At 38.9% G+C, this 60,948-nt stretch overlaps 1 protein-coding gene across 1 annotated transcript; it reads right to left on the bottom strand.

Annotated features, from left to right (window-relative positions):
- Nucleotides 1-8,684: 8,684 nt before the first annotated feature.
- LOC127928475 (uncharacterized) lies at nucleotides 8,685-48,255 on the bottom strand. The gene is made up of 6 exons (XM_052515475.1): nucleotides 48,077-48,255; nucleotides 10,124-10,259; nucleotides 9,667-9,895; nucleotides 9,515-9,628; nucleotides 9,325-9,476; nucleotides 8,685-9,058 (listed from the first exon to the last, which is right to left on the bottom strand). Exons 1-6 carry the CDS (start codon nucleotides 48,253-48,255, stop codon nucleotides 8,780-8,782), a joined length of 1,089 nt encoding a protein of 362 aa, XP_052371435.1. The 3' UTR covers nucleotides 8,685-8,779.
- Between the last annotated feature and the right edge of the window lie 12,693 nt (nucleotides 48,256-60,948).

Here is a 60,948-nt window from a genome sequence, read left to right as displayed (position 1 = left end):
ATAATATTCTGTTTAATTGTTATACAGTGTAATGTATCTGTTAGGACCAGATGTTAGATAATCATGTTTAATTGTTATACAGCGTAATGTATCTGTTAGGACCAGATGTTAGATAATCATGTTTAATTGTTATACAGCGTAATGTATCTGTTAGGACCAGATGTTAGATAATCATGTTTAATTGTTATACAGTGTAATGTATCTGTTAGGACCAGATGTTAGATAATCATGTTTAATTGTTATACAGCGTAATGTATCTGTTAGGACCAGATGTTAGATAATCATGTTTAATTGTTATACAGCGTAATGTATCTGTTAGGACCAGATGTTAGATAATCATGTTTAATTGTTATACAGTGTAATGTATCTGTTAGGACCAGATGTTAGATAATCATGTTTAATTGTTATACAGCGTAATGTATCTGTTAGGACCAGATGCTAGATAATCATGTTTAATTGTTATACAGTGTAATGTATCTGTTAGGACCAGATGTTAGATAATATTCTGTTTAATTGTTATACAGCGTAATGTATCTGTTAGGACCAGATGTTAGATAATCATGTTTAATTGTTATACAGTGTAATGTATCTGTTAGGACCAGATGTTAGATAATCATGTTTAATTGTTATACAGCGTAATGTATCTGTTAGGACCAGATGTTAGATAATCATGTTTAATTGTTATACAGCGTAATGTATCTGTTAGGACCAGATGTTAGATAATCATGTTTAATTGTTATACAGTGTAATGTATCTGTTAGGACCAGATGTTAGATAATCATGTTTAATTGTTATACAGCGTAATGTATCTGTTAGGACCAGATGTTAGATAATCATGTTTAATTGTTATACAGTGTAATGTATCTGTTAGGACCAGATGTTAGATAATATTCTGTTTAATTGTTATACAGCGTAATGTATCTGTTAGGACCAGATGTTAGATAATCATGTTTAATTGTTATACAGCGTAATGTATCTGTTAGGACCAGATGTTAGATAATCATGTTTAATTGTTATACAGTGTAATGTATCTGTTAGGACCAGATGTTAGATAATCATGTTTAATTGTTATACAGCGTAATGTATCTGTTAGGACCAGATGTTAGATAATATTCTGTTTAATTGTTATACAGTGTAATGTATCTGTTAGGACCAGATGTTAGATAATCATGTTTAATTGTTATACAGTGTAATGTATCTGTTAGGACCAGATGTTAGATAATATTCTGTTTAATTGTTATACAGCGTAATGTATCTGTTAGGACCAGATGTTAGATAATATTCTGTTTAATTGTTATACAGTGTAATGTATCTGTTAGGACCAGATGTTAGATAATCATGTTTAATTGTTATACAGTGTAATGTATCTGTTAGGACCAGATGTTAGATAATATTCTGTTTAATTGTTATACAGTGTAATGTATCTGTTAGGACCAGATGTTAGATAATATTCTGTTTAATTGTTATACAGTGTAATGTATCTGTTAGGACCAGATGTTAGATAATATTCTGTTTAATTGTTATACAGTGTAATGTATCTGTTAGGACCAGATGTTAGATAATCATGTTTAATTGTTATACAGTGTAATGTATCTGTTAGGACCAGATGTTAGATAATATTCTGTTTAATTGTTATACAGCGTAATGTATCTGTTAGGACCAGATGTTAGATAATCATGTTTAATTGTTATACAGCGTAATGTATCTGTTAGGACCAGATGTTAGATAATCATGTTTAATTGTTATACAGTGTAATGTATCTGTTAGGACCAGATGTTAGATAATCATGTTTAATTGTTATACAGCGTAATGTATCTGTTAGGACCAGATGTTAGATAATCATGTTTAATTGTTATACAGCGTAATGTATCTGTTAGGACCAGATGTTAGATAATCATGTTTAATTGTTATACAGCGTAATGTATCTGTTAGGACCAGATGTTAGATAATCATGTTTAATTGTTATACAGCGTAATGTATCTGTTAGGACCAGATGTTAGATAATCATGTTTAATTGTTATACAGCGTAATGTATCTGTTAGGACCAGATGTTAGATAATCATGTTTAATTGTTATACAGTGTAATGTATCTGTTAGGACCAGATGTTAGATAATCATGTTTAATTGTTATACAGCGTAATGTATCTGTTAGGACCAGATGTTAGATAATCATGTTTAATTGTTATACAGCGTAATGTATCTGTTAGGACCAGATGTTAGATAATCATGTTTAATTGTTATACAGTGTAATGTATCTGTTAGGACCAGATGTTAGATAATCATGTTTAATTGTTATACAGCGTAATGTATCTGTTAGGACCAGATGTTAGATAATCATGTTTAATTGTTATACAGTGTAATGTATCTGTTAGGACCAGATGTTAGATAATATTCTGTTTAATTGTTATACAGCGTAATGTATCTGTTAGGACCAGATGTTAGATAATCATGTTTAATTGTTATACAGCGTAATGTATCTGTTAGGACCAGATGTTAGATAATCATGTTTAATTGTTATACAGTGTAATGTATCTGTTAGGACCAGATGTTAGATAATCATGTTTAATTGTTATACAGCGTAATGTATCTGTTAGGACCAGATGTTAGATAATATTCTGTTTAATTGTTATACAGTGTAATGTATCTGTTAGGACCAGATGTTAGATAATCATGTTTAATTGTTATACAGTGTAATGTATCTGTTAGGACCAGATGTTAGATAATATTCTGTTTAATTGTTATACAGCGTAATGTATCTGTTAGGACCAGATGTTAGATAATATTCTGTTTAATTGTTATACAGTGTAATGTATCTGTTAGGACCAGATGTTAGATAATCATGTTTAATTGTTATACAGTGTAATGTATCTGTTAGGACCAGATGTTAGATAATATTCTGTTTAATTGTTATACAGTGTAATGTATCTGTTAGGACCAGATGTTAGATAATATTCTGTTTAATTGTTATACAGTGTAATGTATCTGTTAGGACCAGATGTTAGATAATATTCTGTTTAATTGTTATACAGTGTAATGTATCTGTTAGGACCAGATGTTAGATAATCATGTTTAATTGTTATACAGTGTAATGTATCTGTTAGGACCAGATGTTAGATAATATTCTGTTTAATTGTTATACAGCGTAATGTATCTGTTAGGACCAGATGTTAGATAATCATGTTTAATTGTTATACAGCGTAATGTATCTGTTAGGACCAGATGTTAGATAATCATGTTTAATTGTTATACAGTGTAATGTATCTGTTAGGACCAGATGTTAGATAATCATGTTTAATTGTTATACAGCGTAATGTATCTGTTAGGACCAGATGTTAGATAATCATGTTTAATTGTTATACAGCGTAATGTATCTGTTAGGACCAGATGTTAGATAATCATGTTTAATTGTTATACAGTGTAATGTATCTGTTAGGACCAGATGTTAGATAATCATGTTTAATTGTTATACAGCGTAATGTATCTGTTAGGACCAGATGTTAGATAATCATGTTTAATTGTTATACAGCGTAATGTATCTGTTAGGACCAGATGTTAGATAATCATGTTTAATTGTTATACAGCGTAATGTATCTGTTAGGACCAGATGTTAGATAATATTCTGTTTAATTGTTATACAGTGTAATGTATCTGTTAGGACCAGATGTTAGATAATATTCTGTTTAATTGTTATACAGCGTAATGTATCTGTTAGGACCAGATGTTAGATAATCATGTTTAATTGTTATACAGTGTAATGTATCTGTTAGGACCAGATGTTAGATAATATTCTGTTTAATTGTTATACAGCGTAATGTATCTGTTAGGACCAGATGTTAGATAATCATGTTTAATTGTTATACAGTGTAATGTATCTGTTAGGACCAGATGTTAGATAATCATGTTTAATTGTTATACAGCGTAATGTATCTGTTAGGACCAGATGTTAGATAATATTCTGTTTAATTGTTATACAGCGTAATGTATCTGTTAGGACCAGATGTTAGATAATCATGTTTAATTGTTATACAGTGTAATGTATCTGTTAGGACCAGATGTTAGATAATATTCTGTTTAATTGTTATACAACGTAATGTATCTGTTAGGACCAGATGTTAGATAATATTCTGTTTAATTGTTATACAGCGTAATGTATCTGTTAGGACCAGATGTTAGATAATCATGTTTAATTGTTATACAGCGTAATGTATCTGTTAGGACCAGATGTTAGATAATCATGTTTAATTGTTATACAGCGTAATGTATCTGTTAGGACCAGATGTTAGATAATATTCTGTTTAATTGTTATACAGCGTAATGTATCTGTTAGGACCAGATGTTAGATAATCATGTTTAATTGTTATACAGTGTAATGTATCTGTTAGGACCAGATGTTAGATAATCATGTTTAATTGTTATACAGCGTAATGTATCTGTTAGGACCAGATGTTAGATAATATTCTGTTTAATTGTTATACAATGTAATGTATCTGTTAGGACCAGATGTTAGATAATCATGTTTAATTGTTATACAGTGTAATGTATCTGTTAGGACCAGATGTTAGATAATATTCTGTTTAATTGTTATACAGTGTAATGTATCTGTTAGGACCAGATGTTAGATAATCATGTTTAATTGTTATACAGTGTAATGTATCTGTTAGGACCAGATGTTAGATAATATTCTGTTTAATTGTTATACAGCGTAATGTATCTGTTAGGACCAGATGTTAGATAATCATGTTTAATTGTTATACAGCGTAATGTATCTGTTAGGACCAGATGTTAGATAATCATGTTTAATTGTTATACAGCGTAATGTATCTGTTAGGACCAGATGTTAGATAATCATGTTTAATTGTTATACAGTGTAATGTATCTGTTAGGACCAGATGTTAGATAATCATGTTTAATTGTTATACAGCGTAATGTATCTGTTAGGACCAGATGTTAGATAATCATGTTTAATTGTTATACAGTGTAATGTATCTGTTAGGACCAGATGTTAGATAATCATGTTTAATTGTTATACAGTGTAATGTATCTGTTAGGACCAGATGTTAGATAATATTCTGTTTAATTGTTATACAGCGTAATGTATCTGTTAGGACCAGATGTTAGATAATCATGTTTAATTGTTATACAGTGTAATGTATCTGTTAGGACCAGATGTTAGATAATCATGTTTAATTGTTATACAGCGTAATGTATCTGTTAGGACCAGATGTTAGATAATCATGTTTAATTGTTATACAGCGTAATGTATCTGTTAGGACCAGATGTTAGATAATCATGTTTAATTGTTATACAGCGTAATGTATCTGTTAGGACCAGATGTTAGATAATCATGTTTAATTGTTATACAGTGTAATGTATCTGTTAGGACCAGATGTTAGATAATCATGTTTAATTGTTATACAGCGTAATGTATCTGTTAGGACCAGATGTTAGATAATCATGTTTAATTGTTATACAGCGTAATGTATCTGTTAGGACCAGATGTTAGATAATCATGTTTAATTGTTATACAGTGTAATGTATCTGTTAGGACCAGATGTTAGATAATATTCTGTTTAATTTTTTTCTCTACCAGCGTTGAATTTGTACTGATCTGTGGTACAAATAATTTACTTCTTTGTATTGTGATGTTGGATAAACACAACTCTGTTTTTACATTTGTCTTGTTGCTTTTTGTGCTATGTTGCTCTGTCTGTAGGCTTTGTCTTGTCCTATGTTGCTCTGTCTGTAGGCTTTGTCTTGTCCTATGTTGCTCTGTCTGTAGGCTTTGTCTTGTCCTATGTTGCTCTGTCTGTAGGCTTTGTCTTGTCCTATGTTGATTGTGGACTTCAGGAAACAGCAGAGGGAACACCCCCTATCCACATCGATGGAACAGTAGTGGAGAGGGTAGCTAGTTTTAAGTTCCTCGGCATACACATCACAGACAAACTGAATTGGTCCACTCACACTGACAGCGTCGTGAAGAAGGCGCAGCAGCGCCTATTCAACCTCAGGAGGCTGAAGAAATTCGGCTTGTCACCAAAAGCACTCACAAACTTCTACAGATGCACAATCGAGAGCATCCTGGCGGGCTGTATCACCGCCTGGTACGGCAACTGCTCCGCCCTCAACCGTAAGGCTCTCCAGAGGGTAGTGAGGACTGCACAACGCATCACCGGGGCAAACTACCTGCCCTCCAGGACACCTACACCACCCGTTGTTACAGGAAGGCCATAAAGATCATCAAGGACATCAACCACCCGAACCACTGCCTGTTCACCCCGCTATCATCCAGAAGGCGAGGTCAGTACAGGTGCATCAAAGCTGGGACCGAGAGACTGAAAAACAGCTTCTATCTCAAGGCCATCAGACTGTTAAACAGCCACCACTAACAGTGTGAGTGGCTGCTGCCAACACACTGTCATTGACACTGACCCAACTCCAGCCATTTTAATAATGGGAATTGATGGGAATTATGTAAATATATCACTAGCCACTTTAAACAATGCTACCTTATATAATGTTACTTACCCTACATTATTCATCTCATATGCATATGTATATACTGTACTCTACATCATCGACTGCATCCTTATGTAACACATGTATCACTAGCCACTTTAACTATGCCACTTTGTTTACTTTGTCTACACACTCATCTCATATGTATATACTGTACTCGATACCATCTACTGTATGCTGCTCTGTACCATCACTCATTCATATATCCTTATGTACATATTCCTTATCCCCTTACACTGTGTATAAGACAGTAGTTTTGGAATTGGTAGTTAGATTACTTGTTGGTTATCACTGCATTGTCGGAACTAGAAGCACAAGCATTTCGCTACACTCGCATTTAACATCTGCTAACCATGTGTATGTGACAAATAAAATTTGATTTGATTTGATTTGATTTGTTGCTCTGTCTGTAGGCTTTGTCTTGTCCTATGTTGCTCTGTCTGTAGGCTTTGTCTTGTCCTATGTTTCTCTGTCTGTAGGCTTTGTCTTGCTTGTCCTATGTTGCTCTGTCTGTAGGCTTTGTCTTGCTTGTCCTATGTTGCTCTGCGTGTGCTCACTGCTCATTGATTGTCTGTATTGTAATTGTTTTTAATAATCTGCCCAAGGACTGCGGTTGAAAATTAGCCGGCTGTCTAAAACGGCAGGGTAGCCTAGTGGTTAGAGCGTTGGACGAGAAAATCAAAGGAAAAAAAAAAAACCATCACTTTTACTGAAACGTAGATGAATGTGTACTGCCCCTGTAAAAATAAAATAAACTCAAACATCTCCTTACCCTACCGTCAACATTACCACAACATAGTGAGAGCCACTGTGGAAAATAAATATAGCTCCATGTTGGATATTTTTGCACTCAGAGACAACAAGGTCATAAACAGCATGTGACATATCAGTCTTGGTATATTAGTCTCATGTCGATATAGTAAAATTGTTATTTTGTTAATTTTCATACTGGCACATTTTGAAAAACATCCGAACAAATGGCCATTTACTTTTCATAGTAGGGAAAATTGGTTTCCATGACGGCCTAGTGATTGAGTAACAATACCCATACTGTTTATCAGTAACTATGTCCTGACACGCTATGGGAAGTTCATTCTTAACTGATGTTGCTTGGCAAGCAAATCACAATAATCCCCTAAGAACCAATCAGCAAAGGCCTGTCAACTAAACCCCTGAGAGGCCATTATAGAAAATAGAATCCCTAGAATGGGGAAGGCCCTCAGACCCATTAACTTGAATCGGAATGTCCGTTCTAGGGATTATATTTCTATGGTTACACAGGAATCCAGGGGGACCTGCTTCCACAACAGTCCTGGAGGTTTTAAGGTAAAGGTCAGCTTGGTAATAACTTCAGATGCTTTTCAGACTTCATCAACAACCAACAACCTCAACAGGACGTCTGTTTTAATCAGTCTCCCACTGAACAGAACCATGGGGTGCAACACCAGCAGGGATGCTGTCGTGGTGGACCCTTCTAAAAAGCCAGAGACCAGACCAGCATCGGCCAGCTCGACCAGTACGGCCACCGCTGAGGAGACTAAAGAAACTACAGAGAAAGACAAAGATGAAACAGAAGGCATATCAAGCTGCGACTGACCTCCATCTTCTTTACCCAAACTCCTCAAGGTAAGATATCTGTCATTCTGCCAGTTACACTTTTATCTCATCATCAAAATATGGGCAAATACAATGATCTGTATTATGTTTTGGGTCACTTTCTTTAGTCAATCAAATGGAAGTGAACTATTCTAATGATTAAGCCATAAACAAGTTGAACAAATGATGACTATCCCATTGGGTAGCACTATGATACAATCACCTCTATTACTTCTCTGTCTGTCTGTGGCTATTTGACATGACCAGATGTGATGTATAGCTAGTGAGATGGTCTCGCTCTCTATCTCTGCATGCGTGTGTGTGTGTATGTACAGATTGGCCTGTCTGCAGGTGAAGGACATGGTCTCTCTCTGTCTCTCTCTGTCTCTCTCTCTCTCTCTCTGTGTGTGTGTGTACAGATTGGCCTGTCTGCAGGTGGAGGACATGGTCTCTCTCTGTCTCTCTCTGTCTCTCTCTCTCTGTGTGTGTGTGTATGTACAGATTGGCCTGTCTGCAGGTGGAGGACATGGTCTCTCTCTGTCTCTCTCTGTCTCTCTCTGTCTCTCTCTCTCTGTGTGTGTGTGTGTGTACAGATTGGCCTGTCTGCAGGTGGAGGACCTGCCTGCAGAGGAAGGCAATGCTGCACAACTGTCCATCAACCCCTGTGTCATCTGGTACCAGACCAGCCACACACCCCACTCCACTCTGTGATGTAACCTACCAGCCACACACCCCGCTCCACTCTGTGATGTAACCTACCAGCCACACACCCTGCTCCACTCTGTGATGTAGACCTACCAGCCACACAACCCGCTCCACTCTGTGATGTAACCAACCAGCCACACGCCCCGCTCCACTCTGTGATGTAACCTACCAGCCACACACCCCGCTCCACTCTGTGATGTAACCTACCAGCCACACACCCCACTCCACTCTGTGATGTAACCTACCAGCCACACACCCTGCTCCACTCTGTGATGTAACCTACCAGCCACACGCCCCGCTCCACTCTGTGATGTAACCTACCAGCCACACACCCCACTCCACTCTGTGATGTAACCTACCAGCCACACACCCCGCTCCACTCTGTGATGTAACCTACCAGCCACACACCCCGCTCCACTCTGTGATGTAACCTACCAGCCACACACCCCACTCCACTCTGTGATGTAACCTACCAGCCACACACCCCACTCCACTCTGTGATGTAACCAACCAGCCATACACCCCACTCCACTCTGTGATGTAACCAACCAGCCACACGCCCCACTCCACTCTGTGATGTAACCTACCAGCCACACACCTTGCTCCACTCTGTGATGTAACCAACCAGCCACACACCCCACTCCACTCTGTGATGTAACCTACCAGCCATACACCCCACTCCACTCTGTGATGTAACCAACCAGCCACACGCCCCACTCCACTCTGTGATGTAACCTACCAGCCACACACCCCGCTCCACTCTGGGATGTAACCAACCAGCCACACGCCCCGCTCCACTCTGTGATGTAACCTACCAGCCACACACCCCGCTCCACTCTGGGATGTAACCTACCAGCCACACACCCTGCTCCACTCTGTGATGTAACCTACCAGCCACACACCCCGCTCCACTCTGTGATGTAGACCTACCAGCCACACACCCTGCTCCACTCTGTGATGTAACCAACCAGCCACACACCCCGCTCCACTCTGTGATGTAACCTACCAGCCACACACCCTGCTCCACTCTGTGATGTAACCAACCAGCCACACGCCCCGCTCCACTCTGTGATGTAACCTACCAGCCACACACCCTGCTCCACTCTGTGATGTAACCTACCAGCCACACACCCCGCTCCACTCTGTGATGTAACCTACCAGCCACACACCCCGCTCCACTCTGTGATGTAACCTACCAGCCACACACCCCGCTCCACTCTGTGATGTAACCTACCAGCCACACACCCTGCTCCACTCTGTGATGTAACCTACCAGCCACACACCCTGCTCCACTCTGTGATGTAACCAACCAGCCACACACCCTGCTCCACTCTGTGATGTAACCTACCAGCCACACGCCCCGCTCCACTCTGTGATGTAACCTACCAGCCACACACCCTGCTCCAATCTGTGATGTAGAACTACCAGCCAAACACTCTGCTCTGTGATGTAGACCTACCAGCCACAGGTTCCTTACTCTGTCTACTGTTGCTGGTCCAGAACACTTTCTCTCTCTCTCAATCTCTCAACTGGACCTTCAGTATCCACAGTGCCATGTTTATATCCTGTTAATGTGCCAGTATGGTCATTGTAACAACAATGAGACATGGTAGTAAATGTATAGATTCAATCTGACTAATGTCCTTTATTGTTTTTAATGTAATTTATTGTTATTACCTCCATCTCTATCTCACTCTCTATCACACACCTCTGTTCTAAGGTGGCAGTTACAATCAGTTACTCCAAAAGCTTCCAGCCCTGCCGCAGGCTAAACCAAACAGCAGCCAAATCAGTAGGCTTTGAAGGCAGTTTTTGTTGCAGCTGTACAGCATATTACTGATCACTCCAGCAGTCCTAGGCTCCAACACTACATACCACTGCATCAGGAAGCTGTTACAGCTCTGTGTTTGGGTAGACAGCAGCCTGCTTGTTATTACCCATAAAGGAAATGGTTCCCATAGATACAAATATTATATACTGCAATGCCTTTTTTTGCCACCAGGTGGCATGGAAACACAACTAAAGTTCTGTTTGTCACCACCAGGGTGCAGAAGCGATCTATCAGTATTTGGTGGCCTATCCAAGGCCCTGGTCCATTTACTCAAGACATTTAATCTGAAATATATGTTGTAAATGTATTACCAGCGAGTGAATAGAGCTGGAAGGGAATAGCCTTTTCACAAAGCCCATATCACAAATACCCATCACAGAGGAAGCGGGAAATTACATGAAAATATTACCATTATACAAATGGAAATTGTGATTGAATAATGTGTTTGAGAAGATAAATGGAAAGCACTTTGTTAGAAAATGTGGTGCTAAATGGCTTTTTAATTTCAGATGTGGGATAAAACAAAACACATTTCTACTCCATTTTCACTGGCAATTGATTAGTGGTTCCACACCTGCAGAGAGAAGGGCTCTTATCTTCTCATTATCAGTTAATTAATATGCATGCACACATGTCTATTATCTTCCCTCTGCCATTTAGCAGAATTGAGACATTGATGTTGTAATGGCCTTGGATGACTTCTCTCTCTGTTGCTTTAAGGAGAAATAAGACACATGACTGACATTGTCTTTAATTGTTGTAAAAGAAAATTAAATGAAAATAAAATAAAAAGGAAAAACAAATGATTTACATCATATTCAATATGACATCACCATTCCCCTCTGAGAGGTGTATCTATCAACACAGCAACTCTTATTTGATTGGCTGTATTTAAGTTAGCAGCTATTCTATGGTACTGTAGCTTTAGGAAACAAACCATTTGGTGCACTGTGTATACCTAAGAAAGAGATGCATTGAAGAGTGATATGGAAATGTTTTACTTGAAAGACATACAGAAGGGAATAAGATATTAAATTCCTCACTCTGCCAGGGTTTGGCTATTAGAGAATCCAAGGCCTCACCCGCTGAAGCAAAACCTGGGTGAAAGTCAAATTAATTTATGTCCTGATCTTCAATGTTCCACTGCCATAAGTGCATATTATATTACCAGTGAAATATGAAGTCCTATAGAAACTAGTCTGACTGGATATCTTTGCAGTTGTGCACAAATGGCCCTCGGCATGTTTTCTGTATTATGCACATTACACAATGTCATTAGCTTTATATCTTTATGGTTTTAGCCAAATTTCACATAGCAGTGGATGTTGTTATGGTTGATCATATGATTGTACATTAGAAAGAGATACTACATGCTTCATGACTAAAACAGACATTATAGAGGATGGTTATGTCACTAAACCATATTGGTTCAGAAGTCTTGCTGTTGATAAGGGAATATTGTGAATATTAGGTTTACAAACATCATTTTCAAACAGATGTGCCACCCAATAAAGGCTAGCCCGACAGTCTAAAATAAAAAAAGGGCTTTTGAACACTACTCTTGGGTGTAATCTGCTCCTCTTGTAATGGGCCATTTATAAACTCAACTTTGAAGGACCTTGTCATTCAAAGATAATTCGTAAAAATCCAAATAACTTCACAGATCTTCATTGTAAAGGGTTTAAATACTGTTTCCCATGCTTGTTCAATGAACCATAAACAATTAATGAACATGAACCGTGGAAGGGTCGTTAAGATACGAACAGCTTACAGACGGTAGGCAATTGAGGTCACAGTTATGTAAACATAGGACACTGAAGAGGCCTTTCAACTGACACCAAAAGAAAGATGTCCCTGCTCATCTGCGTGAACGTGCCTTAGGCAAGCTGCAAGAAGGCATGAGGACTGCAGATGTGGCCAGGACAATAAATTGCAATGTCCGTACTGTGAGACGCCTAAGACAGAGCTACAGGGAGACAGGACGGACAGCTGATCATCCTCGCAGTGGCAGACCACGTGTAACAACACCTGCACAGGATCACACCTGCGGGACAGGTACAGGATGGCAACAACAACTGCCCAAGTTACACCAGGAACGCACAATCCCTCCATCAGTGCTCAGACTGTCTGCAATCGGCTGAGAGAGGCTGGACTGAAGGCTTGTAGGCCTGTTGTAAAGGCAGGTCCTCACCAGACATCACCGGCAACAATGTCGCCTATGGGCACAAACCCACCGTCACTGGACCAGACAGGACTGGCAAAAAGTGCTCTTCACTGACGAGTTGCGGTTGTTTCTCACCAGGGGTGATGGTCGGATTCGCGTTTATCGTCGAAGGAATTAGTGTTAAACCGTGGCCTGTACTCTGGAGCGGGATTGATTTGGAGATGGAGGGTCCGTCATGGTCTGGAGCGGTGTGTCACAGCATCATCGGACTGAGCTTGTTGTCATTGCAGACAATCTCAACGCTGTGCGTTGCAGGGAAGACATCCTCCCTCCCTCATGTGGTACCCTGTGGTGCTCATCCTGACATGACCCTCCAGCATGACAATGCCACCAGCCATACTGCTCGTTCTGTGTGTGATTTCCTGCAAGACAGGAACGTCAGTGTTCTGCCATGGCCAGCGAAAAGCCCGGATCTCAATCCCATTGAGCACACCGGGGACTTGTTGGATCGGAGGGTGAGGGCTAGGGCCATTCCCACCAGAAATGTCCGGGTCCCTTGGTGGAAGAGTGGGGTAACATCTCACAGCAAGAATGGGCAAATCTGGTGCAGTCCTTGAGGAGGAGATGCACTGCAGCACTTAATGCAGCTGGTGGCCACACCAGATACTGACTGTTACTTTTGATTTTGACCCCAACTTTATTCAGGGACACATTATTCTATTTGTGTATGTTACATGTCTGTGGAACTTGTTCAGTTTATGTCTCAGTTGTTGAATCTTATGTTCATACAAATATTGAGAAATAAATATAAATGTTTATATTTATATGTTAAATTTGCTGAAAATAAACGCAGTTGACAGTGAGAATACTTTTTTTTACTGAGTTTATGATTAGTATAATGGTCTGTCATTAGAATAAGTATTCATGTTATTTCCTGCAAGCCACTCTTTAAAGATGTGTTCTTCACAGGCCTCGTTTGTGAATATATGATCAGAACCCTGACAGACAGAGAGCATCTTTAATCTTTCTCTGGCCTTGAAGAATGTCACAGATCTCCCTGTAACTGCAGGGAGCAGGGCTGATCAAATCCACATTGTGTGTGTGTGTGTGTGTGTGGATCACATCTACTGATTGTTTGTGGGGACTTTATTTCACTATGAAATCAACCAGATATTCATAATTGTTTGTCAAAGCCATCTGTTCTGAAGTGTCACAGTGGTTCCTTTGGAGTGGCCTGTTCACATCGCCAGTTGATTGATCGCAAAAAAACAGATGTGTGCCAAGAGAGGTCAACTTTCATTTAAAGTAAATTCAGATACAGCGTTTTCCCCCTTATTTGTGATTCTGGAAGCGTATGTATACACCCCAAATGCTGTCATGTATTATCTAGGAGTTGGAGACTGAGATGTAAACATTAGGTTTCTGCCTTACAGAAATATTTGTGTTTTTCTGAGTCTGATCTTTATTTGGTCTGCGCGGTGGAAGGATGGTATTCAGAACAAAATCTGACTCATTTCACGTGGAATTTCTATCAACGAATAAGTAAACAGCTGTTAATAGAAGCTAATGCTTCTAAGTGGTTGTGTCATACTTTCTCTGACTATACACAAATAAAACCTGGATGAATCCCTCACATACTGCAGTGCATGCTCTACCTGATAATGGTGTTTAGCCCCTTTAAATCCACAGCACTTAATTTTCCTTCTCTCTCTCTCTCTCTCTCTCTCTCTCTCTCTCTCTCTCTCTCTCTCTCTCTCTCTCTCTCTCTCTCTCAAGTAATGGTAGAAAAGGAAAGGTCACCATGGAGATGACAAAGAAAATCCCTGCTAGAGACAACACTTGAAGCTAGCTGGTGATTCATCAGCTTTAATGCAGTCCATTAGACACGGCTTTTAGTGGACAATGAACAATGGAAACTAAACTAAGTTTATTTGCACAGAACATATTTATGTTTTTTTGAGAAGAAGCCATAGTCAGTCAGTGCTGTTTAATGGAGCTTGTGTCCAGAAGGTCATTTCTTTAGCCCACAGAGAAATGGGGCCTGAGACCCTGAGTGAGTGAACTTATTCACTTCACATGAATATCCTCAGAGGTATAACCTACTATATCCAGTCAAAGTCAACCTCAAAATTAATCATATTGCTGATCTTACCATTAGGTTTTCGTTAAATGTCATGCCAATGAAACATCTGTAGGACATCGCAAATAGATTATGAAGGAGTGGAAATCCTTATAAAATCCTGAAGGCGGATAAGATTTAGCCTGAGGAAAAGGTCAGGTAGCTGGAGGAAGGCTTGGACATATGGACTAAGATAACTGGATTATTCTGGATAGGAAACACAAGAAGACATGTTGTTTTTGTTACAGGGCAAATCAGTATGTCAAGGTACCATGTTGATATGGTTCACTGTAGGTACGCTGTTATCAATGTTGTCTGTTGTAAAGACTAGTATGTGCTATAGAAATTCTACCTACATAGCATCCATTTTGCACAACACATACACCCCTATGAGTACATGATGTGAAAAGCAGTATTGTGTTCACTGGGATAATTCGAATCCATTTGTTTTACCCATTGGCTCATGATTATAGCAAGGCGTCTGTGGGCTCATTTGAGGTTTACATTTAGTAGGCCCTACTTACACTCTTTACACAGTTGTTTACTCTATTATGAGAACAGAGTGGACATTGTGAATCACGTTGTGTTCTAGCTGTTTCTGTTTCTAAGAAGCATGTTGTTGAGCCTGACGTTCTTTAAGGTGAGGGGTGGGTTGTGAGTGAGGGGCTGAGGCCGAGGCAGGCAGCTGCTGTGTAATTATGGGAGACCCAGTGAAGTACAATACAAAAGCTACAGTGGCAGGTGTAGCTATTCATCTTTCCACATTTGTTTTGATTGGTGCAGTGTGCGGGAGTAGAGAGAGAGAAAGTCCTTTCAAAGCAAATGGAGAAAAATAGGAAAATGTAGTCTAAATGTCATTCATTCAGCACCAGTGCCGAGGTGACCTTAAAGAGAATCATCTCTCCCTTTTGTAAATGCGGACAAGTGGATTCTGCAAAATATCAAATTTGATAAGAAAGGGAGTCCACGTGATGGAGCCTTGTGATGGTGAGCAGAATGTGGCTGATATGGAGGAGGTGAACTGGTTCAGGAGCCTCTCTATGGTTGAACAGTATGTTCTGTTCTCTGGTCATGACCATCTGAATGTTTTACTATGTTTATTTGCACAAATAGAAGGACAATTTGTACACATTTAAAAAACAACAGGAGGCAGAAAAAAGCTGAACATTGTTCCCCCAAGTGTTAGGACATACATTACTGCTACAGGAGCATACTGCTTATCACCCTACATAATAAATTACTACGTATGTCAAAGGGTTGTTGTGTTCGATGTGCCTTGACAGAGTGCTGTCATCTCACTGTATGCCCTGCAATATTAGTTATGATAGAGTTTGATTATGTGATATGATGTCTTGGACTTCCTTTTACCACATTATGAAGCCAATCCTTGACGGATCTACATGTACATACATTGATTTGTATTAGAATATGTTATGTATTTTGTCTATTCACTGAAAAACAACCTACCCATATGTAACCATCCATATCACGGATTTAACATTCATAGCTTTCACCATGACAACTGGGCCAACCATCAGGGAACATTACTGAGGCATTTAGATAATGGTTTCCTTGTAGACATCCAAGAGGAGGGAAAACAACCTAATAACAGCTTTACTGCTTCATGTGTCATCATGCCATAGAAACAGCACCGCATGGTCTGTGGAAGGAAAATAAACTACGATGCCTTAATACACTGCAATAGGATTGCAGTCATCATCGTGTTTGTATAACTCCTATTCATGGTTAGGTCTTTGTGCTTGTATATTAATATGTTTAGATTTGTGTTTAGTTTGATAGGATTATGACTAGAGCTGGAAGGCTGACGGGAGCTGGCTGTATATTAGAGTGCATGTTTGTTTGTTTGTCTGCAGAATCAAGATAACAAGCCTGGGCCTCTCTTCATGACTGGGCGCTGGCTGCTGGGTCTGACCTCATCTCAGTGAAAATAATTAGAGCTGCTCCTGTGTGTGTGTGTGTGTGTGTGTGTGTGTGTGTGTGTGTGTGTGTGTGTGTGTGTGTGTGTGTGTGTGTGTGTGTGTGTGTGTGTGTGTGTGTGTGTGTGTGTGTGTGTGTGTGTGTGTGTGTGTGTGTGTGTGTGTGTGTGTGTGTGTGTGTGTGTGTGTGTGTGTGTGTGTGTGTGTTCTGAATGCCCCACTCCCAGCTGCAGCCCTAAACACAGAGAAGCCACTGTTCTACAACTATTAGTCCCTCAATATGTGTCTCCTCTTCAGGAAAATAATATTAATGGGATCGCTAAATACAAACCTGGCCCGTCAACCGATAACTACGAATACAGTGAGATTATTCATAAGAGGGGCATGGATCTGATCGCATGTGAAGGGCCTGAGAGATTTTCTACAAGCTGTAGGTTCCTTAGGGGGTGTTGTTCACGTCCCAAATGGCACCCTACTCCCTTCATAGTGCAATACTTTTGACCAGGGCCCATAGGGCTCTTGTCAGAAGTAGTGCACTATATTTGGTTACTACATGATTCCATATGTTATTTCATAGTTTTGATGTCCTCACTATTATTCTACGATGTAGAAAATAGTACAAATAGAGAAAACCCTTGAATGAGTAGTTGTGTCCAAACATTTGACGGGTACTGTATATATTTCTAAATACAAACCAGCTCTGAAATAAGTGAGTCATTTCAAATTGTCCACTTTTCGACCACTACTGTTCAACCTTCTATTCATCATCTCCAGCACCAAACCAGTGTCTACATGTAAAACAGTACATTTCTAATTCTAACTGTGGTTCAAAAGATAAAAAGAAACGTCCTAAAACAAAATGCTTCCCTGTGACATCACAGGGTTGGATTAAAAGTAAAAAACTGTGATTATCAAAACTTGCAATGACTTTCTAGCCCCAAGGAGGGTATTTTCTTGCCCCCCACATCCCCACGAATCTCATATAATTTGTAAATCACAGTTTTTAAAATGTTTAAACATTAGATGATGTCATAGGGTAGACATTTTAAATATATTTGTTTCTACAAAACATAGAAATGTGCCGTTTTTGTGCCGGACATAATGAAAATATGGTGGAGATGCCCTTTAAATTGTTGTGCAACATCATCGGTAAGCTCGGCATCGTCTTTCATTTGAATCTACGCTCTTGTGGGCGTGTACATTGACCCGTTTTGGCACTTACTCTATGCACAAACACTGGACTCACCCACACACTCACACATACTTACACTGACAACCCAACACATACATATACACACATAACATGAGCATGATTAACCCATCTTTGTACCCCACACATACAATTATCTTTAAGGGCCCTCAGTCGAGTAGTGAATTTCAAGCACAGTTTCAGCCACAAAGACCAGGGAGGTTTTCCAATGCCTCGCAAAGAAGAGCACCTATTGGTAGATGGGTAAAAAATAAATAAATAAAAAGACACTGAATATCCCTTTGAGCAAACCTGTTTTCCAAAAGACACTGGGAGACAAATTCCCCTTTCAGCTGGAAATAACCTAAAACTCAAGGCCAAATCTACACTGGAGAATGTTGCTGAGTGGCTGAGTTACAGTTTTGACATAAATCTTCTTGAAAATCTATCTCAAGACTTGAAAATGGTTTAGCAATGATCAACAACCAATCTGACAGAGCTTGGAGAAATTTGAAAAAGACTCACAGCTGTAATCGCTGCCAAAGCTGATTCTAACATGCACTGACTCAGGGGGTTGAATACTTATCTAATGACGTCATACTAGTGTTTTATATTGCATTTATCTTTTAAAAGATGTTAGAATTTTTCTTGTATTTTGACATTACAGAGTGTTTCGTGTAGATACATTTTTATTTGATTCCAATTTGTAAAAAACTATTTTGGGGAGAAAGTCAAGGGGTGTGAATACTCTCTGAAGGCACTATGAATACTCTCTGAAGGCACTATGAATACTCTCTGAAGGCACTATGAATACTCTCTGAAGGCACTATGAATACTCTCTGAAGGCACTATGAATACTCTCTGAAGGCACTATGAATACTCTCTGAAGGCACTATGAATACTCTCTGAAGGCACTATGAATACTCTCTGAAGGCACTATGAATACTCTCTGAAGGCATTATGAATACTCTCTGAAGGCACTATGAATACTCTCTGAAGGCACTATGAATACTCTCTGAAGGCACTATGAATACTCTCTGAAGGCATTATGAATACTCTCTGAAGGCACTATGAATACTCTCTGAAGGCACTATGAATACTCTCTGAAGGCACTATGAATACTCTCTGAAGGCACTATGAATACTCTCTGAAGGCATTATGAATACTCTCTGAAGGCATTATGAATACTCTCTGAAGGCACTATGAATACTCTCTGAAGGCACTATGAATACTCTCTGAAGGCACTATGAATACTCTCTGAAGGCACTATGAATACTCTCTGAAGGCACTATGAATACTCTCTGAAGGCATTATGAATACTCTCTGAAGGCACTATGAATACTCTCTGAAGGCATTATGAATACTCTCTGAAGGCACTATGAATACTCTCTGAAGGCACTATGAATACTCTCTGAAGGCACTATGAATACTCTCTGAAGGCATTATGAATACTCTCTGAAGGCACTATGAATACTCTCTGAAGGCACTATGAATACTCTCTGAAGGCATTATGAATACTCTCTGAAGGCACTATGAATACTCTCTGAAGGCATTATGAATACTCTCTGAAGGCACTATGAATACTCTCTGAAGGCATTATGAATACTCTCTGAAGGCATTTGTCGCCATGTTATTTTTTACTCGTTATTTTTATTCACTGTGTATTTATCATTCATGTCATTATTTCTATTTTTTATTTTGAATCTTTATTTTTACCTCTGCATCCAACATATAATTTGTTAACTTGTCAAGGTTAATAGGCTATTTACTATATTGTAAAAGCGATATTGAATCGTGGTCGGTTGCCAACGCCACCAAATATCAAGGAGGAGATGCATCTTCTGCTTGGCTAGTTCCAACTTAGTCGAGCTGTAATTCCAATGTGTCTATAATAATTCATAATTGATATGTTAGATTGATTTCTCCATCTCAACCTAAAATCTAAGTTAAAGAATAAATCAAACTTAAATCCACTTTAAATAACGTTTAATTTGATCTTCTTTAACTTAGATTTTTGGTTGAGACGTGAATCTAACATATACATTCTTAAATTATAGATTCAATTTGACCTCAAACAAAGCTTGAAACCCTAGGCCTTGTTTATTTTGTTAATTGTACATTTTTGTTGATGAATCCTGGCTTAAATTGAAACAATAGCTGTTGATTATTTTGAAAATGGTATATAGTCCTATAAGCATCATTGATGATATATGAGTGGTAAAGTATGGTCACATTTCAGTTGCTCTGTTAATTAAACTTTCCCTTTGGAATGACCTTACAGCAACAGTGAATCTATTTAGTGGAGATCTCTCAACACACATTCTCACGATGGAACGGGGTAATAGTCCGAGACAGATATCAGAGCTAATCATGGCTGGGCTTGGTTGAAACTCTGGATGGGAGGCCAAAGGGATATATAGATCAATCATCCAGTAGGAGGTGCTGCCCAACCTTTAGTTTTTTTCTGATAGTGGATATAAAACGTTGAAGATCTGATGTCGTTTCAAAGGTACAAAATCAACATATTTTATATGTTTTGTCTATGTTGAAAATTGGTTACCATGATGACATAATCACAGTGTCTCCGGACCCCTCCTGTCTCAGCCTCCAGTATTTATGCTGCAGTAGTTTATGTGTCGGGGGGCTAGGGTCAGTTTGTTATATCTGGAGTACTTCTCCTGTCCTATTCGGTGTCCTGTGTGAATTTAAGTGTGCTCTCTCTAATTCTCTCTTTCTCTCTTTCTTTCTCTCTCTCGGAGGACCTGAGCCCTAGGACCATGCCCCAGGACTACCTGACATGATGACTCCTTGCTGTCCCCAGTCCACCTGGCCGTGCTGCTGCTCCAGTTTCAACTGTTATGCCTTATTATTATTGGACCATGCTGGTCATTTATGAACATTTGAACATCTTGGCCATGTTCTGTTATAATCTCCACCCGGCACAGCCAGAAGAGGACTGGCCACCCCACATAGCCTGGTTCCTCTCTAGGTTTCTTCCTAGGTTTTGGCCTTTCTAGGGTGTTTTTCCTACCCACCGTGCTTCTACACCTGCATTGCTTGCTGTTTGGGGTTTTAGGCTGGGTTTCTGTACAGCACTTTGAGATATCAGCTGATGTACGAAGTGCTATATAAATAAATTTGATTTGGTTGAAATTTCACCCTCAAAACAATTGTTTACGTTGATGACTTTTTGCAAATCCAATGTATTTTACACAGAAATTCCACATCACAATCTGTTGCTAAATTCTGTTAAAACAATGTTGATTCAACCATTTTGTGCCCAGTGGGCAGTGTGTAGGTGTGTGTGTGTGTGTGTGTGTGTGTGTGTGTGTGTGTGTGTGTGTGTGTGTGTGTGTGTGTGTGTGCGTGCGTGCGTGCGTGCGTGCGTGCGTGCGTGCGTGCGTGCGTGCGTGCGTGCGTGCGTGCGTGCGTGCGTGCGTGCGTGCGTGCGTGCGTGCGTGCGTGCGTGCGTGCGTGCGTGCGTGCGTGCGTGCGTGCGTGCGTGCGTGCGTGCGTGCGTGCGTGCGTGCGTGCGTGCGTGCGTGCGTGCGTGCGTGCGTGCGTGCGTGCGTGCGTGCGTGCGTGCGTGCGTGCGTGCGTGCGTGCGTGCGTGCGTGCGTGCGTGCGTGCGTGCGTGTTGTGATAATCTCTCTGTAGGTTCCTGTTGCTGAGTGCTAACTGTGATCCGAGAGAGAGCGAGAGAGAGACATGTTTTCCGTGCCAATAAAGCCCTTTGAATTTAATTGAGAGCCAGAAAGAGATCCAGAGAGATAGAGCCACAGAGAGAGAATGAGAGAGAGGGAAATATACTACCGTTCAAAAGTTTGGGGTCACTTAGAAATGTCCTTGTTTTGAAAGAAAAGCACATTTGTTGTCCATTAAAATAACATCAAATTGATCAGAAATACAGTGTAGACATTGTTAATGTTGTAAATAGATATTGTAGCTGGAAACAGCTGATTTTTAATGGAATATCTACTTACACAGGTGTACAAAGGCCCATTATCAGTAACCATCAATCCTGTGTTCCAATGGCACGTTGTGTTAGCTAATCCAAGTTTATAATTTTAAAAGGCTAATTGACCATTAGAAAACCCTTTTGAGATTATGTTAGCACAGCTGAAAACTGTTATGCTGATTGAAGAAGCAATAAAACTAGACAAGTTGAGTATCTGGAGCATCAGCATTTGTGGGTTCGATTACAGACTCAAAATGGCCAGAAGTAAAGAACTTTCTTCTGAAATTCATCAGTCTATTCTTATTCTGAGAAATGAAGGCTATTCCATGTGAAAAATTGCCAAGAAACTGAAGATCTCATACAACGCTGTGTACTAATCCCTTCTCACAAGAGCGCAAACTGGCTCTAACCAGAACAGAATGAGTGGGAGGCCCCGGTGCACAACTGAACAAGAGGACAAGCATATTAGAGTGTCTAGTTTGAGAAACAGACGCCTCACAAGTCCTCAACATGCAGCTTAATTAAATAGTACCCGCAAAACACCAGTCTCAATGTCAACAGTGAAGAGGCGACTCCGGGATGCTGGCCTTCTAGGCAGAGTTCCTCTGTCCAGTGTCTGTATTCTTTTGCCTATATTAATCTTTTATTTTTATTGGCCAGTCTGAGATATGGCTTTTTCTTTGCAACTCTGCCTAGAAGGCCAGCATCCCGGAGTCGCCTCTTCACTGTTGACGTTGAGACTGGTGTTTTGAGTGTAATATTTAATGAAGGACATTTATAAATGACCCCAAACTTTTGAATGGTGGTGTGTATATATATACAGTATATATACACATACATACATTATATATATATATATATATATATATATATATATATATATATATATATATATATATATATACACAGAGAGAGAGAGAGAAAGAGAGAGACCTTGCTGAGTGCTAACTGTGATCTCTGGGCTGAGAGATTGACACAGAGCTAGATAGAAATAAAAAGAGTGAGAGGCAGCAATAGCAGTCTGAAGCTGAAAGAGAGAGAGAGGCAGTACTAGCAGCCTGAAGCTAGCTCTCACAGCCATTCCCACCCCTAATTGCATCACCATCATTAAAATGCTAATTCATAGTGTTAAAGGGTCAATTAAAAGGGTAATTAAAAATGCTTTGTTCCACTCCTCTACCTGTGTGAACAGCGTAGCCATTACTGTGCTCCTTCTGATCTGGAGTATTTACATTGTGCCTACAGACTAATCCCTTCATCAAGGTTCAACTGAGAGCCAGTAGTGGTAGTGTGGACGGAATCATTATAATCAGAGAGGTGCTAGAACAGGATGTGATGTCATCTCAGCTGTATTTACTGTAGTGCTCTTATTATGACACTAACATGAAAGGGGATATGATCTGATGTACTCTATGCAGCAACATAAAGGGTGTCTGAACGCACCGATTTACGCTTGTATTTTTCTGCTGCTCATTAAGAAAAATGTGATTTTGATCTTGGGAGTGTGGTTCGATTATTTTATTTTATGTATTTTATTTAACCTTTATTTAACTAGGCGAGTTAGTTAAGAAAAAATTCTAATTTTACAATGACGGCCTACTCCGGCCAAACCCTCCCCTAACCCAAACAACACTGGGCCAATTGTGCGCCGCTCTATGGATGTGGTTGTGTTATGTTCGCATATCGTACCCTGGCAGTTACTGTTGTTTGTCCATCTTGAGGCACAGTAGCAACAACATAGCCACTTGACTACCACTACCTCAAAATAGTCAGAATCAATCTAAGATACTGCAATTATTCATCTAGCTGGTGTTTAGTGCAATATTTCTCCAGTAAAAATATGTGCATGAAAAAGTCAGTGCACTGCAGACAGTATAAAGCGAGTCAACTGTTTCTGGCTGCGCTCAGAACTGATTTCTGAGAACTTGTCTACAACTTCATCATCGGCAAGCTGTCAAACTATGGTAAATAAAGCACAAGCTGTTTCATAGAGAATCATGTTACAAAGGTTGTGGCGGGACACAAGATTCTTGTGAATATTGACAAGTGGCAGTTAGGATGCAAGTGTGAATCATCTAATTCTCATTTTGCCCTAAACAGTGGCAGACTGTGGTCTCTATGAAACACGTCAGCAAGTGGTCACTCCATAAGGTTTCCCCTATTATGGGATGGTTATTTGTAACATCTGTCAATGGTACATGCCTATGATTGAGAAAATATGGAAAAAAGACAAGGAAAAAAATATATTAAAAAATAATTAGAATTTATCATTAAAAATAGTTTAGTCCCCCAAATGTTTGGGGGTGGAGGTGGGTTGAAAAAAAAAAAATTATTGGGAGCCTAGTGTTCCTTCAACATAACATTGGCGACGTGTTGTCTTATGTAAACAAGTCAGAGTCCAAGGCACTGCCTAATAGACAGGTCTGTCTCACTGTCTGGAGGCTACGATTGGATAGAGCACAGTCAGTGCAGCTGTTCATCTCGTGTTAGTGGGCAAGTGGGCATGATTGTAATCCAAACCCAACCCTCAGGTAAGGCGTGACAACCTCAGTTACACAAATCTCACAATAATAAACTGCCTTTATCACCAAAATTATTCTTCCTACACTTTTTTGTAAACGTTGGCACTGGAATAAATGTTTCTGACTAATATTGATGCCACGTGCCGTTTTCAATCAGAGAAGTCGTTTTTTGCATTCATTTGCTATTTAATAAGCCACAGTCATACAGACTGAAGATATACACTGAGTGTACAAAACATGAATATTGAGTTGCAGCCTCTTTTGCCCTCAGAACAGCCTCAATTCATTGGGACATGGACTCCACAAGGTGTTAAGTCTATGTCATGGAAATACTTAATGTTTTGTACACACAGTGTATAGTAGGTTTCATGTTTATAGTTTCTTTGGCTCGGCCCAGAAGAATATGATTTCAGTTTCACCAAGCAATTGTTTTATAAAACCCACATCTTTCAAGATTCTTCCAACATTAGTTACAGTATAATGACAATCCAACATCTTCAGATGTCTTCCAACAACAGTATATAATAACAATTCAACATCTTCAGATGTCTTCCAACAATAGTATATAATAACAATTCAACATCTTCAGATGTCTTCCAACAACAGTATATAATAACAATTCAACATCTTCAGATGTCTTCCAACAACAGTATATAATAACAATTCAACATCTTCAGATGTCTTCCAACAATAGTATATAATAACAATTCAACATCTTCAGATGTCTTCCAACAACAGTATATAATAACAATTCAACATCTTCAGATGTCTTCCAACAATAGTATATAATAACAATTCAACATCTTCAGATGTCTTCCAACAACAGTATATAATAACAATTCAACATCTTCAGATGTCTTCCAACAATAGTATATAATAACAATTCAACATCTTCAGATGTCTTCCAACAACAGTATATAATAACAATTCAACATCTTCAGATGTCTTCCAACAATAGTATATAATAACAATTCAACATCTTCAGATGTCTTCCAACAATAGTATATAATAACAATTCAACATCTTCAGATGCAATTCAACAGATGTAACTTCCAACAATAGTATATAATAACAATTCCAACAACAGTTCCAATCTTCAGATGTCTTCCAACAGTATATAATAACAATTCAACATCTTCAGATGTCTTCCAACAATAGTATATAATAACAATTCAACATCTTCAGATGTCTTCCAACAATAGTATATAATAACAATTCAACATCTTCAGATGTCTTCCAACAACAGTATATAATAACAATTCAACATCTTCAGATGTCTTATATAATAACAATTCAACAATGTCTTATATAATAACAATTCAACATCTTCAGATGTCTTCCAACAACAGTATATAATAACATTTCAACATCTTCAGATGTCTTCCAACAATAGTATATAATAACAATTCAACATCTTCAGATGTCTTCCAACAACAGTATATAATAACAATTCAACATCTTCAGATGTCTTCCAACAATAGTATATAATAACAATTCAACATCTTCAGATGTCTTCCAACAACAGTATATAATAACAATTCAACATCTTCAGATGTCTTCCAACAATAGTATATAATAACAATTCAACATCTTCAGATGTCTTCCAACAATAGTATATAATAACAATTCAACATCTTCAGATGTCTTCCAACAATTCACAACAGTATATAATAACAATTCAACATCTTCAGATGTCTTCCAACAATAGTATATAAGAACAATTCAACATCTTCAGATGTCTTCCAACAATAGTATATAATAACAATTCAACATCTTCAGATGTCTTCCAACAATAGTATATAATAACAATTCAACATCTTCAGATGTCTTCCAACAACAGTATATAATAACAATTCAACATCTTCAGATGTCTTCCAACAACAGTATATAATAACAATTCAACATCTTCAGATGTCTTCCAACAACAGTATATAATAACAATTCAACATCTTCAGATGTCTTCCAACAGTAGTATATAAACAATTCAACATCTTCAGATGTCTTCCAACATCTTCAACATCTTCAGATGTCTTCCAACAGTAGTATATAATAACAATTCAACATCTTCAGATGTCTTCCAACAACAGTATATAATAACAATTCAACATCTTCAGATGTCTTCCAACAATAGTATATAATAACAATTCAACATCTTCAGATGTCTTCCAACAATAGTATATAATAACAATTCAACATCTTCAGATGTCTTCCAACAACAGTATATAATAACAATTCAACATCTTCAGATGTCTTCCAACAATAGTATATAATAACAATTCAACATCTTCAGATGTCTTCCAACAACAGTATATAAACAATTCAACATCTTCAACAATTCAACATCTTCAGATGTCTTCCAACAATAGTATATAATAACAATTCAACATCTTCAGATGTCTTCCAACAGTAGTATATAATAACAATTCAACATCTTCAGATGTCTTCCAACAACAGTATATAATAACAATTCAACATCTTCAGATGTCTTCCAACAACAGTATATAATAACAATTCAACATCTTCAGATGTCTTCCAACAACAGTATATAATAACAATTCAACATCTTCAGATGTCTTCCAACAACAGTATATAATAACAATTCAACATCTTCAGATGTCTTCCAACAACAGTATATAATAACAATTCAACATCTTCATGTCTTCCAACATCTTCAACATCTTCAGATGTCTTAGATGTCTTCCAACATCTTCAGTAGTATATAATAACAATTCAGTAGTATATAATAACAATTCAACATCTTCAGATGTCTTCCAACAACAGTATATAATAACAATTCAACATCTTCAGATGTCTTCCAACAACAGTATATAATAACAAACATCTTCAACTTCCATCTTCTTCAGATGTCTTCCAACAATAGTATATAATAACAATTCAACATCTTCAGATGTCTTCCAACAATAGTATATAATAACAATTCAACATCTTCAGATGTCTTCCAACAATAGTATATAATAACAATTCAACATCTTCAGATGTCTTCCAACAACAGTATATAACAATTCAACATCTTCAGATGTCTTCCAACAATAGTATATAATAACAATCTCTTCAGATGTCTTCCAACAACAGTATATAATAACAATTCAACATCTTCAGATGTCTTCCAACAATAGTATATAATAACAATTCAACATCTTCAGATGTCTTCCAACAATAGTATATAATAACAATTCAACATCTTCAGATGTCTTCCAACAATAGTATATAATAACAATTCAACATCTTCAGATGTCTTCCAACAATAGTATATAATAACAATTCAACAGATGTCTTCCAATAACAATTCAACATCTTCAGATGTCTTCCAACAACAGTATATAATAACAATTCAACATCTTCAGATGTCTTCCAACAATAGTATATAATAACAATTCAACATCTTCAGATGTCTTCCAACAATAGTATATAATAACAATTCAACATCTTCAGATGTCTTCCAACAACAGTATATAATAACAATTCAACATCTTCAGATGTCTTCCAACAATAGTATATAATAACAATTCAACATCTTCAGATGTCTTCCAACAATAGTATATAATAACAATTCAACATCTTCAGATGTCTTCCAACAATAGTATATAATAACAATTCAACATCTTCAGATGTCTTCCAACAATAGTATATAATAACAATTCAACATCTTCAGATGTCTTCCAACAATAGTATATAATAACAATTCAACATCTTCAGATGTCTTCCAACAATAGTATATAATAACAATTCAACTTCCATCTTCAGATGTCTTCCAACAATATATAATAACAATTCAACATCTTCAGATGTCTTCCAACAATAGTATATAATAACAATTCAACATCTTCAGATGTCTTCCAACAATAGTATATAATAACAATTCAACATCTTCAGATGTCTTCCAACAATAGTATATAATAACAATTCAACATCTTCAGATGTCTTCCAACAATAGTATATAATAACAATTCAACATCTTCAGATGTCTTCCAACAATAGTCTTCATGTCTTCCAACAACAGTATATAATAACAATTCAACATCTTCAGATGTCTTCCAACAATAGTATATAATAACAATTCAACATCTTCAGATGTCTTCCAACAATAGTATATAATAACAATTCAACATCTTCAGATGTCTTCCAATTCAACATCTTCAGATGTCTTCCAACAACAGTATATAATAACAATTCAACATCTTCAGATGTCTTCCAACAATAGTATATAATAACAATTCAACATCTTCAGATGTCTTCCAACAATAACAGTAGTATATAATAACAATTCAACATCTTCAGATGTCTTCCAACAACAGTATATAATAACAATTCAACATCTTCAGATGTCTTCCAACAATAGTATATAATAACAATTCAACATCTTCAGATGTCTTCCAACAACAGTATATAATAACAATTCAACATCTTCAGATGTCTTCCAACAATAGTATATAATAACAATTCAACATCTTCAGATGTCTTCCAACAACAGTATATAATAACAATTCAACATCTTCATATAATATAATAACAATTCAACATCTTCAGATGTCTTCCAACAACAGTATATAATAACAATTCAACATCTTCAGATGTCTTCCAACAGTAGTATATAATAACAATTCAACATCTTCAGATGTCTTCCAACAGTAGTATATAATAACAATTCAACATCTTCAGATGTCTTCCAACAACAGTATATAATAACAATTCAACATCTTCAGATGTCTTCCAACAATAGTATATAATAACAATTCAACATCTTCAGATGTCTTCCAACAATAGTATATAATAACAATTCAACATCTTCAGATGTCTTCCAACAATAGTATATAATAACAATTCAACATCTTCAGATGTCTTCCAACAATAGTGTATAATAACAATTCAACATCTTCAGATGTCTTCCAACAATAGTATATAATAACAATTCAACATCTTCAGATGTCTTCCAACAGTAGTATATAATAACAATTCAACATCTTCAGATGTCTTCCAACAACAGTATATAATAACAATTCAACATCTTCAGATGTCTTCCAACAGTAGTATATAATAACAATTCAACATCTTCAGATGTCTTCCAACAACAGTATATAATAACAATTCAACATCTTCAGATGTCTTCCAACAATAGTATATAATAACAATTCAACATCTTCAGATGTCTTCCAACAATAGTATATAATAACAATTCAACATCTTCAGATGTCTTCCAACAATAGTATATAATAACAATTCAACATCTTCAGATGTCTTCCAACAGTATATAATAACAATTCAACATCTTCAGATATATAATAACAATTCAACATCTTCAGATGTCTTCCAACAATAGTATATAATAACAATTCAACATCTTCAGATGTCTTCCAACAGTATATAATAACAATTCAACATCTTCAGTGTCTTCCATATATATAACAATTCAACATCTTCAGATGTCTTCCAACAATAGTATATAATAACAATTCAACATCTTCAGATGTCTTCCAACAATAGTATATAATAACAATTCAACATCTTCAGATGTCTTCCAACAATAGTATATAATAACAATTCAACATCTTCAGATGTCTTCCAACAACAGTATATAATAACAATTCAACATCTTCAGATGTCTTCCAACAACAGTATATAATAACAATTCAACATCTTCAGATGTCTTCCAACAACAGTATATAATAACAATTCAACATCTTCAGATGTCTTCCAACAATAGTATATAATAACAATTCAACATCTTCAGATGTCTTCCAACAGTAGTATATAATAACAATTCAACATCTTCAGATGTCTTCCAACAACAGTATATAATAACAATTCAACATCTTCAGATGTCTTCCAACAATAGTATATAATAACAATTCAACATCTTCAGATGTCTTCCAACAACAGTATATAATAACAATTCAACATCTTCAGATGTCTTCCAACAGTAGTATATAATAACAATTCAACATCTTCAGATGTCTTCCAACAATAGTATATAATAACAATTCAACATCTTCAGATGTCTTCCAACAATAGTATATAATAACATCTTCAGATGTCTTCCAACAATAGTATATAATAACAATTCAACATCTTCAGATGTCTTCCAACAATAGTATATAATAACAATTCAACATCTTCAGATGTCTTCCAACAATAGTAGTATATATATAACAATTCAACATCTTCAGATGTCTTCCAACAACAGTATATAATAACAATTCAACATCTTCAACATCTTCAGATGTCTTCCAACAGTAGTATATAATAACAATTCAACATCTTCAGATGTCTTCCAACAATAGTATAATAAATAACAATTCAACATCTTCAGATGTCTTCCAACAATAGTATATAATAACAATTCAACATCTTCAGATGTCTTCCAACAATAGTATATAATAACAATTCAACATCTTCAGATGTCTTCCAACAATAGTATATAATAACAATTCAACATCTTCAGATGTCTTCCAACAATAGTATATAATAACAATTCAACATCTTCAGATGTCTTCCAACAATAGTATATAATAACAATTCAACATCTTCAGATGTCTTCCAACAATAGTATATAATAACAATTCAACAGTATATAATAACAATTCAACATCTTCAGATGTCTTCCAACAATAGTATATAATAACAATTCAACATCTTCAGATGTCTTCCAACAATAGTATATAATAACAATTCAACATCTTCAGATGTCTTCCAACAATAGTATATAATAACAATTCAACATCTTCAGATGTCTTCCAACAACAGTATATAACAATTCAACATCTTCAGATGTCTTCCAACAACAGTCAACATCTTCAGATGTCTTCCAACAGTAGTATATAATAACAATTCAACATCTTCAGATGTCTTCCAACAACAGTATATAATAACAATTCTCTTCAGATGTCTTCCAACAACAGTATATAATAACAATTCAACATCTTCAGATGTCTTCCAACAATAGTATATAATAACAATTCAACATCTTCAGATGTCTTCCAACAATAGTATATAATAACAATTCAACATCTTCAGATGTCTTCCAACAACAGTATATAATAACAATTCAACATCTTCAGATGTCTTCCAACAATAGTATATAATAACAATTCAACATCTTCAGATGTCTTCCAACAATAGTATATAATAACAATTCAACATCTTCAGATGTCTTCCAACAGTAGTATATAATAACAATTCAACATCTTCAGATGTCTTCCAACAACAGTATATAATAACAATTCAACATCTTCAGATGTCTTCCAACAACAACAGTTCAACATCTTCAGATGTCTTCCATATATAATAACAATTCAACATCTTCAGATGTCTTCCAACAACAGTATATAATAACAATTCAACATCTTCAGATGTCTTCCAACAACAGTATATAATAACAATTCAACATCTTCAGATGTCTTCCAACAATAGTATATAATAACAATTCAACATCTTCAGATGTCTTCCAACAATAGTATATAATAACAATTCAACATCTTCAGATGTCTTCCAACAATAGTATATAATAACAATTCAACATCTTCAGATGTCTTCCAACAATAGTATATAATAACAATTCAACATCTTCAGATGTCTTCCAACAATAGTATATAATAACAATTCAACATCTTCAGATGTCTTCCAACAATAGTATATAATAACAATTCAACATCTTCAGATGTCTTCCAACAATAGTACAATAACATCTTCAGATGTCTTCCAACAATAGTATATAATAACAATGTCTTCCAACATCTTCAGATGTCTTCCAACAATAGTATATAATAACAATTCAACATCTTCAGATGTCTTCCAACAATAGTATATAATAACAATTCAACATCTTCAACTTCCATCTCTTCAGATGTCTTCCAACAATAGTGTCTTCCATATATATAACAATTCAACATCTTCAGATGTCTTCCAACAATAGTATATAATAACAATTCAACATCTTCAGATGTCTTCCAACAACAGTATATAATAACAATTCAACATCTTCAGATGTCTTCCAACAATAGTATATAATAACAATTCAACATCTTCAGATGTCTTCCATCTCTTCAGATGTCTTCCAACAATAGTATATAATAACAATTCAACATCTTCAGATGTCTTCCAACAATAGTATATAATAACAATTCAACATCTTCAGATGTCTTCCAACAATAGTATATAATAACAATTCAACATCTTCAGATGTCTTCCAACAACAGTATATAATAACAATTCAACATCTTCAGATGTCTTCCAACAACAGTATATAATAACAATTCAACATCTTCAGATGTCTTCCAACAATAGTATATAATCTTCAATGTCTTCCAACAATAGTATAATAATAATTCAACATCTTCAGATTCAACATCTTCAGATGTCTTCCAACAACAGTATATAATAACAATTCAACATCTTCAGATGTCTTCCAACAATAGTATATAATAACAATTCAACATCTTCAGATGTCTTCCAACAATAGTATATAATAACAATTCAACATCTTCAGATGTCTTCCAACAATAGTATATAATAACAATTCAACATCTTCAGATGTCTTCCAACAACAGTATATAATAACAATTCAACATCTTCAGATGTCTTCCAACAATAGTATATAATAACAATTCAACATCTTCAGATGTCTTCCAACAATAGTATATAATAACAATTCAACATCTTCAGATGTCTTCCAACAATAGTATATAATAACAATTCAACATCTTCAGATGTCTTCCAACAATAGTATATAATAACAATTCAACATCTTCAGATGTCTTCCAACAATAGTATATAATAACAATTCAACATCTTCAGATGTCTTCCAACAACAGTATATAATAACAATTCAACATCTTCAGATGTCTTCTTCAACAGTAGTATATAATAACAACAACAGTATATAATAACAATTCAACATCTTCAGATGTCTTCCAACAACAGTATATAATAACAATTCAACATCTTCAGATGTCTTCCAACAACAGTATATAATAACAATTCAACATCTTCAGATGTCTTCCAACAATAGTATATAATAACAATTCAACATCTTCAGATGTCTTCCAACAACAGTATATAATAACAATTCAACATCTTCAGATGTCTTCCAACAATAGTATATAATAACAATTCAACATCTTCAGATGTCTTCCAACAATAGTATATAATAACAATTCAACATCTTCAGATGTCTTCCAACAACAGTATATAATAACAATTCAACATCTTCAGATGTCTTCCAACAATAGTATATAATAACAATTCAACATCTTCAGATGTCTTCCAACAACAGTATATAATAACAATTCAACATCTTCAGATGTCTTCCAACAATAGTATATAATAACAATTCAACATCTTCAGATGTCTTCCAACAGTAGTATATAATAACAGATGTCTTCCATATATAATAACAATTCAACATCTTCAGATGTCTTCCAACAGTAGTATATAATAACAATATCAACATCTTCAGATGTCTTCCAACAACAGTATATAATAACAATTCAACATCTTCAGATGTCTTCCAACAATAGTATATAATAACAATTCAACATCTTCAGATGTCTTCCAACAATAGTATATAATAACAATTCAACATCTTCAGATGTCTTCCAACAATAGTATATAATAACAATTCAACATCTTCAGATGTCTTCCAACAACAGTATATAATAACAATTCAACATCTTCAGATGTCTTCCAACAATAGTATATAATAACAATTCAACATCTTCAGATGTCTTCCAACAACAGTATATAATAACAATTCAACATCTTCAGATGTCTTCCAACAATAGTATATAATAACAATTCAACATCTTCAGATGTCTTCCAACAATAGTATATAATAACAATTCAACATCTTCAGATGTCTTCCAACAATAGTATATAATAACAATTCAACATCTTCAGATGTCTTCCAACAACAGTATATAATAACAATTCAACATCTTCAGATGTCTTCCAACAATAGTATATAATAACAATTCAACATCTTCAGATGTCTTCCAACAATAGTATATAATAACAATTCAACATCTTCAGATGTCTTCCAACAATAGTATATAATAACAATTCAACATCTTCAGATGTCTTCCAACAACAGTATATAATAACAATTCAACATCTTCAGATGTCTTCCAACAATAGTATATAATAACAATTCAACATCTTCAGATGTCTTCCAACAACAGTATATAATAACAATTCAACATCTTCAGATGTCTTCCAACAATAGTATATATTAACAACAATTCAACATCTTCAGATGTCTTCCAACAATAGTATATAATAACAATTCAACATCTTCAGATGTCTTCCAACAATAGTATATAATAACAATTCAACATCTTCAGATGTCTTCCAACAACAGTATATAATAACAATTCAACATCTTCAGATGTCTTCCAACAGTAGTATATAATAACAATTCAACATCTTCAGATGTCTTCCAACAATAGTATATAATAACAATTCAACATCTTCAGATGTCTTCCAACAATAGTATATAATGACAATTCAACATCTTCAGATGTCTTCCAACAACAGTATATAATAACAATTCAACATCTTCAGATGTCTTCCAACAATAGTATATAATAACAATTCAACATCTTCAGATGTCTTCCAACAATAGTATATAATAACAATTCAACATCTTCAGATGTCTTCCAACAACAGTATATAATAACAATTCAACATCTTCAGATGTCTTCCAACAATAGTATATAATAACAATTCAACATCTTCAGATGTCTTCCAACAGTAGTATATAATAACAATTCAACATCTTCAGATGTCTTCCAACAACAGTATATAATAACAATTCAACATCTTCAGATGTCTTCCAACAACAGTATATAATAACAATTCAACATCTTCAGATGTCTTCCAACAACAGTATATAATAACAATTCAACATCTTCAGATGTCTTCCAACAATAGTATATAATAACAATTCAACATCTTCAGATGTCTTCCAACAATAGTATATAATAACAATTCAACATCTTCAGATGTCTTCCAACAACAGTATATAATAACAATTCAACATCTTCAGATGTCTTCCAACAATAGTATATAATAACAATTCAACATCTTCAGATGTCTTCCAACAGTAGTATATAATAACAATTCAACATCTTCAGATGTCTTCCAACAATAGTATATAATAACAATTCAACATCTTCAGATGTCTTCCAACAATAGTATATAATAACAATTCAACATCTTCAGATGTCTTCCAACAACAGTATATAATAACAATTCAACATCTTCAGATGTCTTCCAACAACAGTATATAATAACAATTCAACATCTTCAGATGTCTTCCAACAACAGTATATAATAACAATTCAACATCTTCAGATGTCTTCCAACAACAGTATATAATAACAATTCAACATCATCTTCAGATGTCTTCCAGATGTCTTCCAACAATAGTATATAATAACAATTCAACATCTTCAGATGTCTTCCAACAGTAGTATATAATAACAATTCAACATCTTCAGATGTCTTCCAACAACAGTATATAATAACAATTCAACATCTTCAGATGTCTTCCAACAGTAGTATATAATAACAATTCAACATCTTCAGATGTCTTCCAACAACAGTATATAATAACAATTCAACATCTTCAGATGTCTTCCAACAATAGTATATAATAACAATTCAACATCTTCAGATGTCTTCCAACAATAGTATATAATAACAATTCAACATCTTCAGATGTCTTCCAACAATAGTATATAATAACAATTCAACATCTTCAGATGTCTTCCAACAACAGTATATAATAACAATTCAACATCTTCAGATGTCTTCCAACAATAGTATATAATAACAATTCAACATCTTCAGATGTCTTCCAACAACAGTATATAATAACAATTCAACATCTTCAGATGTCTTCCAACAACAGTATATAATAACAATTCAACATCTTCAGATGTCTTCCAACAACAGTATATAATAACAATTCAACATCTTCAGATGTCTTCCAACAACAGTATATAATAACAATTCAACATCTTCAGATGTCTTCCAACAATAGTATATAATAACAATTCAACATCTTCAGATGTCTTCCAACAATAGTATATAATAACAATTCAACATCTTCAGATGTCTTCCAACAATAGTATATAATAACAATTCAACATCTTCAGATGTCTTCCAACAATAGTATATAATAACATTTACATTAATAACAATCCAACATCTGCAAAACCAGAGAAGACCAGATTGGAACTGGAACACACTGATGTTCAACACAATTGCATTTTTGCATAGAAGCAGAAAATCAGCTGTGGCACCAGCTAATGTAAATAGTTAGTGTTTGTGTGTACAGTGTACTGCAGCTGCCAGGATTCCCATCTGGGATTATTTTAATCCTATGCTCAGTAAAAGTATGTTATTAGTTGATATCATATACAATTGACCCATTCTATAAAAAAAGTCTGTATTTATCCATTAAAAAGTCCACTGTTGATCCCGACACTGTTGATGAATATTAGCTGCAGATGAGAGAAGACCAGCAACTAGAATGAGAAATGATGGATTCTCTCCAGCTTGCTAGCTGCCGATGCTGCAGGCCAACTTGCTTTCAGGGCTGGTGAAGTGTCAGTGGTTTAATTTTATAGTGTGTAGTTTTCCCTGATTTCCCTCAGGAACAGAGCGCTGCTGGTAGAATGGAGAAACATCTGCTGCCACTCAGAGAGATACATATAAAAACCATCATTTCTATCAGCGTTGCTACAGCAGAGTGAGGACAGAGAGCCAAGCAGCACATTAGAATGCCTGCCTGTCTCCTGTCTCTGTCTGATGCTGACTCCTGGGGATAGGCAGGAATGAAACCCATGAAATGATCCTGTGTTGCCAGAACCCAGAGGCAATGCGGGATAAGATAGCCTATCTCACAAACCAGTGTACAGTAGTTTATGAAGTCTACAGATTATATGTCATGATCTTATTAACGTATGCCATATTACCTTGATTCATGTATAATATCAGGTGTGTATTTTCTGCACCTCTTTTATTTTAATAACATGTTGTACGTGTACCGGTATGCAGAATTACTCAGTATATGAGGTTGCACTGTGTCCCTAACCACATAAGAAGCAGTATTGCAAAAGACAATTTAGAAAAATATTTTCCATTCTGGTATCATAAACAACTTTAATCATGTCATTTCTCTGTAGTCTGATTGTGTTGTTTGGCTTTATTGTTTTTTGATTGTATTTCTTGACAGTTTTTGTCTCTGTTTTTCCATTTGATATTTATCTGCTGTAGGCTACTTTACATGGCGCATAATGTATTTCTTACTGTGGAGCTGAATTGAAGTCACTTTGTCTGTCATGTCTGCTATCATTTCTTGCAAATGAGATGGAGGAGCCTTCAAGTCATTATATGATAATGAAGCAATAGACTGTGAAATGTAACATGTACAAAGAGAGAAAAGCAAACAATGACCTTCACTGAGAATACAGAACGGAATGAAGTTAGACATGTCTCTATTGATCATCTGAGTCCAGAGCAAAGCCTGCCCCTGGGATATCTCACTGTCTGTCTGTACATCCCTCTTTTGTTTCTCTGTCTTTCTTTCTTTCAGCTTAGATTCTGTATCCATTTCTCTCTGAGATCACACTCTAGCCTTTGGAACCATGGGATGTTTGAGTAAGAGCTGCTGCCATACTTGAGGTTGCTCACTCTACCCCTCCTTGGCACGGTTACTCTCAACCCGAACCCCTCTATTGGCGGTCCAGAGATGCGTTAGCAAATGTCAGATTGGTCATGGCTGCAGATTGGGGAGAGAGGAAAAGGTAAAACAAACAGACAGCTGTTTCCAATTATGGTTTTACTAGGCGCTGATGGGCCAGTAATTACAGGATTAGAGATGTGTAACTGCACACAGCCTTGGGTCCTGCTCTGCTCTGGGAGTCCTTCTGGGGGGAGGGAATGGCTGGGTCCAGCCAAACAGCCCAAACAGTGATGTTTGCACATTACTGCAATGGGCCTCTTAACGTCACTCATTGTGTCCGTTGGCCAGGAAGCTGCTGAGGCAGTGGCTGTGCCATTTGAGTGGTTTCACAGTGTGGGAAAGAGGCTGTCGGGAGGATGGCAGGCAGCAGGCTCTGGTCAGGTTATTAGCAGCAGATACACCTATTTCTGTCTCTCTGTTCGAATCCAGGCTGCATCACATCTGGCCGTGATTGGGAGTCCCATAGGGTGGCGTACAATTGGCACAGTGTCGTCCGGGTTTGACCGGGGTAGGCCATCATTGTAAATAAGAATTTGTTCATAACTGACTTGCCTAGTTAAATAAAGGTTACACACTGTGAGAGAGGTGAGAAATCAGAGCCGTGAGGGTCCATCATGATAACGCCAGATGGATGACCATTTGGCGTTTTCTGTCTGGCCTGTGAATTCAGGGGCATATCGATCATAATCATGCTCCTCCTGGTCTACTGCAAACAACACTGTAAAAAATGACTCTGGGTCAACCTAAAAAAAAGACTTAAAGTGGTTACAATTAAATAAGTTGGGTTAACTCAATTGAAAACTAAGTATATGATTCAATCGATGTCAATTGTTGTATTTGATTATTAACAAACCTATTTTTCAAGTTACAACTTATTTCTCTCAACATTGAACTTACTTTTCCCCTTTCGTTAAACCTAATAAATAACATAAAAACAAACTAATATCTCACATAAAAACACATTTTTCATCCTGTTCATTCAGGAAAATGTATACCAAGTCTTTACTGGTGTCAACAAATTGCTGCTTTTGCTGAACAGGTTATGAAACTCTCTCTCCTATTTTAAACTTTGAAATGACCTATTCTAATTTCTTCAACAAGCAATTTAATAAATTCCCTGTAAATCAATAAATTAAGTTGGTTCAATAACATGAAATATTGACTCCAAACATATTTATTACACAAGTTTTTCAACTATATTGTAGCCAAATGTTGACTATCTTAAATCCTCTTAAGGATCTGCACCTTTTTTTCACAATTTTTGCCTAAAATGACATACCCAAATCGAACTGCCTGTAGCTCAGGACCTGAAGCAAGGATATGTATATTCTTGATACCAATTGAAGGGAAACACTTTGAAGTTTGTGGAAATGTGAAATGAATGTATGAGAATATAACACATTAGATCTGGTAAAAGACAATACAAAGAAAAAAAAATGTGTATTGTTTTTGTCCTATCATCTTTGAAATGCAAGAGAAAGGCCATAATGTATTATCCCAGCCCAGGTGCCATTTAGATTTTGGCCACTAGATGGCAAGAGTGTATGTGCAAAGTTTTAGACTGATTCAACAAACCATTGCATTTCTGTTCAAAATTTCGTATGAAGACTACCAAAATGTGCCTAGTTGGTTTATTAATAATTTTTCGCTGTAATAGCTACTGTAAATTTGACAGTGCAGTTAGATTAACAAGAATTTAAGCTTTCTTCCAATATCAGATATGTCTATGTTCTGGGATTTTTTTTTTGTTACTTATGTAATCGACGTGAAATGGCTAGCTAGTTAGCGGTGGTGCGTGCTAATAGCGTTTCAATCGGTGACGTCACTCGCTCTGAGACCTTGAAGTAGTGGTTCCCCTTGTTCGAGCCCAGGTTGGGACGATGAGAAGGACGGAAGCTATACTGTTACACGTACAACCTCATGCTAATCGCATTAGGCATTAGGTTAGCTCAACCCATCGCGCTTTTGTGGCGCGATGGGTAACGATGCTTTGAGGGTGGCTGTTTTTGATGTGTGCAAAGGGTCCCTGGTTCGAGCCCAGGTTGGGACGATGAGAAGGACGGAAGCTATACTGTTACACGTACAACCTCATGCTAATCACATTAGGCATTAGGTTGAATCAACCATCCCGCGGGTGGAACACCAATCTGTAGAGATCCTTAAAACAATAGAAACCTTACCAGACTCTTTAATATCACATGCAGTTATACAAGTATCATTGTGGATTCATTGCTGGCAATGTACAAGATTAACCTTGGGCAGAACACATTAATTAGAATGACATTCACTATCACGGGTGGCCAAAACAAACAGCAAACTGAAAACCACGCCCCCAATAAGCGCCACAATTATTCTGATAGGCTGCCGCTGCTACATTGCCCCCAACATTATGCAATGGGCATGCGCATGAGGTGTTGAAAGCAATTGTGAATCATTGGAGGCGTGGCTTGAATTTATTATTTGAAATGAAACAAATTTAATAGAATAGGTCGAGTAAAAGCACTTCAGATAAACAACAGCACCATCTAACTTTTATTTTACAGTGAAGGGCAAGTCCCTCTTCTCTCTCTCCTCTCCCACCAGCACCAGCTCCAGATGTTAATAATGACTTGAGGGTGAGGATGACGTCAGTGGAATGGACCTGCCCAGTGCCAATGCAGACAGAGGTGTCTAATTGATTCCAGGGTGTGGACACAGAGAAGTCTGTAGGGCGCCTGGTGCTGCTTGCTGTTCTAATGGTACAGATGAGGGAGGCCGCTGGTCTCTGTCACGAGCACTAGCACTGATCTCTGTGATCCATGGTGTCATGTAGAGTTAACAGAGGCGTGGCATTGGCAGACACAAGAAGGGACAGAGATGGGTATGAATGGGAAGGCTACGATCAGTCTACAATGACTTCACTAGTGATGGTGCCCCTGTCCACTTCACTCTGATTTGTCTCTAACCTGCTTTGCCTCCACCACTCTGACCCCTCCTCTTCCCCCCTGCCCCTCCTCTCTCCCCCTCCTTTTTTCTCTTCTCTGTGTGGAGGTGTCGGCTGAGTAGACCAGTACCGTCTGGTCGTGAGCAGGGAGATGGACAAACCTGTGACAGCCCCCTCCAGCCCCTCCGAGAACCCCCCCACCCATCACCCGTGGCAACAGAACCCACCCCAATGGTGTCCCCCTGGATCAACTCACACCCAGAGGCCTGACATGTGGTAGAGGTCAGTGTTCAACATAGTTAGGAGGAGAGCTGGAAAGGAGCATATGTTCACAGTGACCTACATGCATGTGTACACAGGATCACACACGCACGCACGCACGCACGCACGCACGCACGCACGCACGCACGCGCGCGCACGCACACACACACACACACACACACACACACACACACACACACACACACACACACACACACACACACACACACACACACACACACACACACACACACACACACACACACACACACACAAACAATGGCTGGACCAGAGAGACTCCAGCCCACAGCAGCACTGCATTCCTTCATTGCCTCATTCCCCACACACTGAAACAACAACACCATAGAAACCAACTGGATTAAATCCAGAATAATATGTATTAGATTTGATTGAGTCAAAGCCCTGGCCTTGATCTAATTAAGTCTAATGTGTTTATATTTGTGTTGTGCGCTGGTGATTGCAGTCTCGGTGGACTGGAGAAGGCTAACGCTGACATGATGAGGCCAGTGTTTTGGCTGCTCAGCGGCTCCTGGTAATTGAGGGCTGTGAGTTAGTGCATTGCCGTTTTTGTGCTTTCGGTAAAACAAGCCATGTAAACACAGTAAGGAGAGGTAGAGTAAGTGCTGTTTGACGAGCAGTACAGATGTAGGATCTTAATTTGATCACCCTGTTGCAGGAGAACTTTCCTGCAATGCAGGACATTTAATACTGGCTTCTGAAGTTTGTTATTTTCACTTTGAAATTGAAGACTTGATTTTCCCTTACGAGAAACGTTTCAACCCCTACAAAAATGCCCAATCAATATAATTCAACTAATAATTCACATTTCCTGTTTCTGCAGGGTTATTTTCCTGCTTTAGCAAACTGGTTTTAATTAAGATAATACATTTGTAGCTACGTACAGTATCATCCCTGCTTTGGTTTTCTGTTGTTGGCTTAGATTCATTCATATTTCATTCCAGGTTTGAATTTTGGTTTCCTAGTTCTTACTTAGCACACATAATATATTTTATTTGCAAAGGGTATATTATAAATTATACCTAAACCTAACAACCATCATCATCCCCACCACCACCACCACCACCACCCCCATCACCACCCCAACCATCATCATCATCATCATCATCATCATCATCATCATCATCATCATCATCATCATCATCATCATCATCATCATCATCATTCACTTTCATCATCACCTTCATCATCATCATCATCATCATCATCATCGTCATCATCATCGTCATAATCATCATCATCATCATCATCATCATCATCATCACAACCATTCACAACATCAAACAGAATCTCCATCACAGGGTTATTGATGGAACCCCAGTTCTCTGTCAGATCCTAACCCTTAATAACAGAGAGTGCTCTGCTGGACAGACTCTGTCCACTCTCTGCCTTGTAAAAGTGACATTTTGCAAGGTAACCATCCTTTCTGGTCGATTGTCTCACCTGTAAAACATAGTCATACTTTACTGGCTTGTTACTGCCACAGGGTTACTATTTTATTTACACTATTTGCTGTCCTGCATTGAGTGAATTGGTTGGAGGTTTCTCTCTGTGATGTGAAGCTCTTGAAGAAATCTTGATTTCTACACGGGTTCTATCAGGCCTAGGAAATAATTATAATCCTACTGCATCTGCTGCAATCAGTTCTGAGAGGCCTACAATGCTGGGTGTATATACTGTATATGCATCAAAAAGCATATTTGTGGTGTTTCATTGGCTCATACTGTACACATGTTGACATTGTTCTTAATGTGGAAATATGTTTATATTAACAAATATATAGAATTTGGACTAAATAGATTCTTCCACAACCAATTATTAAATTAAATTAGTGCTTCAGTAATGTGAACAATTCAAACAGAATTGATTAAGCAACATGTACTGTATATTTCTTAAATATTCATGATATCCTGGCTCAGTCAGTGTGTGATCTTTTGATGAGGTGTAGGTAGACTGCTGGGTCTGGACCTTCTGTGTGTGTCTGGATACCATTGAGGCCCAGTGCATTGAACTCCCAGATAAACAATCAAAGAATCTAATCTGCAGTAGCACGGGATCCTGCCTCCTCATTCTCATTTCAATAGCAGTCTCTCCCATTGTACCAGGATCAGTTCCTAACTGGCACTCAGCAGTTGTTTCCATTTGATCTGCACTTCTAGCCATGCAGCAGAACATAATAATGGTACCAGCTACAGAATATATTATTTTCTGATTGTCATGGAATCACTACCTTTACTAGAGCGTCAGAGCAGTTTTTTCACTATAGCGTCAGATTGCATTTTGCAACCAGACATTTTCCAACACAGTGGTGTGTTGGAAAATCATAGCCAGCTAGCTAACATTTTTTTTACTAGGCAAGTCAGTTAACAAACAAATTCTTATTTTCAATGACGGCCTCGGAACAGTGGGTTAACTGCCTGTTCAGGGGCAGAACAACAGATTTTGTACCTTCTCAGCTAAGGGATTTGAACTTGCAACCTTTCGGTTACTAGTCCAATGCTCTAACCACTAGGCTACTCTGCCGCCCCAACATAGCATCCCTCTGTTTGAGCAGGGTGTTTCAGTAGGCTAAACTAGCTAGCTGCAATTGCCAGCTAAGTAAGTGAGTAAGTGAAATGATGAAATGATGAAATCCCTGTCTCTCTATTCCTCTCTTGCTTCTCCTTCATTCTGGAAGAAATTAATTTGTTCAAAACTGTTCAACCACTTCTTTCTCTCTCTTTGAATCAATTACATTTCATGCACTGCAGTGCTAGCTAACTGTAGCTTATGCTTTTAGTACTAGATTCATTCTCTGATCCTTTGGTTGGGTGGACAACATGTCAGTTCATACTGCAATAGCTCTGATAGGCTGGAGGACATCCCCTTGTCACGTTCTGACCTTAGTTATTTTGTTATGTCTTTGTTTTAGGTTGGTCAGGGCGTGAGTTGGGGTGGGTTGTCTATGTTCATTTTTCTATGTTGTGTTTTGCGTTTGGCCTGGTATGGTTCTCAATCAGAGGCAGGTGTCGTTAGTTGTCTCTGATTGAGAATCATACTTAGGTAGCCTTTTCCCACCTGTGTTTCGTGGGTGATTGTCTTTGTGTATGTCACCAGACAGGACTGTTTTGTGTCATTCTTGTTGTTAGTTTTGTTTTAGTGTTCTGTGTTTAATAAATTCATCATGAACACGTACCACGCTGCGCATTGGTCCTCCGATCCTTCATACTCCTCAGACGAGGATGACGAACGTTACACCCCTGGAAGTTGTAATAATTACTGTCTATGGAAGGGGGTGAGAACCATTAGCCTCCTGGGTTTTGTACTGAAGTCAATGTGCCCAGGGGGGACAGAAGACAGCTGTCGAGGCTACTGTAGACCTTCTTTGCAAAATAGTGTGTTTACATTTTTGGAGGGATGACGTGATTATATTAAGTATAGTTTTATCTAAAAAGCATAATTTAAAAAATCTTTTACAAATTGAATGTTTGTGAAATTCACTGAGGATGGTCCTCCCCTTCCTCCTCTGAGGAGCCTCCACTGTTTGTAATCTACAGTTCCTTCAGAAAGTATTCATACCCCTTGACGTATTCCACATTTAGTTGTGTTGCAGCCTGAATTTAAAAAAATTATTAAATAGATTTTTCTATATCACTCATCTACACACAATACCCCATAATGTCAAAGTGAAAACATATTTTTATAAACGTTAGAAATGTATTGAAAAATATGATCTAATTTACATTATCTAATTTACATAAGTATTCACACCCTTGAGTCAATGTTAGAATCACCTTTAGCAGCGATTACAGCTGTGATTCTTTCTGGGTACGTCTCTAAGAGCTTTGCACACCTGGATTGTACCATATTTGCACTCTTCAAGCTCTGTCAAATTGGTTGTTGATTATTGCCATACATTTTCAAGCAGATTTAAGTCAAACTGTAACTCAGACACACAGGAACATTCACTGTCTTCTTGGTAAGCAACTCCAGAGTAGATTTGGCCTTGTGTTTTAGGTTATTGTCTTGCTGAAAGGTGAATTCATCTTCCAGTGTCTGGTGGAAAGCAGACTGAACCAGGTTTCCTCTAGGATGCTTAGTTTATTTTTGAAAAAACTCCTGAAACAATTAACAATTACAAGCAAACCCATAACATAATGCAGCCCCCACTGTGTTTGAAAATATGGAGAGTTGTACTCAGTAATGTGTTGTATTGGATTTGCCCTAAACATAACCCTTTGTAGTAAAAAAGTGAGTTGCTTTGCCACATTTTTTGCAGTATTACTTTAGTGCCTTTCTTCAAACAGGATTCATGTTTTGGAATATTTTTATTGTGTACAGGCTTCCTTCTTTTCACTCTGTCAGTTAGGTCAGTTTTGTAGAATAACTACAATGTTGTTGATCCATCCTCAGTTTTCTCCTATCAAAACCATTAAACTCTGTGACTGTTTTAAAGTCACCATTGGCCTCATGAATTTGGTACTCTGCTCCACCGGCTTGGAACACCTTACAAAATAGTTTTAAACTGGAAGAGTTATCCCGATTATAAAAATAAAAAAAATCATTGATAATGTCACGCCCTGACATTAGAGATCCTTTTTATGTCTCTATTTTGGTTTGGTCAGGGCGTGAGTTGGGATGGGCATTCTATGTTTTGTGTTCTATGTTTTCTATTTCTGTGTGTTTGGCTGGGTGTGGTTCTCAATCAGAGGCAGCTGTCTATCGTTGTCTCTAATTGAGAAACATACGTATGTAGCCTTTTCTCACCTGTGTTTTGTGGGTAGTTTTCTGTTTTTGTGTGTGTCTGCACCAGGCAGAAGTGTTTTGTTCGTTCTCTTTGTTGTTTTTGTTATTCAGTGTTCAGTTCTATTAATAAATCATGAACACTGACCACGCAGCGCTTTGGTTCACTTCTTCAAACAGCTATTACAGATAAGGATTTTGAGGCTGATTCCTTGATCTGTCAATGATTTTAATTAGCTGTTTTATGATTTCGTTATACTTCTGTGATTTTTATGGTTTTTACTAGATTACTTGTAGTTTTTCATGTTTTCTGTCTGAAATTGTGTAATGACTTGGCGCTGCCTATCTTGGCCAGGACACTCTTGAAAAAGAGATTTAAAATCTCAATGAGCCCTTCCTGGTTAAATAAAGGTTAAATATATAGATTTGTTTTGAAATTCTTGAGGTTTCCTTCGTCTCCGGCAACTGAAGTAAGAAGGATGTCTGAATGTTTGTAGTGACTGGATGTGTTGATACATCATCCAAAGTGTAATATCACCATGCTCAAAGGGATATTAAATGTCTGCTTTTCTTTTCACCCATCTACCAATAGGTGTCTTTCTTTGAGAGGAATTGGAAAACCTCTCTGGTCTTTGTGGTTGAAATTCACTGCTCAACTGAGGGACCTTACAGATAATTGTATATGTGGGGTACAGATATGAGGTAGTCGTTCAAAAACCATGTTAAACCCTATTATTGCACACAGAGTGAGTCCATGCAACTTATTATGTGATTTGTTAAGCACCTTTTTATTCCTGAATGAAATTTTAGGCTTGTCATAACACAGGGGTTGAATACTTATTGACTAAAGACATTTCAGCTTTTCATTTTTAATTAATTTGTAAAAATGTTTTAAAAAACAATTATTGTGTGTAGGCCAGTGACAAAAAAATCTACATTTCATCCATTTTAAATTGAGGCTGTAACACAACAAACTGTGGAAAAACTCAAGGGGTGTGAATAGTTTCTAAAGGCACTGTAAATCTAATGTCATGTTGAAATATTTTGTTTATTTCACATTGAATTCACGTTAGTTGACAACTCCACAAAATGTAAAGCTAATATCAGTACCATGACATGAATGGGAGTTGTGCCACAAATGCTAAAACGTTGGCATGTGGAAACAGTGCCATGGAAACTAAACCAAAGCATGTATTGCTGTCATACCTTGTCCATAGACTGCTTACAGGATAAAGAAACCAATGCAATTTTGTTATTTGGGTGAGCTATCCCTATGCCAATAATTGTGAGATTCAATCAATATGATCATTAACCTTGCTCTCTGACCGTTAGCTTTCAAATACTGCCCTGATTCAAACGATACAAGATTTGTGTGTATGTGTGTGTGGAAGTGTAGTATGTCTGTGGGTGTGTATAAAGCCAGTGCAAGAGGGTCAGTAAAAAAAAAGGGGGATTAATGCAAATAGTCTTGGTAGCTGTTCAGGAGTCTTTTGGTCCCAGTCTTGGTGCTCTGGTACGGCTTGCTGTGGTTTAGCAGAAATAATAGTCTATGACTTGTGTGGCTGGAGTCTTTGACAATTTTTAGGGCCTTCCTCTGACACCACCTGATATAGAGGTCCTGGATGACAGGGAGCTCGGCCCCAGTGATGTACTAGGCCATGCGCACTACCCTATGTAGCGCCTTAGGGTTAGATGCCAAGCAGTTGCCATACCAAGTGGTGATGCAGCCAGCCAAGATGCTCTCAAGATGCTCGGCCCTCCGTTTCCTGTAGTCCACAATCTGCTCCTTTGTCTTGCTGACATTGAAGGAGCGGCTTTTGTCCTGTCACCGAACTGCCAGGTCTCTGACCTCCTCCCTGTGGGCTGTCAGATCGTTGTTGGTGATCAGGCCTAGCACCGTCATGTCATCGGCAAACTTAATTATGGTATTGGAGTTGTGCACCGCCTTGCAGTCATGGGTGAACAGGGAATACAGGAGGTGAGTAAGCATGCACTCCGAGGGGTTCATGTGTTGAGGGTCAGCGTGGCGGATGTGTTGTAACCTACCCTAATAACCACCTGTGGGTGGCCCGTCAGGAAGTTCAGGATCCAGGTGCAGAGATCGGTGTTTAATTGCAGGGTCCTTAGCTTAGTGATGAGGCTGAAGTGCACTATGGTGTTGAACTCTCAGCTCTAGTCAAGGAACCACATTCTCACGCAGGTGTTCCTTTTGTCTAGGTGGAAAAAGGGCAGTGTGGAGAGCAGTAGAGATTGGTCATCAGTGAAACTGTTGGGTCGATATGCGAATTGGAGTGGGCCTAGGGTGTCTGGGATGATGGTGTGGATGTGAGCTATGACCAGCCTTTCAAAGCATTTCATGGTTACAGATGTGAGTGCTACAGGGTGATAATCATTTAGACAGGTTACCTTGGTGTTCTTGGGCACAGGGACTATGGTGATCTGCTTGAAACATGTAGGTATTACAGACTGGGTCAGGGTGAGGTTGAAAATATCAGTGAAGATACTTGTTAGCTGAGAAAATGGCGCCGGAGGAGATTGGCCGCCGTTTTAGAGTCTCCTAACCAATTGTGCTATTATGTTGTTTTTTTTGCGATGTTGGTAATTATTTTGTACATAATGTTTCTCTAACCGTATCTTACGGAAGAAAAGATCTTCTGGATATCAGGACAGCGAACACTCACCTCGGATTAGACTAATATTTCTCCAACAACAACAACAGCAGCAAGCAGGACTCGCACGATATTCTCCAAACACCCCACAGGGCTGACATCCCAATTATTTGCAAAAGGAAGCGACGCAGAGGAAGAAGAGCCGAATGCCTCGTCTGGACCCGCAGAAGACAACTAGGAAAGCTGACGTTACCGTCAATATTACTCGCCAACGTGCAATCATTGGACAATAAACTAGACGAGGTAAGATCACGAATATCCTACCAACGGGGGGGTTCTGTGCATATTTGTTAACAACAGCTGGAGCACGAAATCTTAGGAAGTCTCTAGATTTTGCTCGCCTGAAGATAGTATATTGTAATAAATTGCAGACCACACTTCTTGCCTAGAGAGTTCTCAGCTATAATTTTTGTGGCTGTTTTATTTACCATCACAGACAGATGCTGGCACTAAGACCGCACTCAGTCAGCTGTATACGGAAATAAGCAAACAGGAAACCACTCACCCAGAGGCGGCGCTCCTAGTGGCCAGAGACTTTAATGGAGGGAAACTTAAATCAGTTCTACCAAATCTCGATCAATATGTTAAATGTGCAACCAGAGGGAAAAATTATTCTAGATCCCCTGTACTCCACACACAGAGACGTGTACAAAGCTCTCCCTCGCCCTCCATTTGGTAAATCTGACCACAACTCTATCCTCCTGATTCCTGCTTACAAACAAGAATTAAAGCAGGAAGCACCAGTGACTTAGTCTATAAAAAAAATGGTCAGATGAAGCAGATGTTAAACTACAGGACAGCTTTGCTATCACAGACTGGAACATGTTCTGGGATTCTTCCGATGACATTGAGGAATACACCACATCAGTCACTGGCTTTATCGGAGTGTGGTGTCAGGAAAATAACCTCACACTCAACGTCAACAAAACTAAGGAGATGATTGTGGACTTCAGGAAACAGCAGAGGGAACACCCCCCTATCCACATCGATGGAACAGTAGTGGAGAGGGTAGCAAGTTTTAAGTTCCTCGGCATACACATCACAGACAGGAGGCTGAAGAAATTTGGCTTGTCACCAAAAGCACTCACAAACTTCTACAGATGCACAATCGAGAGCATCCTGGCGGGCTGTATCACCGCCTGGTACGGCAACTGCTCCGCCCTCAACCGTAAGGCTCTCCAGAGGGTAGTGAGGTCTGCACAACGCATCACTGGGGGCAAACTACCTGCCCTCCAGGACACCTACACCACCCGATGATACAGGAAGGCCATAAAGATCATCAAGGACATCAACCACCCGAGCCACTGCCTGTTCCCAAACTCTATCATCCAGAAGGCGATGTCAGTACAGGTGCATCAAAGCTGGGACCGAGAGACTGAAAAACAGCTTCTATCTCAAGGCCATCAGACTGTTAAACAGCCACCACTAACAGTGAGTGGCTGCTGCCAACACACTGACACTGACTCAACTCCAGCCACTTTAATAATGGGAATTGATGGGAAATGATGTAAATATATCACTAGCCACTTTAAACAATGCTACCTTATATAATGTTACTTACCCTACATTATTCATCTCATATGCATACGTATATACTGTACTCTATATCATCGACTGCATCCTTATGTAATACATGTATCACTAGCCACTTTAACTATGCCACTTTGTTTACATACTCATCTCATATGTATATACTGTACTCGATACCATCTACTGTATCTTGCCTATGCTGCTCTGTACCATCACTCATTCATATATCCTTATGTACATATTCTTTATCCCCTTACACTGTGTATAGGACAGTAGTTTTGGAATTGTTAGTTAGATCCCTTGTTGGTTATTACTGCATTGTCGGAACTAGAAGCACAAGCATTTCGCTACACTCGCATTAACATCTGCTAACCATGTGTATGTGACAAATAAAATTTGATTTGATTTAAGTGCATTGAGGACGTCGTCCCCACAGTGACTGTACGTACATACCCCAACCAGAAGCCATGGATTACAGGCAACATTCGCACAGAGCTAAAGGGTAGAGATGCCGCTTTCAAGGTGCGGGACTCTAACCCGGAAGCTTACAAGAAATCTCGCTTCGCCCTGCGACGAACCATCAAACAGACCAATACAATGTTTTTTACATTTATTTTTGATTTGATTTGATTTATATAGTGCACTACTTTTGTCCAGTGGCCTGGTGGCCTGGCCTGGGCCTGGCCTGGGAATAGAGTGCCATTTGGGACGCAGACCAGGCTTTCTGTTTCTCTTCTCAGCCAGAGGCTATAACATTCTTCTTGTGAGTAATAGGAAAGTTTGAGAGCCTTTATCTTCTAGCCATTCAGTGTACTGTTTGACTAGCCTGCCTCCACTATGTAAACTGTAGGATTCTCAGAGTTCACAGGGATCACGAGTGGTATTTATTTATTTAGCCAGAAAATAAATATTTCACTTCAGCTGTAGATTAAATTACAAAAAATAAAACGATTGATGATTTATGTGGCTGTCTCTGTGGAAATGACCTGTCATGGTCTGTAATGTCACACCCTCAAAGCACTGAGCCTGACCTGTCTATTCCCATCCCGATACTGTATGTTGAAGCTGTGCACAATGATCTGATTCAAGTATTATGATTGGACTGAGAAAAATTCTTGCAATCTTGAGTAATTGTTCCATGGAATGAAATTGATTCACACCCGACCGAGCGTGAAATGACATTGGCAGATGACATTGCCTGTTGTGCTGTTACAGTGCCTGGAACACAACACATTTCTAATACGAATAATCAGCACCTTTACAGTGAGAAACACACACACACACACACACACACACACACACACACACACACACACACACACACAGACACAGACACAGACACAGACACAGACGCGAACGCGAACGCACACGCACACATACAAACAACACACACTCACACTACTTCTAAGCAATCATTACAGGCAAACTGTCAAGCATTGTGTGTCTGTTATTAATTAATTTATAAATGGAGCACACAGAAGGAAATACACTGAGTGTACAAAACATTATGAACACCTGCCTTCTTTCCATGACTGACTGACCAGGTGAACCTTGTGAAAGCTAGGTGGCGCAGACAGAGATGGCTGCCTCGCTTCGGGTTCCTAGAAAACTATACAGTATTTTCTTTTTTTACGTGTTATTTCTTACATTGTTACCCCAGGAAATCGTTGGTTTTATTACATACAGTTGGGAGGAACCATTGGATATAAGAGCAACGTCAACTCACCAACATTGTGACCAGGAATACGACTTTCCCAAAGCGGATCCTCTGTTTGGACCACCACCCAGGACAATGGATCGGATCCCAGCCGGCGACCCGAAAGACGGAGCGGTCTTCTGGTCAGGCTCCGTAGACGGGCACATCGCGCACCGCGCACCGCGCACCGCTCCTGATCATACTACTCGCCAATGTCCACTCTCTTGATAACAAGGTAGACAAAATCTGAACAAGGGTTGCCTTCCAGAGAGACATCAGAGACTGTAAAGTTCTTTGTTTAACGGAAACATGGCTCACTCGGGATACGTCATCAGAGTCGGTACAGCCACCTGGTTTCTTCACGCATCGCACCGACAGAAACAAGCATCTCTCTGGTAAGAGGAAGGGCGGGGGTTAATTAATTAGTTGATTAACGAGATGTGGTGTGATCATAACAACATACAGGAACTCAAGTCCTTCTGTTCACCTGACTGAGAATTCCTCACAATCAAATGCCGACCGTATTATCTACCAAGAGAATTCTCTTCGTTCATAATCACAGGCGTGTATATTCCCCCCCAAGCAGACACATCGACAGCCATCAAAGAACTTCATTGGACTCTGTGTAAACTGGAAATCCAATTTTTTATTTTTTTTACCTTTATTTTACTAGGCAAGTCAGTTAAGAACAAATTCTTATTTTCAATGACGGCCTAGGAACAGTGGGTTAACTGCCTGTTCAGGGGCAGAGCGACAGATTTGTACCTTGTCAGCTCTGGGATTCGAACTTGCAACCTTTCGGTTACTAGTCCAACGCTCTAACCACTAGGCTACCCTGCCTGAGACTGCAGTTATTGTAGCTGGGGATTTTAACAAGGCTAATCTGAAAACAAGGCTTCCTAAATTTTATCAGCATATCGATTGTGCGATCCGGGCAACCCTGGATCATTGTTATTCTAACTTCAGCGACGCATATGGCTCTCTCCCGCCCTCCTTTCAGAAAAACTGACCACGACTCCATTTTGTTGCTCCCAGCCTATAGACAGAAACTTAAACAGGAAGCACCCGTGCTCAGGTCTATTCAACGCTGGTCCCACCAATCGGATTCCACGCTTCAAGATTGCTTTGATCACGTGGACTGGGTTATGTTCCGCATAGTGTCGACCAACAACATTCATGAATATGTTGATTCGGTGAGCGAGTTTATTAGCAAGTGCATCGGTGATGTTGTACCCACAGCGTCACCAAAACATTCCCCAACCAGAAACCGTGGATTGATGGCAGCATTCACACAAAACTGAAAGCGTGAACCACTGCATTTAATCAGGGCAAGGTGACCGGAAACATGACCGAATACAAACAGTGTAGCTATTCCCTCCGCAAGACAATCAAACAATCTAAGCATCAGTATAGAGACAAAGTAGAGTCACAGTTTAATGGGTCAGACACGAGAGGTATGTGGCAGGGTCTGCAGTCAATCACAGACTGCAAAAGAAAAACCAGCCCCGTCACGGACCACGGTGTCTTGCTCCCAAACAAACTAAACAACTTCTTTGCTTGCTTTGAGGACAATACAGTTCCTCTGACACGGCCTGCTACCAAAACCTGCAAGCTCTCCTTCACTGCAGTCAACATGAGTAAAAGATTTAAACATGTTAACCCTCGCAAGGCTGCAGGCCCAGACGGCATCCCCAGCCGCGTCCTCAGAGCATGCGCAGAACAGCTGGCTGGTGTGTTTACAGACATATTCAATCAATCCTTATCTCAGTCTGCTGTTCCCTCCACCCTACCTGACACCCTAGACCCACTAAAATTTGCTTACCGCCCCAACAACGCAATCACACTGCACACTGTCCTAACCCATCTGGGCAAGAGGAATACCTATGAAAGAATACTGTTCATCGACTACAGCTCAGCATTTAACACCATAGTACCCTCCAAACTCGTCATCAAGTTCGAGACCCTGTGCAACTGGGTCCTGGAATTCCTGACGGGCCGCCCCCAGGTGGTGAGGGTAGGTAACAACATCTCCACCCCACTGATCCTTAACACTGGGGCCCCACAAGGGTGCGTTCTCAGCACTCTCCTGTACTCCCTCTTCACCCATGACTGCATGGCCATGCATGCCTCCAACTCAATCATCAAGTTTGCAGAGGACCCTACAGTGGTAGAAGTGATTACCAACAACGACGAGATGGCCTACAGGGAGGAGGTGAGAGCCCTCAGATTGTGGTGTCAGGAAAATAACCTCACACTCATTGTCAACAAAACAAAGGAGATCATCATGGACTTCAGGAACCACCAGAGGGAGCAGCCCCCTATCCACATCGACAGGACAGTAGTGGGGAAGGTGGAAAGTTTTAAGTTCCTCGGCATACACATCACGGACAAACTGAAATGGTCCACCCACACAGACAGCGTGGTGAAGAAGGCGCAGCAGCGCCTCTTCAAGCTCCGGAGACTGAAGAAATTTGGCTTGTCACCAAAAACACTCACAAACTTTTACAGATGCACAATCGAGAGCATCCTGTCGGGCTGTATCACCGTCTGGTAGGGCAACTGCTCCGCCCACAACTGTAAGGCTTTCCAGTGGGTAGTGAGGTCTGCACAACGTCTCACCGGGGCCAAACTACCTACCCTCCAGGACACCAACACCACCCAATGTCACAGGAAGGCCAAAAAAATCATCAAGGAGAACAACCACCAGAGTCACTGCCTGTTCAGCCCCCTATCATCCAGAAGGTGAGGTCAGTACAGGTGCATCAAAGCGGTGACCGTGAGACTGAAAAACAGCTTCTATCTCAAGGCCATCAGACAGTTAAACACCCATCACTAACATTGAGTGGCTGCTGTAAACATAGAGACTCAACTCTAGCCACTTTAAAATTGGAAAAATGGATGTAATAAATGTATCACTAGCCATGTTAAACAATGACACTGTATAAAATGTTTACATACCCTACATCATCATCACTCATCTCATATGTATATACTGTACTCGATACCATCTACTGCATCTTGCCTATGCCGTTCGGCCATCACTCATTCATATATTTTTATGTACACATTCTTATTAATTCATTTACACTTGTCTGTATAAGGTAGTTGTTGTGAAATTGTTAGATTACTTGTTAGATATTACTTCATGGTCGGAACTAGAAGCACAAGCATTTTGCTACACTCGCGTTAACGTCTGCTAACCATGTTTATGTGACAAATAAAATTAGATTTTATTTGTTAAATCCACTTCAATCAGTGTAGAGTGTAGATGAAGGGGAGGAGAAAAGTTAAAGAAGGATTGTTAAGCTTTGAGATAATTGAGACATTATGTATGTGTGCCAATCAGAGTGTGAATGGGCAAGACAAAATATTTAAGTACCTTTGAACAGGGTATGGTAGTAGGTGCCAGGCACAACCAGTTTGAGTATGTTAAGAACTGCAACGCTGCTGGGATTTCATGCTTAACAGTTACCCGTGTGTATCAAGAATCGTCCACCACCCAAAGGACATCCAGCCAACTTTACACAACTGTGGAACGCATTGGAGTCAACATAGGCCAGCATCTCTGTGGAACGCTTTGGACACCTTTTACAGTGCCCCGACGAACTGAGGCTGTTCTGAGGGCAAAAGAGAGTGGTGCAACTCAATATTAGGAAGGTGTTTTTAATGTTTTGTTTACTCAGTGTATATAATTGAATTAATTACACTTGAAATTAGTGTTTTCTATTTACTGTGTGAGGGATTAGGATGTTTATTATTTTCGTTGTTTTATGTCTTGTGAATGCTTCCTTTCCCACCAGACAATTTGTACTTTCATCTTCACGGGATTAGAAACAAAACATCTGAAAATCTGTTTTTGAATTGATTCTCTCACTTACCAAAGAAATAAACACATACTGTATTCTGTACAAATTGCAAATACCACATTGATATATGCAAAAAGCTAGATTCTTGAGCTAGGCTCCTGTATAATCATTGCAGAATTTCCTGAACCATACAGTACTGACGCTCCATATTGTGTCACAAGAACCATTGTGAAGCCCTATGTAGTGAGCTCCTGGGTGGTAGCTGATACATGTTGTCGTGGTCTCTCTATGGTCCTTTCAGTCTGTTTCTCCCTCTGAACAACGATATTAGCTCAGTGGATCTCTGAGGGTATGGACGACGACACTGCAGCTCAGTAAACAGGGTGACCTAATTCTGTGTCCTCTGCCTCTGCTCTACAGCCAGCCAGCCTGCTGAACTAACACTCACTGACTACATCACAAATGGTACCCTACTCCCACATAGAGCACTACTTTTGACCCGGACCCATAGGGTTCTGTTTAAAAGCAGTGCACTACATAGGGACTTGGGTGCCATTTGAGATGCATGACACTCATTACATGCAGAGCATTTATCTGGACCCGCATCCCTCCATCTTTCTTCTGTCTCACCAACTGCCTGGGTAAATATAACTGTTTGTCCAGAGAAAATCCTGGCAGTGGATGCAAATTATGAGAGTAAAGATCATAAACCAGGGTTCAGTGGAAATCAATAGAGATTGATTAACTACTCTTAGGAAAAATTTACTGTGGACATATTTATAATGTGTATAATGTAAAATGATGAACACAATGCAAATCTAAAATGGGAGCATGGAATTAGTAACTCCATTTTGCAGAAAGAGCTTTATTGGCTAATCAATTTGTAAAAGATAAACGCTTGTTTTGTTCTGATAAAATAATTTAGTGATGTATAGTTCATCAAGTCAACAATAAGGAGTACGAAGAAAAATTATTTTCAGATCTTCAAGAGATGTTTGGATCAGTTGGTAAAGTTGGTGGTCCTGTATGGGTCAGTTGGTATAGTTGGGGTTCTGTATGGGTCAGTTGGTATAGTTGGTGGTCCTGTATGGGTCAGTTGGTATAGTTAGTGGTCCTGTATGGGTCAGTTGGTATAGTTGGTGGTCCTGTATGGGTCAGTTGGTATAGTTGGGGTTCTGTATGGGTCAGTTGGTATAGTTGGTGGTCCTGTATGGGTCAGTTGATATAGTTGGTGGTCCTGTATGGGTCAGTTGGTATAGTTGGTGGTCCTGTATGGGTCAGTTGGTATAGTTGGGGTTCTGTATGGGTCAGTTGGTATAGTTGGTGGTCCTGTATGGGTCAGTTGATATAGTTGGTGATCCTGTATGGGTCAGTTGGTATAGTTAGTGGTCCTGTATGGGTCAGTTGATATAGTTGGTGGTCCTGTATGGGTCAGTTGGTATAGTTGGTGGTCCTGTGTGGGTCAGTTGATATAGTTGGTGGTCCTGTGTGGGTCAGTTGGTATAGTTGGTGGTCCTGTGTGGGTCAGTTGGTATAGTTGGTGGTCCTGTATGGGTCAGTTGGTATAGTTGGTGGTCCTGTGTGGGTCAGTTGATATAGTTGGTGGTCCTGTGTGGGTCAGTTGATATAGTTGGTGGTCCTGTATAGGTCAGTTGATATAGTTAGTGGTCCTGTATGGGTCAGTTGGTATAGTTGGTGGTCCTGTATGGGTCAGTTGGTATAGTTGGTGGTCCTGTGTGGGTCAGTTGGTATAGTTGGTGGTCCTCTATGGGTCAGTTGGTATAGTTGTTGGTCCTGTATGTGTCAGTTGGTAGAGTTGGTGGTCCTGTATGGGTCAGTTGGTATAGTTGGTGGTTCTATATGGATCAGTTATTAGAGTTGGTGGTCCTGTGTGGGTCAGTTGGTATAGTTGGTGGTCCTGTATGGCCCAGTTGATATAGTTAGTGGTCCTGTGTGGGTCAGTTGGTATAGTTGGTGGTCCTGTATGGGTCAGTTGATATAGTTGGTGGTCCTGCATGGCCCAGTTGGTATAGTTGGTGGTCCTGTATGGCCCAGTTGGTATAGTTGGTGGTCCTGCATGGCCCAGTTGGTATAGTTGGTGGTCCTGTATGGGTCAGTTCATAGAGTTGGTGGTCCTGTATGGCCCAGTTGGTATAGTTGGTGGTCCTGTATGGCCCAGTTGGTAGAGTTGGTGGTCCTGCATGGCCCAGTTGGTATAGTTGGTGGTCCTGTATGGGTCAGTTCATAGAGTTGGTGGTCCTGTATGGCCCAGTTGGTATAGTTGGTGGTCCTGTATGGGTCAGTTGGTATAGTTGGTGGTCCTGTATGGGTCAGTTGGTATAGTTGGTGGTCCTGTATGGCCCAGTTGGTATAGTTGGTGGTCCTGTATGGGTCAGTTGGTATAGTTAGTGGTCCTGTTTGGGCCAGTTGATATAGTTGGTGGTCCTGTGTGGGTCAGTTGATATAGTTGGTGGTCCTGTATAGGTCAGTTGATATAGTTAGTGGTCCTGTATGGGTCAGTTGGTATAGTTAGTGGTCCTGTATGGGTCAGTTGGTATAGTTGGTGGTCCTGTGTGGGTCAGTTGGTATAGTTGGTGGTCCTGTATGCGTCAGTTGATATAGTTAGTGTTCCTCTATGGGTCAGTTGGTATAGTTGGTGGTCCTGTATGTGTCAGTTGGTAGAGTTGGTGGTCCTGTATGGGTCAGTTGGTATAGTTGGTGGTTCTATATGGATCAGTTATTAGAGTTGGTGGTCCTGTGTGGGTCAGTTGGTATAGTTGGTGGTCCTGTATGGCCCAGTTGATATAGTTGGTGGTCCTATGTGGGTCAGTTGGTATAGTTGCTGGTGCTGTATGGGTCAGTTGGTATAGTTGGTGGTCCTGTATGGCCCAGTTGGTATAGTTAGTGGTCCTGTGTGGGTCAGTTGGTATAGTTGGTGGTCCTGTATGGGTCAGTTGATATAGTTGGTGGTCCTGCATGGCCCAGTTGGTATAGTTGGTGGTCCTGTATGGCCCAGTTGGTATAGTTGGTGGTCCTGTATGGGTCAGTTCATAGAGTTGGTGGTCCTGTATGGCCCAGTTGGGATAGTTGGTGGTCCTGTATGGCCCAGTTGGTAGAGTTGGTGGTCCTGCATGGCCCAGTTGGTATAGTTGGTGGTCCTGTATGGGTCAGTTCATAGAGTTGGTGGTCCTGTATGGCCCAGTTGGTATAGTTGGTGGTCCTGTATGGGTCAGTTGGTATAGTTGGTGGTCCTGTATGGGTCAGTTGGTATAGTTGGTGGTCCTGTATGGCCCAGTTGGTATAGTTGTTGGTCCTGTATGGGTCAGTTGGTATAGTTGGTGGTCCTGTATGGGTCAGTTGGTATAGTTAGTGGTCCTGTTTGGGCCAGTTGGTATAGTTAATGGTCCTGTATGGGTCAGTTGGTATAGATAGCTGTCCTGTGTGGGTCAGTTGGTATAGTTGGGGTTCTGTATGGGTCAGTTGGTATAGTTGGTGGTCCTGTATGGCCCAGTTGGTATAGTTGTTGGTCCTGTATGGGTCAGTTGGTATAGTTGGTGGTCCTGTATGGGTCAGTTGGTATAGTTAGTGGTCCTGTATGGGTCAGTTGGTATAGTTGGTGGTCCTGTATGGGTCAGTTGGTATAGTTGGGGTTCTGTATGGGTCAGTTGGTATAGTTGGTGGTCCTGTATGGGTCAGTTGATATAGTTGGTGGTCCTGTATGGGTCAGTTGGTATAGTTGGTGGTCCTGTATGGGTCAGTTGGTATAGTTGGGGTTCTGTATGGGTCAGTTGGTATAGTTGGTGGTCCTGTATGGGTCAGTTGATATAGTTGGTGATCCTGTATGGGTCAGTTGGTATAGTTAGTGGTCCTGTATGGGTCAGTTGATATAGTTGGTGGTCCTGTATGGGTCAGTTGGTATAGTTGGTGGTCCTGTGTGGGTCAGTTGATATAGTTGGTGGTCCTGTGTGGGTCAGTTGGTATAGTTGGTGGTCCTGTGTGGGTCAGTTGGTATAGTTGGTGGTCCTGTATGGGTCAGTTGGTATAGTTGGTGGTCCTGTGTGGGTCAGTTGATATAGTTGGTGGTCCTGTGTGGGTCAGTTGATATAGTTGGTGGTCCTGTATAGGTCAGTTGATATAGTTAGTGGTCCTGTATGGGTCAGTTGGTATAGTTGGTGGTCCTGTATGGGTCAGTTGGTATAGTTGGTGGTCCTGTGTGGGTCAGTTGGTATAGTTGGTGGTCCTCTATGGGTCAGTTGGTATAGTTGGTGGTCCTGTATGTGTCAGTTGGTAGAGTTGGTGGTCCTGTATGGGTCAGTTGGTATAGTTGGTGGTTCTATATGGATCAGTTATTAGAGTTGGTGGTCCTGTGTGGGTCAGTTGGTATAGTTGGTGGTCCTGTATGGCCCAGTTGATATAGTTAGTGGTCCTGTGTGGGTCAGTTGGTATAGTTGGTGGTCCTGTATGGGTCAGTTGATATAGTTGGTGGTCCTGCATGGCCCAGTTGGTATAGTTGGTGGTCCTGTATGGCCCAGTTGGTATAGTTGGTGGTCCTGCATGGCCCAGTTGGTATAGTTGGTGGTCCTGTATGGGTCAGTTCATAGAGTTGGTGGTCCTGTATGGCCCAGTTGGTATAGTTGGTGGTCCTGTATGGCCCAGTTGGTAGAGTTGGTGGTCCTGCATGGCCCAGTTGGTATAGTTGGTGGTCCTGTATGGGTCAGTTCATAGAGTTGGTGGTCCTGTATGGCCCAGTTGGTATAGTTGGTGGTCCTGTATGGGTCAGTTGGTATAGTTAGTGGTCCTGTTTGGGCCAGTTGATATAGTTGGTGGTCCTGTGTGGGTCAGTTGATATAGTTGGTGGTCCTGTATAGGTCAGTTGATATAGTTAGTGGTCCTGTATGTGTCAGTTGGTATAGTTGGTGGTCCTGTATGGGTCAGTTGGTATAGTTGGTGGTCCTGTGTGGGTCAGTTGGTATAGTTGGTGGTCCTGTATGGGTCAGTTG

The sequence above is a fragment of the Oncorhynchus keta genome, unplaced genomic scaffold, assembly GCF_023373465.1.
Source record: "Oncorhynchus keta strain PuntledgeMale-10-30-2019 unplaced genomic scaffold, Oket_V2 Un_scaffold_275_pilon_pilon, whole genome shotgun sequence".
Lineage (NCBI taxonomy): Eukaryota > Metazoa > Chordata > Actinopteri > Salmoniformes > Salmonidae > Oncorhynchus > Oncorhynchus keta.
Note: the sequence above shows the minus strand (reverse complement) of the source record. Positions and strands in the feature narration are given on the sequence as shown.

Bases quoted from the DNA above. Each gene is read 5' to 3' on its own strand.
- LOC127928475 (XM_052515475.1), bottom strand. From the start codon at position 48,255: ATGAACCCCTCGGAGTGCATGCTTACTCACCTCCTGTATTCCCTGTTC. The intron at 9,477-9,514 runs GTTACATCACAG...TATGGCTGGTAG, and splicing joins GTGGGGCGTGTGGCTGGTTG to GTTACATCACAGAGTGGAGT. The intron at 9,059-9,324 runs GTTACATCACAG...TGTGGCTGGTAG, and splicing joins GTGGGGTGTATGGCTGGTTG to GTTACATCACAGAGTGGAGT.